Source organism: Rhincodon typus, chromosome 11 (assembly GCF_021869965.1).
Source record: "Rhincodon typus isolate 14 chromosome 11, sRhiTyp1.1, whole genome shotgun sequence".
NCBI classification, from domain to species: Eukaryota; Metazoa; Chordata; class Chondrichthyes; order Orectolobiformes; family Rhincodontidae; genus Rhincodon; species Rhincodon typus.
The window spans coordinates 38027349-38099437 of record NC_063342.1 but is presented as its reverse complement, the minus strand read 5'-3'; the positions used below and the strand labels follow the sequence as shown (position 1 = coordinate 38099437).

General features: G+C 40.1%; 1 protein-coding gene across 3 annotated transcripts; it reads left to right on the top strand.

Annotated features, from left to right (window-relative positions):
• The first annotated feature begins 26632 nt into the window (after nucleotides 1-26632).
• Nucleotides 26633-64840, top strand: casq2 (calsequestrin 2). Of its 3 annotated transcripts, XM_048602986.1 has the most exons (13): nucleotides 26633-26679; nucleotides 26764-26892; nucleotides 27150-27339; nucleotides 27550-27634; nucleotides 38163-38263; nucleotides 42829-42940; nucleotides 48339-48412; nucleotides 54693-54823; nucleotides 55674-55719; nucleotides 56472-56526; nucleotides 59972-60072; nucleotides 60158-60232; nucleotides 64516-64840. In XM_048602986.1, the coding sequence occupies exons 3-13, from the start codon at nucleotides 27217-27219 to the stop codon at nucleotides 64741-64743; spliced, it is 1131 nt and encodes a 376-aa protein (XP_048458943.1). In that variant the 5' UTR covers nucleotides 26633-26679; nucleotides 26764-26892; nucleotides 27150-27216; the 3' UTR covers nucleotides 64744-64840. The 3 variants fall into 3 exon arrangements, with proteins under 3 accessions (XP_048458943.1, XP_048458941.1, XP_048458942.1); XM_048602984.1 differs by having other exon boundaries at nucleotides 26764-27339; XM_048602985.1 differs by lacking the exon at nucleotides 26633-26679 and having other exon boundaries at nucleotides 26731-27339.
• Nucleotides 64841-72089: the final 7249 nt, after the last annotated feature.

The window sequence follows — 72089 nt, the reverse complement described above, 5'->3', positions numbered from 1 at the left end:
TTTCAGACCATATTGTCTGTAAGCTGACTCAGCTGAATTCATAGAAGACTTGGATCATACAACACACAAGGAGGCCATCTAGTCCATTGCATCAGCATCAACACCAACACTTATGAAAAGCTATCTAGTTATCCTATTCCTTTGCTGTTTTCCCGTAGCCATGTAAATTTCTCCTTTGACTACATAATTCACATCAAAACAACTGCCTTGTGCAAAAAACTTCACTTCCACCTGATTTTTTAATATCCTTTACCATGTTGCCTTCCTCCAACTGACTGGTTTCTTCAATGTTTCCTGTTTTGCTCATAGAATCCTGTAGATTTTATGCCCTGCTGCATTTTGTCAAAACTTCTTACACGCTAAATTTCCCATTATCCTTTGTGAAAATAAAATATAATTAGTGCTATTATATGAAGTATTAGCCTGTAGTGGGTAATATACCAAGCACAAGACTCCTATAAGATGATCAAGTTGATTGACTAGGGCAGAAACCTAAATTGTAACAACTTATTAATTTAACTTCAATAGTTTTCCCTCAACAATTCTTGTATATTACAAGGTCTTAAGTGTGATGTGCAATGAAAAACAGGTTTAAAGAACAACTAGAGGGTCTGTTTTACTATAGGTATTCGTCTCATGTCTATCTGTATGGACAATATACTGCTGCAGATCCATCTTCTTCAGTATTTCTCAATAATCCCATGGACATCAGAGTTCTGCAATCATCAGCCAGGTGGTTAAATCAAAGCAACATACCATGATATTGGAAATCAGCCTTAAAAGTTGAAAATACTGGAAACAATCAGCAAGTCAGGCAGGACAGACAGGTGGCAAGGTTGATAAGTGGTAATTAACCCATAGCCTGTCCACAATCTCCGCAAGGCACAATTTAAGAGTGCAATGCATTACATTCTACTACCTGGGTGAGTGCAACTCCAAAATACTCAAGAAGCTTGACAATATTCCCAAGCAAAGAAAGCCCGTGATCTGCAATAATCCATCACTTTAAACATTCCCTCTCTCCACCAGCGCAGTGACAGCAGTAAGTGCCATTTACAAATGCACTGCAGCAGCTCGCCAATCCTCTTTCAACAACACCTTCCAAATACATGGCCTTTACCACTTAGGAAGACAAGTGCAGCAGAGATCACCCGCAAGTTGCCCTCTCAGTCACTCACCATCCATAGTACCCTTGCTGTCATTTGGTCAAAATCCTAGAACTCACTCCTCACCAGCAGCGTAGATATATCTATAACACATGGACTCCAGTGGCGCAGGAAGGTGGTCACCTTCTCAAGAGCAATTTAGAGTGGCAAATAAAGCTGGCCATGCCAGTGCTGCATGCAACTCACAAAGCAAAGAAAAGTATTCATTGGTTTTGGAATGTATTTGACTCTGTTTCTCATTACACAGATGCTACCTGAGTTGCTGAGGGTTTCCAGTTCGATGATAAATAAAGATAAATGAAGACAATAGAGAACCAACAGAATACATTCAGTAGAGGTACAGAAAAGTAAAGAACGAAATAATACAGACAAAAAATGGTATAACAGGAAACAAAGTCTTATAAACCCACAAATAGTAAAAAGATATTCAAAGGAAGGGTTGAACTAGTTATGAACCAAAAAACAGATCCACTCTTGGATACAGCGATACTAAATGAACCTGTCTTCACGAAACAAGAGAATGCCACCAATGTCACTGTAAAAATATGGGACATAGAAATATTAGGTAAACTGAGGGTACAATAAAGGCTGGTAACTCTCAGATGTCATTTGGCCTGGTAGGGTACCACATTTTAAAAAGTCAAAATTGGGGCACATTGAAAAACATTGGGAAGATGGAGTTTTGTGATGGGGGAGGGGGAAGGGAGCTCAGAAATCCCACCTACCTTCCCCGGCCCCACCCCTCCTCTCTATTTCTTTCTGAGCTTCCTTCCCCCTCCCCCATTTCTGAAGAAGGGTCCCGACCTGAAATGTCAACAATCCTGCTCCTCTGATGCTGCCTGGCCTGCTGTGTTCTTCCAGCTCCACACTGTGTTATCTCTGCAGATATGGTAGCTTTTAAAAAAAGGCAAAAGGAAAAGCACCCCTATTGGCCAAGGATCTGAAAACAAAGGATAAGATTTGATGAAATTTTATGGACCATTGGTATTCATGCAAACAAAATTAAATTGCTGTCAACTGTAGATTGATGGTCTTCATTTTGGATTGAAATCAGGCTGTATCTAAGTATTAGGAAAGTAGCTAGAGCTCAGTTTTATTTACATAAATCATCATAAATGCTGACATTTGGAAACTTCATCAGATTCCCAAGAATTTCTAATGAGCGAAAGAGTGAGAGCGGTTTCCTTCCTTAAAAGCCATCTGTGTTTGTGAAAACAGAAGTCAAGTCCAGAAACAGCTGCTGGGCAACCATCAGGAAAGACATTTCCAAAATCAGTATTCCAACAGTACAGGCCATAAACCATATTTCTTTTCTCCCTGAAAGTTTTGCTTATCTTATTCTCCAACCATTTGGCTTTCTGTAAACAGCAGATAGACCACACATGCATTAAACTGTTCACACATTTTTTCTAGAGCTCACATGGTAAAAGCCCTTTTCAATCGAGAAAGTGGCCAAGCAGCTCCAAAACTTCCAGTTTTCACATTATACATCCACATAAACATGTATTTCCAACATGCCTCCACCGTTGGGAAATGAGACACCACTTACAAATGGTGTTCATTATGATGTAAGCGTGAAAACATAGACCGTATAAAACACAAAACATTAGACTGACATTTATCATCATCTGCTCATTATACAAATTTATGCAGTTTATTGACACCTTCTTTATCTCCAACATCATTACATTATTTATAGTTTGTCATCAAAGATATCATCCTTTCCAGCAAATGAACAATCTTTACGTCACATGATTGAATTAGCAAACTCCACTAAATAGCGTATATCATTTTTTTCTTTGTGGTCTTGATGGACATAAACATTAAAATATTAAAAGTCAGTAACAATCTCAGGGTTTCCTTTCCCACTGTACAATATTTCTTTTCATGTTGACTTAGTTTCTTAGAAAAATACTGGTTTCTCCATGTCTGATTCATCTTCTTGTCATAAAACTGTACCCAACCCAAATTACTAGCATTAATTGTCATTTTAACAGGTTTAGTGATTTCAGGATATCAAACAGTGATTCATTTGTTAGGATTGCCCTCAGCTTCTCCAAAGCTGTTGAGCACTCTTGACCACAATATCTTTACTTGCTTTAACAATAGGTCTATTAGGGGAACAGCTATTGTGATGAAGTTTAGGGTGGCACGGTGGCTCAGTGGTTAGCACTGTTGACTCACAGCGCCAGGGACTGAGCTCAATTCCACCCTTGGGCGACTGTCTGTGTGGAGTTTGCACATTGCCCCCATGTCTGCGTGGGTTTCCTCCCACAGTCCAAAGATGTGCAGGCTAGGTGGATTGGCCATGCTAAATTGCCCGTAGTGTTCAGGAATGTGTAGATTAGGTGGGTAGCAGGGGGATAGGTCTGGGTGGGATGCTCTGAGGGTCAGTGTGGACTTGTTGGGCTGAAGGGCCTGTTTCCACACTGTAGGGACCTATTAAAAAATGAATTGTTGAGGTTCAGTTACAACATTTAAAAGACATTTGGATAGGTACATGAATAGGAAAGGTGGGGCTAGATTAGTTTGGGAAACTTGGTTGGCATGGATGATTTGAACTCAAGGGTCTTTTTCCATGCTGTACAGTATGACTCTATGACAGCCATAGACTGATTTGAGATCTTCAGTTCAAATAGAAAGAGAGCTGAATCCGAGTCTTTGAAAACTGGCCATAGTTCAGTTTTTCAAGGTTTATAAGGTGTACTGGCAACACATATTTCAAAATATTATCAGGTTCCAAAAGACTTTTACTAAGAGTAGCAGAGAGATGGGGTGAGAGAGAGAAAAGACTTGAAATTCCTGAGGTTTCTTTTCATACTGACCACCTAGGTCCAAAAAAGGTTTGCTAGGCAATCATCAGCTCGGAGGTCACCCCGCTCTCCACCACCCCCCCCCCCCCCCCCCACCCTGCCCCCCAACCCCCATAGTGTTTTCCAAAGCCACTATTCTAGCAATCGAGGGTCATAAGCTCCAACTCTTACCTTCACAAAGTTTTGCTTTCCTTTTTCTCCAAAACTATTTGACTTGAACAGCAGGTAGGCTATAGGAAGTGACCAAGCAATTCCATATCTTACAGTTTTTACATAGTCCCTTAATATAAATAACATATTCTCAACATATTATTGAATGCAGTTAACATAGAAGTCTTCAATGCACATGATAGGTGAAACTGTGAATCTTTAAACTATAATGTCAAACTGATTTAAGAGCCAATAAACTTTATGAACCTAATTTCAACTCAATGAAAATCTGTGGCTCACAACTGGAAATTTTTTTTATTCATTTGTGGGATGTGGGCGTCACTGGCTGGCCAGCATTTATTGCCCGTCCCTGGATGCCCTTGAGAATGTGGTGGTGAGCTGTCTTCTTGAACCGCTGCAGTCTACCTGCTGTGGGTTGACCTACAATGCCATTACGGAGGGAATTCAGGATTTTGACACAGTGACAGTGAAGGAACGATGATATATTTCCAAGTCAGGATGGTGAGTTGCTTGGAGGGGAACTTGCAGGTGGTGGTGCTCCCATTGTGTCTACCACTCTTGTCCTTCTAGTTGGAAATGTTTGTGAGTTTGGAAGGTTTTGTCTGAAGATCTTTGGTGAATTTCTGCAGTGCATTTTATAAATAGTGCATATCCCTGCTGCTAATAAGCATCAGTGGTGGTGGAAGGAGTGGATGCTTGTGAATGTAGTGCCAATCAAGTGGACTGCTTCATCCCGGCTGGTGTCAAGCTTCTTGAGTGTTGTTGGGGCTGCACTCATTCAGGCAAGTGGGGAGTATTCCATCACACTCCTGACTTGTGGCTTGCAGGTGGTGGATAGGCTTTGAGGAGTCAAGAGGTGAGTTACTTGCCACAGTATTTCTGGCTTCTGACCTGCATTAGTAGCCACTGTGTTTATATGGTGAGTCCAGTTGAGCTTTTGGTCAATGATAACCCCCAGGATGTTGATAGTGGGGAGATTCAGTAATGGTAACACCATCAAATGCCATATGGTGGTTAGATTGTCTCCTATTTATGATGGTCATAGCCTGGCATTTGTGTGACACAAATGTTATTTGCCACTTGTCAGCCCAAGCCTGGATATTGTCCAGATCTTGTTGCATTTGAACATGGACTGCTTCAATATCTGAAGAGTCGTGAATGGGACTGAACATTGTGCAATCATTAGTGAATAACCCCACTTCTGACCTTATGATAGAGGGAAGGTCATTGATGAAGCAATTGAGGATTATTGGGCCAAGGACAGTACCCTGAGGAACTCCTGCAGAGATGTCCTGGAGCTAAGATGCCTAACAACAATGACCATCTTCCTATGTGCCAGGTATGACTCCAACCACCGGAGAGTTTGCCCCTTGATACCCATTAATTCCAGTTTTGCTATGGCTCCTTGATTCCACACTTGGTCACATGCAGCCTTGATGTCAAGGGCTGTTACTCTCACCTCACCTCTGGAATTCAGCTCTTGTCCATGTTTGGACAAAGGCTGAAATGAGGTCAGGAGCTGAGTGGCCCTGGCGGAACCCAAACTGGGCGTCACTGAGCAGGTTATTGCTGAGCAGGTGCTGCTTGATAGCACTGTTGATGACGCCTTCCATCACTTTACTGATGATTGAGAATAGACTTATGGGGCGGTAATTGGCTAGTTTGGATTTATCCTGCAATTTATGTACAGGACATATTCGGGTGATTTTCTACATTGTTGGGTAGATTCCAGTGTTGTAACTGGACTGGAACAGCTTGGCCAGGGGAGGGCAAGTTCTGGAGCACAACTCTTCAGTACTATTGCCAGAATGTTGTCAGGGCCTGTAGCCTTTGTAGTATCCAGTATCTCCAACCATTTCTTGATATCATGTGGAGTGAATTGAATTGGCTAAAGACTGGTATCTGTAATGCTGCGGCCCACTAGAGGAGGCTGGAATGGATCGTCCATTCAGCACTTCTGGCTGAAAATTGCTGCGAAAGCTTCAGCCTTAATCTTTTGCACTGATGTGCTGGGCTCTTCCATCATTGAGGATGGGGATATTTGTGGAGCCTCCTCCTCCAGTGAATTGTTTAATTGTCCACCACTGTACATGACTGCGGAGCTTAGATCTGATCAATTGGTAGTGGCATCACTTAGCTCTGTCTGTTGCTTCCTGCTTTCGCTGTTTGGCATGCAAGTAGTCCTGTTTGATGGTTTCATCAGGTTGACACCTCATCTTCAGGTATGCCTGGTGCTGCTCGTGAAGTGCTCCTGCACTCTCCATTAAACCAAGGTGGATCCCCTGGCTCGATGGTAATGGTTGAGTGGGTTAAATGTCGGGCCATGAGGTTAGAGATTGTGCTAGAGTACAATTCTGCTGTTGATGGCCCATAGCACCTCATGGATGCCCAGTTTTGAGTTGCTAGATCTGTTCAAAGTCTGTCCTATTTAACACAGTGATAGTGCCACACAACGTGACAGAGGTTGTTCTCAATGTGAAGGCAGAACTTCATCTCCACAAGGACTGTGCGATGGTCACTGTTACTGATATTATCATGTACAGATGCATATGCAACTGGCAGATCGGTAAGGATGAGCTCAAGTATATTTTTCCCCTCTCGTTGGTTCCCTCACTACCTGCCACAGGCCCAGTCTAGCAGCTATTTTCTTGAGGACCTTACCAGTTGACCCACTGTTGGTGGTGGACATTGAAATCCCCCACCCAGCGTACATTTTGTGCCCTTGCCATCCTCAGTGCTTCCTCTAAGTCTTATTCAACATGGAGGAGTACCAGTATCAAATGAGGGAGTAGGGTACGTGATAATCAGTAGGACGTTTCTTTGCCCATGTTTAACCTGAAGCCATGAGATTTCATGGGGTCCGGAGTCAATGTTTAGGGCTCCCACAGCAACTCCTTCCTGACTCTATATCACTGTGTTGCCACCTCTGCTGCGTCTGTCCTGCTGGCGGGACAGGACATATCCAGGGATGGTGAACGTGATCTGGGACATTGACTGTAAGGTATGATTCTGTGAATATAACTATATCAGGCTGTTGCTTGACTAGTCTGTGAGACAGCTGTCCCAATTTTGGCACTAGCCCCCAGATGTTAGTCAGGAGGACTTTGCAGGGTTGAAAGGGCTGTTTCTGCCGTTGTCTTTTCCGGTGCCGGTGATACATCCTGTTTCATTTCTTTGGGACTTTGCAATGATTGGTATGACTGAATGGCTTGTTAGGCCATTTCAGAGGGCAATTGAGAGTCAGCCGTGTTACTTGCAAAAAGCAAGCTATGGAAATCCCACCTCAAGTCAAGTCTTTATTTACCTCTTGGTAAAAGTCAATGGTCTCCCTCCAAATTGTCACTGCAGCTGTAACTAAAATCAGTAGGCATAGGCAGTGGCAGAAATCCCAGCCTCAAGCAGTGGAAATACACAACACATCATATGGAAAAATTCACCCAGCCAGTAGTGAATAAAATGCTATAAAACAAATGATGGCAAATGTAGGGCTACGTCAAAGCACTTGGAGCAGTATTTGGAGCTCTGCTTACCAGCTCTCACTCACATAGTTCCACATCATCTCAGTCATTACTCACCCAATCCCTAGCACTGTAGACTTCTGGGTGAGCCTAATGTCCCCAACAAAGATCAATTCGAACATGGCTACAGTCAAATGTGATTGAAAGCACAGGACAATTTCCACTTTCTTCTCTCTCATTTTATTAGTGTATTTCTTTGATTTTCCCCTCACATAGCCTGCCAGGCATGACTTTTGTTACAGGTCTGCCGACTGGTTGATTTACGGATGTCAACCTGCCCCTTGCATTGATTTACAATAGAAAAAAGAATGTGTTGTTAACAAAGGTTATGTTTGGCTCTCCTGGTCATAAGACCATAATAAATAAGAGTAGGAGCAGGCTATTGAGCCACTTGAACCTGCTCTTCCATTCAATAAGATCATAGCTGATGTGACACTCCTCTCATCCTGCCCTTCCCATTGGATTATCAGCACATTTGGTGAAAAACTGGGATTATCCCAATATAACTATTGATCCCCTGATGATCAAGAATCTATCTAAATCTTAAATACGTACAAGGCTAATGGAATATTGAGATAGCACAGTGTGGAGTTTGAGGAACACAGCAGGCGAGACAGCATCAGAGGAGCAGGAAGGTTGACATTTCGGATCGGGATCTTCCTTCAGAAAAAATGAATGTTGACCCTTATTTTAAGGTGCTATCTAAGGAGGCTTGGTGAATTTTTACAGTGCACCTTGTAGATGCTACACACTGCTGCTACTGAGTGCAGTGATGGAGTGACTGAATGTTTGTGGATGTGGTGCCAAATAAGTGAGCTCTTTTGTTTTGGATGGTGTCAATCTTCTTGAGTGTTGTTAGAGCTGCTGTCATCCAGGCAAGTGGGGAGTATTCCATCACATTCCTGACTTGTGCCTTGCAAATAGTCTTTGGGAGTCATGAGATTTTATAACTTTGGGAGTCAGGAAGCAACTTACTCTCTGCAAGATTTCTAGTCTCTGATCTGCTCTTGTAGCCACTGTGTTTATGTGGCTAGTCCAGTTTAGCTTCTGGTTAATGGTAATCATCCTGGATGTTGATAGTGTGAGATTCAGTGATGGCCATGCCATTGAATGTCAATGGTGATGGTTAGATTACCTCTTATTAGAGATGATCTTCGCCTGGCACTTGTGTGGTGGGAATATTACTTGCCATTAGTCAGCCCAACCTGGTTAACATCTTGCTGCATTTGGACATGGACATCTTCAGTATCTCAAGTCTCAAATGGTGCTGAACATGTACGTTCATCAGCAAACATCCCTATTTCATGATGGAGGGGAGGTCACTGATGGAGCAGCTGAAGATGTTTGTGCTTGGGATATAAGCCTGAGGAATTCCTGCAGAGATGCCCTGGAACTAAGATGCAGACATCCAATAACCACAATGACTTCTCTTTTTGCCAGGCATACATCCAATCATGGAATCTCTACAGTGTGAATGCAGGCCATTTGGCCTATTGAGTCCACACCAACCCTCCGAAGAACATTCCACCCAGACCTACCTCCCTATCCTATCCCTGTTACCCTGCATTACCCAGGGCCAATTGACCTAACCTGCACATTTTTGGACTGTGGGAGGAAATTGGAGCACCCAGAGGAAACCCACGCAGACACAGGGAGAATGTGTGAACTCCATACAGATGGTCGCCCAAGATTGGAATTGAACCTGGGTCCCCGGCATGTGAGGCAGCAGTGCTAATCACAGTGCTGCTCAGCAGACAGTTTTCTCTTGATTCCCATTGATTTCAGTTTTGAAACGGGACCGTTGATGTCACACTCAATGAAATGTCAACTTGATGCCTAGGACAGTCACTCCTATCTTACTATGTAATGTAAGATATATTATGTACTTACTTGATGCTGTGAAAGTTATTTGCCTTAACTACTCTCTGATCCTCATATGAATTACCACAATTACTATTGAATTTCATGTAATATTAACCATTCATCTGGGTTGAACAAAAAGCAATTTTCCATATCTCAGTAGCATTATTTTTGTTTTCAAACTTCAATTTTGTTGCTGGACAGATCCTAAAATTGATTTCAACTTCATTCACCCTTCCCTGGACAATTGTAATAGTGCTTTTTTCTTTCACTTCAAGTTTGATATGTTTTGGCAATAGTTTTGAGTTTTGTTAACAATGATGGAGAGAGTTTAAGTTTTTTGTTCCGGTGAAACTTTTCAACCCATACCAGACACATACAAGTCTTTTGTCAAAAATCGGGTGTGTGTGCACATTACAACACATTTTGTTTGCATCTTATGTTGTTGATTGTTAAGACTGTACAAGTGCCAAATCACTAACTCAATTATGTTGCTGCCCAGTTGTTTGATTTGTAATTTTCCTGAGAGAATATATTTAGTTTTTTTTCATGATAACATGATTCAAAAGGATGGGAGCCACAAAAGTGATGTTAAAGAACTGCAGATAGCACGGTGTAGAGCTGGATGAACACAGCAGGCCAAGCAGCATCAGAGGAGCAGGAAAGCTGCTCGAGACCCTTCCTCAGAAAAGAACTGCATGTGGTTCTGGAGTTACAGGCTACTAACCCGTATTTTGATAAAAGAATGGTTAGTAAGTTTGCTGATGACACCAAAACAGGTGGTGTAGTGGACTGTGAAGAAGGTCATCTCAGAGTACAATGGGACCTTGATCAGATGGGCAGGTGAGCCGAGCAGTGGCAGATGGAGTTTAATTTAGATGAATGTAAGATGTTGCATTTCGGTAAGGCAGGACTTATAACTTAATGGTAGGGTCCTGGGGAGTGTTGCCAAACAAAGAGACTTTGGGGTGCAGGTTCATAGTTCCTTGAAGGTGGAGTCACAGGTTGACGGGGTAATAAAGAAGGCATTTTGTACACTTGCCTTTATTGGACAGTGCATTGAGTAGAGGAGTTGGGACGTCATGTTGTGGCTGTACAGGACATTGGTTAGGCCACATTTGGAATACTTCATTCAATTCTAGTCTTCCTGCTATAGGAAAGATGTTGTTAAACTTGAAGGGGTTCAGGAAAGGTTTACAAGGATGTTGCTGGGGTTACAGGGTTTGAGCTATAGGGAGAGGCTGGATAGGCTGGGGCTATTTTTCCTGGAGTGTCAGAGGCTGAGGGGTGACCTTACGGAGGGTTTATATAATCGTGAAAGGCAATGGATAGGGTGAATAGACAAGGTCTTTTTTCCGGGGCTGGGGTGTCCAAAACTAGAGGGCATAGGTTTAAGGAGATGGGAAAAGACATAGAAGGGACTTAAGGAGCAATTTATTTTTCCAAAGGGTTGTGCATGTATGAAACGAGCTGCTAGAGGAAGTGATGGAGGCTGGTACAATTACAGTATTTAAAAGGCATCTAGATGGGTACATGAATAGGAAAGGTTTAGAGGGATTTGGGCAAAATGCTGGCAAGTGGAACTAGATTAATTAGGATATTTGGTTGGCATGGATGAGTTGGACTTAAGGGTCTGTTTTCGTGCTGTGCAACTCTACGTGATTCAATGACTCTATGAATGAGAAGAGGAATGAGGGAACCAATCCTCTGGGCCACATTGCCTTACAAGTCATTTGTTCTTGTCTCTGACATCAAGGCAGCAACTTGACCAGGTGTGGCAGGAGCCCAGGTCACAGGGAAAGGTTACGGGAATGGGTCTGGGTGGGATGCTCTTCGGAGGGGCGGTGTGGACTTGTTGGGCCAAATGACCTGTTTCCACACTGTAGGGATTCTATGATAATTTACTTTCTTCTTTACTTTCTCATGAAGCTTTGTAATGGAAGCAAGCTTAAATAAATTACTCTCAGTCTCTTCATTTTAATTTTTATTGTAGATGAGTAATAGTATTATAGATAAGTAGCTTTCACTGTAGCATTGATCCTCATGTTAACTAGTGGCACAGCAAACAGTAGTAAGCGATTGGTCTAATTGATGTGTGGAATGAGTTGCAGGAATGAGACATTAATAAACTCTATCCATAAAGTCTTGATTTCTATCTCACTGACTGGCTTGGATCTGAATTGATGCACTCCTCTAGTCACAGCTGCCAACTTGATAATTTCCTGTTTATGCATACATTCTGCTTCCCATCCACTAACCAGTTCTCCATACAACCAAATCCAAATATTCTTATCTTGATTGTTAATCTTTTGTGTGGTAGCACAGGCGTGGTGGTGTAAATGGCCTCCTTGAAGAGACCTAATATATGGTTGCTAAATTTGCTGATGGTACAACAATTGGTAGGAAATTAAGCTGTGAAGAGGACATAAGGATGCTACAAAGAGGTGTATAGAGAGGTTAAGCAAGTGGACAAAAATATATTATCTAAATCATGAAAGACTTCAGATCCTAATGCATGAATGCAGGCACAGCAAGTAATTAGGAAATCATTTACTGTAAGGGCAATTGAATACAAAATTAGGGAGGCTATGCTTCAGTTATATGGTGTGTTGGTGAGTTCACATCTGAAGTACAGGTTACACTCTTGGTCATCTTATTTAAGGAATTGAGTAAGAGCATTGTAAGTAATTCAGAGAAGCTTTACTAGACTTGTACATGTACAAAGGTGTGTTGTCTTATGAGGAAAGGTTCAACAGTCTGGGATTCTATCTGCTGGAGTTTAGAATAGGTCTTCACAGGATGTATGTGGAAAGGATGTTGTGGTAGAAACTAGAACTAGAGGCCACTGTTTCAAAACAAAGGGTTAACCTCTAGTCAGCAGTAAGGGGAAATAGATTCTCACAGGCTGTTTATGTTTTTGACTCCCTTCCCCAAAATGAGGTGGCAGCAACGTCCTCGAATATATTTAAGTCAGAGATAGATAGATTCTTAATAAGTAGGGGGTGAAAGACTATCAGGGGCAGGCAGGAATTCAGATAAGCCATGACCTTAATGAACAGTCAGCAGGCACAAGGAGTAGAGTGGCCTACTCTGCTCCTAATTCATGTTTTCGTTTGTATGCTGATATGTTCTGTGCTGTATGATTTCATGATTCTTTGATTTTAACTTTTAATTCTGAGGAAAGAGCTAACAAAATGGAAACTCTCTCCTATTTTCAAAAACATTTACTGTCAAGTTTAAAAGTGTTGCTGTTGTCCATTGGCCTGGTAGGAATATTTTAAATTTAGATTGCCATGGGCTGCGGTTATTTCAGTGGCAACAACCACAAGCAATATGTCACTGCTTCATTGTGTCTTTAGCTTTTAGGGAAATCATATTTTAAACGTGATTCCTACGTGACGGTGCCACATTTAAGTTGATGAGAAAGCAGTACTTTAACTAAACAGTTAAAGACTTCTGTCTTTTTTCATAAAAGTATGTTATAAATTGCTAGTCTGAAAGCATAGTAGTTATCAATTTATCCAGAGAAATAAGCAATTACACATAAGTCTCAGATCCCCCAGGATAAAAATTCATTGGAATGGTGAAACTGGAAGTAACATGAGTTTGAAGACTTTAAATCCTCATTTCTTCATGGTGGTGTGGTTTGTTTATTCAGTTTTTGTTATATTGACAATATTTGAAAACATGCTGTTCAAACACAAGCACGGAGAAATTGCTTTGTTTTTGTTTCCCATGCATAATCATCACAGAACACCATGGGAAAGGTTTAAGAGAAAGGAGCAGGCAGATTGGAGGGAAGCCAGTGAAAGTACATTTAAAGAGCATCTTTTGATTATTTACTATCCCCAGTTATAAAATTAAGTCACCAAAGAACTTTGTTTGCATTTATAATAGTGGCTACACAGCTAAACTTGCCGCATTGTAATTTTATTCTCCTCTCAGTATAGGGTCTATAAAAATCTGTAGAAATAAAGACAGTTTTAAAATAGGAATAAAATTGCACCATCTGAATGCTCAGGTGTAAGTAACCTTTGTTCTCTAATGCAGCTTCAGCTAAAAGTGCTAAAGGCTAAAAGTTCTCCTAATTACTGACCTCAGCAGAATCCATAGAAACCCAAGAGGAAAAGGGTAAGTAGTTCTTTATGAAACAACAACAGAAATAGCTGGAGAAACTCAGCAGGTCAGTCAGCATCTGTGAAGAGAAAGCAGTGTCAACATTTCGGACCCAATGAACCTTTTTCAGAAGTTATTCATGAATTTTTTCTGCAGTTTCTACAATCTTCTTATCATGTTAGTGTTCAGGTTTAGTAGTATTCTTTCAGAAATTATTACTATAGGTGTCAAATTCTAGCATCAGACCAGCTGCCATCTGAAAAAGTTAACATTTCAGGGTGGTGGCACTCAAGGTTTATGATCATATAATTGTATGCATAGTGCCAGTGAAGACCAATAGCAAATATAGGCCCAAACCCTGCCAGTTGCTTTCTTGCCTACACGTATGTGTGAAAGCCTTTTGTTTGTAATATATATGCTGAAAAGTTCCCATATAATTGTAACAGGGTCTCCAGATGGTGAGGTCGGATTGAGAAGGCAAATGGATCCTCTCCAGAGGCAAAGGTATCTTTGGCAGAAAGAAGCCTTATGGAGAGAGGGAGAGACAAAGGATTTCCACAACCAATGATAACTGCAGACTTAATTCCATGTTTTTGTAGATTAACCATGATTTCCCTTAATGTTTTCAAGAACTGATGTCAGTGGAAAAATGGATTCTTGCTTCATGATCTTTGGATTGTCTACATGTTTAAATCTTACTTTACATTTATAGCATAATTGGTAGGACTCAACTGCAAAAGCATCAAGTTATGGCGCACGAGATTGAAAGACACCGACTGAGATAGTGTTGACAGTGGAGGAGTTGAAACCTCAAAGTCCACAATGGAGGTCGAAATGACTCTAGCATCATTGGACGCTTTGGAATTGATGGAAGGAAGTTAGACCATTAGGTCAAACCAAGGCAGATGCTCACAGTGCGTTCCCTTAATGCTATGGAGGAAAGAAGTAATACTCAATTAGATATTCTACTTGCCCAATGATTAGGTAGCTGGATAGATAGGGGAGAAGAGAGGTAGAAAACACTTATTGATCCAGTATTGAGCATGCTCAGCTGGTTATGGCATCCAGGGCCCTGAATGCTAGCAAGCAGGTGCATTCAAGTTAGAACATATGTGTTACAAAGCCTCTTGGTAAATATTAGGAAGAGGGACAGATGTTAAAAGAAGCAGTAACGGGACCAAGCACATTCTTCTGCTCAAGTACGTCTTCACCAAATTCACATAGAACACTCCCATTCGTGACAAAAAGGCCTCAACTATATCCAGAATGTTAGTATATGATTGGGTTGTCCATTTTGGTGTTTCATGTCAGATTGACAACTTCAAGAACAAGGTCCTACAGGAACTTTGCAAAATCTATGACATTGCTAAGAGCTGAATTCCTCCTTAATATCCAGTGGCTAATGGACAGTGCAAATGATTCAGTCATACGTTGCATGACTATGCTTCTTGCTTCCTGAGAGTAAACAAATGTGATCTGAGTAACTCTCAGAATTAGTTTATTGTTATATAGCATCTCACACTCATCCACAGGCAATTGTCTACACGCTTCCTTGGACTAGACCCACTCCTTCCTTTGAACTATCTGTTTGGACTCAGCATATTATGTGATAGAGATGACTAGATCATTGAGTGGATAGCCAAGTATCACGTGAGGCTAAGTCAGGCATTCCAGGTGGAGTTCAGGAGAGCTGATACAGAAGAGCTGAGAAGAAAGATGTTGAATGATCACAAGGCTGACAGGATTGACCTTCAAATCAGAACAAGGGTATTCCTCTGAAATCAGAATAGAAGTCAGAATAACATATAGGATGTCTGTTTACCTGACCCCACAGTGTCTTCAGGTGGGCACACCTATATTGTTGAACCAATACTGTGGTTAGTGAGAATCCAAATTATTGATAAGTAATGTGGACAGCTGGGTCCAAATACTGATCCTTGCATTACCCAATTAGTCGCATCCTGTTAATGTGAGAATGACCCATTTTTTTGTATTCTTCTTAATACCTGTCAACCAATTCTTCATCCATGCCAATACATTAATTCTTATCCCATGTACTTTAATTTTGCCAGATGGAGGAGATTAAAAGCCTTCTAAAAATCTAAATGTGTTATGCATACCAACTCCCCTTTGACAAACTTGTTGGTAATATCCTCAAAAAATTCAAGTTTATCAAACATGATTTACCATTCACAAATCTATGCTGACAATGCCTAATCACTTCATTATTTTATCAAGTTGTCCAGTTAACACACCATTTATAATAGATTATAGCATTTTCCCACTACTGATGAAAAGTTAATGGGTCTGTTGTTTCCTGTTTTCTTTTTCCTTCCTTTCTTAAAAACTCGGGTAATATTTGCTATCTTCGCAGGAATTGTCACAGAATCCACAGAATTTGGAACGATGATCACTAATGCATCTGTTATCTCCATTGCCATCACTTTCAACATTCAGGGATAGAGAATATCAGGATCCAAGGACTTATCAAGCTTTAGTCCCATAATTTCTCTGACACAGCTTTCTGACCAATTTTCTTCAATTCTTCATTCTCCTTAGTTCATTGGATTTCTAATTCTGAGAGATTTCTTGTATCTTCCAGAGAGAAGACAGGCAGAAAACAATCATTTAACTTCTCTGCCATTTCTTTATTCTCAAGATATTTTTTTCTGACTCTACAAACAGTGCATATATGTTTTAGCCAAATGTTTCCTTTTTAAATATTCATAGAAACTATTTTTATGTTTTTTTTTGCTAATTTACAATCATATTCGATTCTCTTTTATCATCATCAGTTTCTTTGTCCTTCTGTTGCTATAACCTAAAATTCTCCCAATCCTCAGGTTTATTACTATATCTGTCAATTTTATAGGCCTTCCTTTCAATCTTATACAATACTCAACTTTGTTTGGTATGTTATGTCACACCACCTGTGGCAGGTAGACTCGAGCCCAAGCACTACCCCTGCACTTGAATAGCCCTAGAAAAGCATCTCTATGTCTTCCTTGGAAAATGATTGAATTTTAGCTTCGGAAAAACAGCTTTATCCAGTTGCTTGGTTCACTAGCTGTAGCTGTTCTCAAGGAGCTTGAATATTCTTGCTTTAAGGCTTAAATAAAACTTAATTTCTCTTAGCTTAAAGAGTAATGTTAGTCAATTACTAAATTTGAAAAAAAACTAGACTTTGCATAGATCTTAATCCTTAAATCTCTTTTAGTTGACTGTACACTTAACACCAAACAATAACCAAATTAAGGAATAACTCTTGAGGTATTCTAGACTTTTGATTTCCAGTAAGTAACTCGAAGCAATGATCTTAAGCCATGCAACTTCCAAAAATTTTCTTTTTAAAAGAAGTCCATTAAAAGAAGTTCTTTTCGTGATCCCTTTAGAAAATTATCCAGGTGTCTCTTGCATCTTTTCAAATCAACTTTCCACTATCCTTTAAATGCAGATCCTCAAAAAATATTACTGATGTAGTATCTTCAGAACACTATTAAAAGGTAAATATTTAAATATTGACAGTCTATTTCACTAGTAACAGAATGACAAGGAAATGTTCTAAGGTTTTGTGCAGAAAGATATGTCATTTACCACCATCTAGAGGCATTTCAACACAATTGCTGCTTCTTATAGAACTTTATTATCTACAAAGTTGAAAAAATTGCTTAAAGATTTTGGTCAGAATCTCGATTTATCTAGTTCCAACAAAACACACTATCTTTTGAGTTTAAGATCACAGTTACAACATCATCTTTAGAACTAATTTATTTTACTGTATTAATGTCTATGTAAGTTTCCACACGAGAGTATGATTTTGTTAGAGAAATAACTGTCAGGTACAGTGCATATGGGAGAATTTTAATACAAGTGCATAAAGTTGTGAGCAAATTGGGTGATCAAACTCAACCTACTAATTTCTATATTTAACTCCAATGCTCTGTTATATACATGCGATTCCCCAGGAGAGGTTAATTTGATCAGGCAAATATGTGGAAAGTGAAGCCAATTTAGTGGGCTGAATTTTGTCAGCCTCTAAATGATGTAGGCATTGATGAGACATTTAGAGATATACAGCAAGAATTAGAAAAAGAAGATGGTCATCTTCACACGAAAAAGTAAGATTCTCTGCAAAAGGTTTTAACAGTTAGATAAGAATTTTGCTAAAATGCGGTGAAGGGCCTATTTGCATATGTTAACGTCTCATATTGCCTAATCTTGCTTCATTTATATGCAGGTTGCTATTTTTCCAGAAAATGGAGAGAAACTAGTTAGTACCAATTCTAGACTTAGAAATCAGCATGGTTATCTGGTGACTGCAGTCCTTCTTTGGGCATCCATCTTCGTCAGAACTCCCCAGCATCTCAGGGTACCCTTATGGGCAGTGGTTGTCTGCACCCTAAGTACATGAATGGCACATCTCAGGTTAACTTATATTACCATTTAGTGCTTTAATACTGCACTTTGGAGCTCACTGACATCTTACATTGCAATACTGCTGCAAGGCCACTTAGTACATAGGGACAGATATCAACCTCGTATATCAGAACAAGGAGCATAGCATGGCCCTTAGCTTGCTTCTTTGGCCCTCACTCACTTTACGCTTACTTGGAGATTCAGAGCATCTCTGCTTTTCTTTGCATTTTTGAGCACTGCCACTTCATTCAGAAATTACAGGCTCACAGTAGTTTCATCTTGTCTTGCCTTTTAGCAGAAGGAAGTCAGGCAGCTTGTCATGTTTGCCAGTAATGATCAGTCAAGGAGGTAGACATGTTGTTTGGCACCACAGTATGCCAATGGCACACGTGCAGCATGTGCCAGCAGCTTATGTGACAAGTATACTGTATATACTTCAACTAAATGGCCATGCTTGTAAGTAGTCTTTTGTCCAGTCAAGGGGGCCAATGGTCACTTGGGGTATCCCATCAGAGACAGTAAAGGCCAGCATTGGATGTGGGTATTGCTGGCTGTCCCTTGTTGCCCTGGAGAAGGTGGTGGTGAGCTGCTTTCTTGAAGTCCACATGCTCTAGGTTGACCCACAATGCCCTTAGGGAATGAAATCCAGGATTTTGACCGAGTAATACTGAAGGAACGGCAGCGTGGATTCCCAGATTCAAGAGCTTCTCGGTGAAGCCATTCCGGCTCCCAGCAGACTCTGGCCTCGAGGTGAATCCCGAGTGGACTCCCACCACTCCCGGCTTCAAGGGCTTCAAGGTGAAGCCTGGTGCGGTCTTGAGGTGCTGGTGCAGGCTGGGTTGGAAGGACTGACATTCTGCACTTTTTATTGCTTTATATTTCTAATTTATTCCTAAGATTTTGTACTTTTTGTACCTAAAATGTCATAAAGGTCTGTAATGCTGGACTTTTTATTTCTTTATTTTTCTAATTTTTTTCCAAAGAATTCTTACTTAAGAATCTGCACCTAGGTACCTTCGTACCTAAGTTGGCATTGTAAGTGGCGACTTGTAAACCTTTCACTGTACTTTGTTTTGATTTATTGTAGTTATGTGTACCTATGTGTATAAGTACAGTGAAAAGCTTTGTTTGTGAGCAGTATAGGCAGATCATAGCAAGCGAGGACATACACATCATAGGGTGCTTAGACAGTGTGAGGCATACAGGTTACACTGCACAGGAGGTGCACAAAGCAAAGTCAACACTAACAAGATCAACATTACTCATAGTTAGAGAGGTCCATTCAGCAATCTACTTACAGCAAGGAAGAAGCTGTTTTTGAACCTGTTGGTGCATGCATTCAAGGTTCTGTACCTCTGCCTGATGGAAGAAGTTGGAAGAGAGCATTATCGAAGTGGGAGGGGTCTTTGATGATGTTGGCAGCCTTTCCGTGGCAACGAGAAGTCTAAATGGAGTCTAGGGATGGGAGATTGGCTTCTGTGATGGTCTGGGCTGTGCACAAAACCTTCTGTAGTTTCTAACGGTCCTGGGCAAAGCAGTTGCCATACTAGGCCATTATGCACCCAGATAGCGTGCTTTCTATGGTGCATCTGTAAAAGTTGGTGAGGGTCCTTACAGACATGCAGAATTTCCTAAGCCGCCTGAGGAAGAAGAGGCATTGTTGTGCCTTCTTGACCATCGCATCTACGTGGGAAGTCCAGGACAGGTTGTCAGTTATCATCAATCTAATCTCAGTCTGGGGCCTTTCCAGTGTTAGTTGGCTGCTTGTTATTGTCAGGGCCCAGAGTTCTGTGTGTTTATAGTCTGGGACATGGTTACATGGTTCCAGTTACATGGTCTGTCCTGCAGGTCAAGTCCAACCTGTCCAGGAATTAGCAGTAAGTCAGCCAGGGAGCTGCATAGAGATTAGTTAGGAGTCTGGTCCACCATCAGTCGACATGTCATTCCAAATTGGTCACAGGAGCAGGCCATGGTCAGTCCTGGGATTTTGTATGCTAAAAGTCAACTGGTTGGAACAAAGGTTCTGTTTCCATGCTGTATGACTCTATTACATTATGACTATAAGGGACAAATACTGTACTGAGGACTTTGGGAAATTCAATGCTGGGAATTGGAGACTGCATGCTAGGATGCAGAGGGAACACTTACTGTGAAGGTGGAGCAGTTTAACAGATAGGGGTGACAGAAAATAGAGCGTGGGAGGGCATGGTGCACTATGGGGTGTCTCATCAATGGTAACCACCACCCTAATGAAGGGAGTGCATCACAATGTTGAGCATCACTGAGCAATAGGCCTGGTGCTCAGGAGGTAAAGTGGGATGAGGTACAATTAAAAAGAGTGGAGTGGGGACATGAAGATTCTCAAACTTGATTCTCTGACTTGGCACTTAGTGCAATGCAGAAAGAAACATGAAGATAAGGAGACTTCTGAGGAAGGTTCACCGGACCCAAAATGTTAACTCTGATTTTTTCTTCAGAGATGCTGCCAGACTTGCTGAGCTTTTCCAGCAACTTCTGTTTTTGTTGTTGATGAAGATAAGGAGTGGATCCCTTATAGTAACAGGTGGATTTTAGAACTCACTCTCCGGAGCACTAACTGTGAAGCTTTCCGTTTGCATCTGATTCTCAACCGTGCAATGAAAATTAAAAATGGCTGACAGAACAGCCGTTTGGGTAGAGTAAATTTGTCTTTCTATGTCTGTGGGAGTGGACTCCACTTGTAGGGCCCTTCAAAGGACAATTGCATTAATCAAACTCTCATAGATTCCATATCAAGGACATCTGCAACCACAAAATTTGTATGTGAACCACATGCATTGACCAACTATGTAGATTACAAATCCTGGCCAGAAGCAAGCATGAACTTGTCATTGTTCATTACAAATTACTCCAAGTTATCTCTCTGATGCACAAAAACTTTAAAATCTCACCTACCGGCCACAATTGCACAACCAATTTCAAAGTCTCATAGGCTGCACGAAAACACAGAATTGCTTTCTTTTCCCATTGAACTGTGATTATGTCAAAATCTGCTCTTATATACAATGCATTTTTTCCATGGTGATGTGTGGGCTGGGGGGACAATGTTTCTGTGATCCTACCTCCATTATAAACTCCGAGTGTATTTAGGAAACATGATATGTACAGATCGCAACTGAACAAGATTTGTTATGTAAAAGCATTGTAAGGCCCACCTTGTCAGAGACCTCCATGTCCAACTGTATTAAGGGCTACCATTTATGTGTGCTACAACTCCTGAGTTTTCTCATTACTAAGGAGCTGCTTTCTTTGTGATATTCCCCCACAGATTAATTGGAAACATCACCAATGAATCCAGCCACAGTGGGTGTTAATGTCACTAACGTCACGGTGGGAAATGTTCATCCTGGAGTTCAGTTACTAGTGGTGTACCTCAAGGATCTGTTTTGGGGCCACTGCTGTTTTCATTTTTATAAATGACCTGGATGAGGGCATAGAAGGATGGGTTAGTAAATTTGCGGATGACACCAAAGTTGATGGAGTTGTGGATAGTGCGGAAGGATGTTGCAAGTTACAGAGGGACATAGATAAGCTGCAGAGCTGGGCTGAGAGGTGGCAAATGGAGTTTAATGCGGAAAAGTGTGAGGTGATTCACTTTGGAAGGAGTAACAGGAATACAGAGTACTGGGCTAATGGTAAGATTCTTGGTAGTGTGGATGAGCAGAAAGATCTTGGTGTCCATGTGCATAGATCACTGAAAGTTGCCACCCAGGTTGATAGCGTTGTTAAGAAGGCGTACGGTATGTTAGGTTTTATTGGTAGAGGGATTGAGTTTCGGAGCCATGAGGTCATGTTGCAGCTGTACAAAACTCTGGTGCGGCTGCACTTGGAGTATTGCGTACAGTTCTGGTCACCGCATTATAGGAAGGATGTGGAAGCATTGGAAAGGGTGCAGAGGAGATTTACCAGGATGTTGCCTGGTATGGAGGGAAGGTCTTATGAGGAAAGGCTGAGGGTCTTGAGGCTGTTTTCGTTAGAGAGAAGAAGGTTAAGAGGTGACTTGATAGAGACATACAAGTTGATCAGAGGATTAGATAGGGTGGACTGTGGGAGCCTTTTTCCTCAGATGGTGATGGCTAGTACGAGGGGACATAGCTTTAAATTGAGGGGTGATAGATATAGGACAGATGTCAGAGGTAGGTTCTTTACTCAGAGAGTAGTAAGGGCGTGGAAGGGCGTGCCTGCAAAAATAGTAGACTCGCCAACTTTAAGGGCATTTAAATGGTCATTGGATAAACATATGGATGATAATGGAATAGTTTAAGTTAGATGGGCTTCAGATTGGTTTCACAGGTCGGCGCAACATCGAGGGCCGAAGGGCCTGTACTGCGCTGTAATGTTCTATGTTCTAAACCAATGCGCAATGAAAGTCCACAAATATTGAGGACGACAATATGTACCAGCATGTGCAGGACCAGCAGCAATCTTTAACGGCTATCAGATAGCCTCTACATGAAGAAATTGCAACTGTTCCAACAGGATGCTCAGTTGATACAAGAGGCTGTAATATTTCGTCCTCAATATCATTTCTTCCAGATTAATGAGGGACAGAGCCATCTTCGAATGAAGTTGTCCTGGGACACTGCAAAACAGTGTGACCTGCTCTAATAAAGTTCTAAAGTGGAGTCACTGGACTCGAAACATTAAATTTGGTTTTGTTTCAATCTCTCTTACCCTCCTGTATGGAAAAATATTGGTACATGTTCTCACGCATCATTTCCTGATAAAGTACTCTCTCCACAAATTCCCTTGTTGACAGGAAATGGAGAAAATCATCTTAAAAGACACTGGATGGGAGAGGCTTCAGTGAATGAAAAGTTGAGAATTGGTATATCCGCAAGCTTGTATCATTTGCAAAGAATTGGAAGGAGTTTGAAGGCAGCTGAAAGAAAGCAATTAATTGACATCTTTAATCCAAATTGGTACAAGAATCTGAAACTTTGACATTTTTGTTTCCTTCATCAGCCATAATATTGTGTCTTGTCTTGTCTCTTTGTGTGTCTGTTTATATGTGCATGCAAATTTTAAAAGGGGTTAGTGATTAAGGTATAGAATTATAAGTTAACAGTTCATTTTTTTTCTCGTCTTGGTTAAAAACAATTTGATTACAACAAACAGTGATTGTCTTGTTGATGATAAAAATCTGGTTTGCATATTTATTTAACCTGAATTAGACAGTTTGATAAATTGGGCAATTTGGTAATTTAATCATTACTAAATTACTAAATGGGTATTTCAGGAAGAGTTGGGCTTGAATTCCACCACAACACCCCAGTGAGATATTGTAACATTTAGGGACTTGTCCAAGATATTGGAACAAAACCAATGTAAAATCAAGTATGGAATTAGAGTAAGTGATAAATGACATCAGGTTTTGCCTCTCTCAGAGGGTTGTGAGTCTTTCGAAGAGAATGTGGGGGTGAATCCTTTTGGATATTTAAGGCTGAGATGGATAAATTCTTGATCAGTGGGGGATCAAATGTCATGGGGAAAGGGCAGGAAAGTGAACATGAGGCATATTGTATCAGCCATGATCCTATTGAAAGGCGTGGCAGGCTTGAGGGGCCGAATGGTCTAGTCCTGTTCCTTGTTCTTGCAGTCTTTGTGCCTTATGTCTCTTGATAATGCTAAAGCCTTCCTTCAGGTGTAAGAGCTGTCCCTTACAAACTTAAAAAGAGATTACAAAGGCCAGGTGATTTAATTTGCAAGTATATTAGAAGTGGAATTGCATGCTGGACTAAGAAGGCAGAAATAATTGAAGGACTGGCACAGCGTTTGAGCTTAACAGAGAGCAGGTTCTCCAAATAGTGAGACATCAGAATCAGTTCATATTGAGTTACAGCTGGGACTGCCCAAGATCTTCTCCTCTGACCAGGAAGGAAGGTGCTGAAGTTGGAGTCGGAAAATGAAGGTCAAAGTGTTTCCATTGTCATAAAGTTCAGAATGCTGGAAGTTGTGAAGGAAACAATAAATTCTATGGGACTAATAAGACTGAGTCTGAAAGAGGAACTCCGAAAGAACATATCAGGGTTAAAATTATAGCTTTAACTATGAGAGTGGAGGTAAACACTGCTGTGAGTGCAGGAGAGATGAATAAGGTATTTGATAGATCTAAAGGGTTTTGTGGAGAGGGAAGACAACTCCTTTTCCTTCAAATGATGCAGTTAAATCCATAACTGTATTAAGGAACACAGTCACTATTCAAACTGTTTTGCTGAAGGAAGACCTAGTTTTCGCTTGAGAGTGAAATGAAAGCAAAAGCTTTAGGAAACAGAATAAGTGGAGACTATATCTCAGCTTGATTGTCCAAAGTGCAATTAGACTATGACGTGTTGTAGGAGGTAGGAGTTGTTAGGAAATTACTTATAAATGGAGTTGACTTGCTCCTGGGTAATGATTTGACTGCAGTAAAGATTTAACAAGGTAGCATTGTGGTGGCCAGTGATGCTGCATGTTAGGCTATTAAATAAGATAATAAGTCTTGGTAAAACTATACAAGGCACTACTTTGACTACATCTGGAATACTGTGAACAGTTTTTAACCCCTTATCTAAGGAAAGGTATACTGGCATTGGAAACAGTCTAGTGAAGTTTCACCAAGTTCATCCTGGCCATGGAGAGACTGTCTTATGAGGAGAGATTGAGTAGATTGATGTTGTCCATTCTCATTGGTGTTAAGAAGAATGAGAGGTGAACTTATTAAAACATGTAAAATTCTTAATAGATTTGACAGGCCAGATGTGGAGAGGTTGTTTCCCCCTGTGAAAGACCATAATCTCAGAATAATGAGTCACCCATTTAAAATAAAACACGAGGAAGAATTTCTTCTCTCAAAGAGTATTCAATCTGTGAAATTCTTTACTGCAAAAGTTTGGAGAAACTAGGTTGTTAAGTATGTTCAAGGCTGAAATAAACAGATTATCAGGAAGGGAAATAAAACCTGAAAGAACTGCAGATGTTGTAAATCAGTAAGGTAATCAGGATTATGAGGGAAAAGCAGGAGTGCAGAGTTGAGGATTATCAGACAATCTATGATCTCATTGAATAGCTGAGCAGAATTGATGGGATGAATGGGCTATTTCTGCTCCTGTGTGTACAGTCTTCTCATCAATGCAATAAACCTTCTTGTTATCTAAAAACAGTGCCTCTTCTGTAGATACCCTACAGTACTGTATCCTCTGCCACTAATCACTAGATAGGCCCAGGACAAAGCAAAAACAAAGGAGGACTCATGGCAGTGAACTGTCTCAAGCATCCCTTATCCAGTACCACATATTGGTAGGGGTGACAAATACCACAAGGTGCTAGCAATGGTCATCTTGGAAAGTACCACACATAGTACAAAGAATTGCAAACATGATGAATCAGGCCATGTCTTGATGGCAGAAATGTATGCAGCTACTTTCTTCTAGGCTGTAGTTGTGGCATTCCAAAAAGTTAAGCAAGGAGATCAAGTTAGTGCATTCAGTCAATCAAATCTTGCACACCCCCAGCCTTTAGACTGGAAAAGAAGCCATGAACAGACTTTTCTAAGGAACAGCAACAAATTAGGATATAATCAGCTTCAGCAGCGTTCAAAATTATTTTTTCACTCCCCCAGATTTCCACTGTGAGGAAAAATCATCATTATTCTGGTGAGAAAAATTTAACATACACCCAGGGGTTTGAAATGTAGATTATAATACTTTAGAGAACACAAATATTTTGGTCAGGGTCTTTAACAGAGCCATAGGAAACGTTTACAAACTATTGGCATAACATATTCATAGATATGAAATGTATGTACAGTGTGAATCTGAATAAAAATGTGCACACATTTCATCCAGATGACATTTTGACTCTTACTGCCTTATAGTTCAGTGGAGGGCGCTGTTCTTCAGTTGTGTTGGAGGTTTCAAACTGATCGTTGAGGTTCCTCAGAGGGAGATATGGGGTGGATTCTTTTGTCGACCTGTCAATCATCAGCCACAACATTTCACATATTGCACCTTTTTTATAATACTGAATCCCTGAATGTGATGCGCACTGTGAACTATTGTACCCTGAGTATGTGACAAGGTACAGCCAATGAACTATTAATAATCATTAAATTAACTGAAAGCCGACTTTTTGTAAATGATAAACTAGGATTTGGCTTTGCATTTGTTTCGTCGCCACAGAATTTTTCGAGCAGCGCGTTTTGAAATACATCCATGAAATATATTTTCTTGAGAACATAATGCGTTGAATAACACTGTACAGCTGGAATGACGGATTTAAATTAGATTATTTTACATTGTATCACTTTGATTTTCTATAGAGAAAGAAGTTCAATTATTCTTTAATGTATTTTTGAATGCATTGAAAAGTGCACCATGATACAGTCAGATCGGTTTGCCAGTGTTACAGATCCTACAATAAACTATCTGGCTGGCCTCCTGGGTATGGCTCTAATGGTCTATATAAAGCAGAACTGTACAATCATTCACTCCGCCTGCGTTTGAAACATTCTCTCAATCCCGTAACCTTTCCAAACAGCGTCAACGTGCCAAGATGGAAACATTATCTGCATTCAGCGTTAGTTGCTTTGAGAGATAGAAGGTAACGTTAATGTCAGGCTGATAGGTTTTTTTTTACAGTTTGCAGTGTCTATCTGAAAGGTCAATCTCTCCCTCCCCTCCACAGAAAAGCCCTTCAAAATGAGGATGGCGAATCCCCCTTCGACTCGTGCCTTTGCTGTTTCAGTGCAGTATATTTTTAGCTGGAAACAACTGGCTTCTTAAAATGGAGTTTGAAGTGGAAAGGGTGCAGGAGGTTGGTATGTGAGGTATCTGGGCTCTGCCTCCATCTATTCTTTCTCCAGGGACTGTTCTATTTGTTCCCTCTCCCTCTCTCTCTCTCTGTTTCTCTGATCAGAAGTTGTAACAAGTACTAAAGGGGGAAGGCATAATCTTTCCAGTGAAGCAATTTTATTTCCTCTTTTTTTTTATTGTGTGGTGTGTAAATAATATAACTTTTACAATGAATGCAATCTGGCTCTGTTTGGCGACTTTCTTTGTCGCCTGCATCAGCTGCAGAGCAGAAGATGGACTTGAATTCCCCCGGTATGATGGAAAAGACAGAGTTGCCGACGTCGATATGAAAAACTACCAAAAGATTTTGGAAAAGTACGATATTCTGTGCCTCTTGTATCACGCGTCGGTTCCTGCAGGAGACAAAGTTGCTCAGAAACGGTTTGACCGCGTGGAATTGGTTCTCGAGGTAAGACTTGATTCAGGGTTGACTGGTGGGGACTCTTTAAACTGGGACAAAGTACGTAAAACACTCCCAGCAACATGTTTATGCTGAGGACTGACTTTGATAAACACCGCGCTTTTGCATGGTAGTAAAGACACATGTAAAGTTTATTATATTTGAAAATTGCAAGAGATCAAAACTAATAGTTTCTATTTGTTTCTGTTTTGGAGGCAGCTGGCAGCTCAGGTCTTACAAGACAAGAACATTGGATTTGGGCTTGTGGATGAGAAGAAAGATGCAAAGCTGGCTAAGAAACTGGGTGAGAATTAAAGTGTTGAAACTAATTGACACGATGTTAACTACTGAAAACAATTCCTGAGCTGGGCACCCCTCAGATTTCTAATTGCTATTGCTGACATTGCTGAATATATTAACAACCACAGAAGATGGGGACATTATTTAAAGAAACGTTTATGAAAAGAGGCAAGTTCTTTCATGCAAATCTATGAAATAGACCATTCGGCCCATTTTGAGCCTATTCCACCATTCAATAAGATCATGACTGATCTGCTTGTGTTTGGAATCACACTCCCATTGGCCCCCAACAACCCTTGATTCCCTTGCCTAGCAGGAATTTATCTACCTCTGTCTTCGAAGTATTTTGTGACTGCTGCCTTCTGAGGCAGTGTTCCAAAGTTGCACAAGCCTCTGAGAGAAAAGAAAATTCTCCTCATCTGTATCCTGAAAGGGTGATCCCCAATTTCCAAACAGTGTCCACTGCTTCTGCACGCATCCACATGTGTGAACATCCTTTCTGTGTCCACCTTGTCGAGATCATTCAGGATCTTATCAAGTCACTATAGTGTTACGAGATCATAGAGCTGCTCCCTTATTAGAGAGAGATGACTGGTGATGATTTGACCTGAGGGCCACCATACCTTGGGCAAGTGGAAAGGTTGAGATGTAGAGTCCTTTGTGGTGATCTCCACCAGTGTAAGGATTGAACCCATTCTCTTACAAAAACCAACCAGCCAGCCAACTGAGCTAAACCAACCCCCACAGAATCTTATACACTTAATCAAATCCAACAAGCTTATTTAGAATAAGCTTCCTGAGCTAGGTGGTGTACTGCAATCTCAATTTGTAACCTTGCCAAAACCCCCTTCACCTTGTTCCTGGCAGAGAACTTTTCCATCACCACTCCCACAGTTTTTTTTTCATGTTTTTAAATATAGAGATCATTTACTTGCTTTTATCTCTGCCCGACGAAAACAAAAGTGGCTGCTTTAAATACTCTTACAGCAAATAAATTGAAAATTTAATGCCAGTCTTATGCTTAGAATTAATCTAATTTGTTTTGTGCATTGCTGGCGAGACTTCCTTGGACTTGCCCTGTATATTTTTGTTCATACAATGTAACATTATGTTTATCTTGGAAGGTAAAGTTGAAAAGTAAAGTTACCATAGTCCCACTTTCTCATCTGAGAGATGACTGTTAGGGAGTTTAACCTGAGGGTTTCCATGCCTGTGGTGAGGGGTGAAGTTAAGAAGATCAGACCTTCATGGTGACCTCAGGTACAGGAATTGAACTTGCACTGTTGGTGTTACTCCATATTGTAAACCAGCCATTCAGCCAATTGAACTAACCAACTCCCTAGTGCAGGGTATTACAATGATTCTGGACCTAATTTAAGTGAAATGCTTGATGTTGCATAAAGAAGTTTTATTATTTTTAATGCACTGTTGCATTATACAAAATTGATATAAAAACATAGAAGCATAGAAACTGGGGACACGAATAGGCCAATTGGCCCATTGTGTCTCCTTGAACATGGCTAATCCTTTACCTCAATGGCCTAATCCCACCCTCTCCCCATACCCTTTAATGTCTTTAGCCTCGTGAAATCTATTTCTTTCGTAAACATATTCAGTGACTTGGCCTCCACTGCCTTCTGTGGTAGAGAATTACGCAGGTTCACTGAAATCTGAGTGAAGAAATTTCTCTTCATCTCAGTTTGAAATGGCCTATGCTTATCTGAATGCTGGCTGCCAAGAAGAATGAGATTCAGAGCATAGATTACATTCAGGATTTGATTGCGTCACATTTGCAAGTCTGCTGAAACCCATCCCATGCTGTCACAATAAGCGTGTAGTTCTGAACCTCACTGGACAAAGGAAACAGCATCCTGTCTGTCCAGCCTTGTCAGAATTTTGTATGTTTCAGAAAGATCCCCTCTCATTCTTTTAAATTCCAGTGAATACAGACCCAGTCAATCCAAACTCCCCTCAAAGGACAAACATGCTAGTCCAGGAGTCAGTTGAGAACCTTCACAGCAGTCCCTCAGTGGCAAATATATCTTTTCTTGGGTAAGGAGATCAGAACCATACACTATATTACATATGTGATCTCACCAAGGCCCTGCACATTAGCAGTATGAATTCCTTGCTCCTATACTCAAACTATCTTGCTGTGAAGTCGGCATACCATTTACCTTCCTAACTGTTTGCTGCAACTACATGCTTGCTTTCAGTGACCAGTGTATGAGGGCACCCAGATCCCATTGCACATCAACGTTTCCCAACCTATCACTACTGGATGGCATGGTGGCTCAGTGGTTAGCACTGCTGCCTCACAGTGCCAGGGACCTGGGTTCAATTCTACCCTCAGGCAACTGTCTGTGTGGAGTTTGCACATTCTCTGTGTGGGTTTTCTCCCACAGTCCAGAGGTGTGCAGGTTAGGTGGATTGGCCATGCTGAGTTGCCCATAGTGTTCAGGGATGTGTAGATTAGGTAGGTTATAAGGGGAATGGGTCTGGGTGGGATGCTCTGAGAGTCGGTGTGGACATGTTGGACCGAAGAACCTGTTTCCATACTGTAGGGATTCTATGAATACTCTGCTCTGTTCTTTTTCTGTTACTAAATTACCCATGCTGTATTGCATCTGCCATGCATTTGCTGACTCATTCAACTTGTCTTAATTATCTTGAAGCCTCTTTACATATGCCTGACCACCCTCAATCCTATCTAATTCGATTTTAACCTCAATCCTATCTAGTTGACTTTATATGGATCAGTGTATATTTTTCATGTGATCAGTTGGTTTGGAGGCTTACGATATCATCAGTTTTTCAGAAATTCAAGGAATTAAAATGTGTCTAAGTTTCCAATGTGGCAGTCAGGATGCATGTTCTCATTTCATGTTAGAATGTGCTGACTTCCATATTGGATGAGGTCTCTCCATAGGTGGCCAAAATTAGGAGTATTTTAACTATTGAAGAATGTAAATAGTGATCTATGTTCGTTGGTGACGTAAAGAGTTTAGGACTGGAGAGACAGCAAAATGTGTTTGAAAATGAAAAAGAAACCGTGTAATTGTGGTGGAATTGATGGAAAATGGAGCCTATGGCATTATCATGCCATTAGTGCCTTTTAGAAAATTCAAACATTTGGAAAAATGTCTAATTGTGAACCAATGGTTTACTTTCCCTTATAAGGTTATAGATCAGGGCTGCAAAAGTTTATTGTGACAGGCTGGGATGCGTTTGAGCAGACTTGGAAATGTGATGCAATCAAATCCAAAATGTAATCTATGCTCTGAATCTAATTCTTCTTGGCAGCCAGCATTCAGATAAGCAGCACAACAATGCCTGGCACTGTTCAGACTTTACTGATAGCCAATTCTACCATGTCTTTAATACCGGAATAGTGACCATTCTTAACACTATTTTTTCGTAATCATTTCTAATTTGGGGACCTCCATTAGCACTGACAACAAGTTCTATATTTACCATTTAAGAAATTTATAATGGATAATGCCAGCATTTACCATTTTTTAGACTCATCAATTAACATGATAATTTTATTCCACATCTTCAGAGGCTTTTTGAATTCATAAATAGGATGTGGGCTAGCATTTGTTGCCCATCCCTAATTGTCCTCGAGAAAGTGTTGGTGAGCTAGCTTTTTGAAATGCTTCAGTCCTTGGGGTGTAGGGATACCATTATGCTTATAAAAATGAAGTTCCAAGACTTTGACCCAGCAACACTAAAAGAACCATGATAGACTTCCACAACAGGTTAATTTGTGGCTTAGAGGGAAACTTGCAGGTGATAGTATTCCCATGCAGCTTGTGCTCTTACCCTTTTAGGTGGAGAGTTCATATGTTTGGGAAGTGCTATCACTGAAGCCTTGGTGAATTATTGTAGTGTATCTTGTAGATGGTACATAGTGCTACTCTTGTGTGTCATTGGTGTAGGGAGAGAATGTTGAAAGTTCATGGGATGCCAATTCTGTAGGCTGCTTTTTTCTGGATCATTTTAGCTTTTTGAGTGTTGTTGGAGCTACTGTCAGCCAGGCAAGTGGAAAGTATTCCATCACACTGTTGACTTGTGCCTTGTATATGATGTATAGGTGTTGGAAAGTCAGGATGTGAATTACTTGTTGTAGAGTTCCTAGACTCTGACTTTCTACTCTAGCCACAGTAATACTTTTCCAGTTCAGTTTCTGGTCAGTGCTAACCCCCAAGATGTTGATGATGGGAAATTCTGCGATTGTGATGCCTTTAATATCTTAGGAGGTGGTCAGATTTTTGGAAATGTTCACTGTGTGGCACAAAATTTACTTGCCACTTATCAGTCCAAGCCTGAATATTATCTGCATCTAGACATGGCTGCTTCAGTATCTGAAGTGTTGCAAGTGTTACTGAATCATTGAGTCATCAGTGAATATCTCCATTTCTGACCTTATGATTAAAAGAACGTCATTGATGAAGCTGCTGAAGACGGCTGAGCCTAGGAAATTACCCTGAGGAACTCCTGCAGAGATGTCCTGGGATTGATCTCAAGGAACCACAATAATCTTCCTTTGTGTTGGGTATGATTCCAACTAATGAGGAGTGTTTCACCTGTTTCCCAGTGACTTCAGTTTTGCTGGGTCTTCCTGATGCCATACTCACTCCAATGCTGCCTTGATGTCAAGGGTAGTCATTCTCAAATCACATCGGGAGTTCAGTTCTTTTGTCCAAAATTAACCAAGTGTGGAAGGACGAAGGAGCTAAGTAGCTCTTTTGGAACCCTAAGTGAGCATCAGTCAGCAGGTTATCACTCACTATGATAGCCATTTGATAACACTGTGTTCTTCCGCTGATCAATTTTGAAAAAAACCTGTATCACTGACAACATCTACCCATTTTAACCACAAGCACCTTTTCTGAAGTATGTAAAATAAAACTAGCATGTTTTATAAAACTGACCCTCCCAAACTTTCAAGCCTGCTCATGAGTGATTTATAGTGCAACCAAGCAACAATGTTGACTTTGACCTTAAACGCAAGAAAATGTTTATGACCAAAGTTGAGGAAAAGTAAGTTGTCAGTGTGGTATTATCAGTATAACTGCATCTGCTTCAGGGTTGACATTCAGTTTCTTGGAAAAAAGATGTTGACAAAGTAGGTGATCACTGATGCAGAATGCTCTAAATTAATTGTTCTGGGCAGACAACTTTGAGATAAGAGTGCAGTAGTTTCTGGGCTGCTCCATCTTTAACATTGATAGGCAACTCCAATATTAGAGTAGAATCTATTGTTCCAGGCAATATTTGTTCAAGATGTCAGAGCATACACAACAAAATTATTGAGATACCCACATTTGTTGACCAAATGAAAGAAACCTCATCAGTTATAAAACAATACATTGTACTAATCCTGTCCATGCTTAGAAATATTCCTTTGCGCATGAATGTTATCAGTTTGAAGGAGAAATTGCAAGAAATTATGCTATTTATTTCGGACCATAATCATCTATAAAATAACAGTGAACCTCAGAATGCTCACTGTCGGTATTATGCAAATACAATAGCAATATTAAGCAAAGATAGATGAGCAGCTGAATGTTGAAATTCAAAGGTTGTTATTCAAGCTCACCCCACTGTTAGCTTTTCAAAAACACTATCTTGCTATCTGCCTCACTGTTCAAATACATTGAATGACATGAATTTGAATAAAAACTGAAAGAACTGAGGATACTGTAAATCAGGAACAAAAACAGAAGTTGCTGGAAAAGCTCAGCAGGTCTGGCAGCATCTGTGTAGGAAACATCAGAGTTAAGGTTTCGGGTCCGATGACCCTTCCTCAGAACCTCACTTCAGATTGTGTGCAAAGGATTTCCTAATATCACCTTTGCTTCTTTTACAAAATTAGTTGAATTTTTGACCTCTGATTCTTGACAGTTTTGACAATAGAAATAGTTTTTCTCACTCTGCTCACTCCAGCCCCTTCATCATTTTGTAAAATACATCAAGTCTTCTTTCAAATTGGTTTAAGGAGAACAACTGCTCCAATCTATCAACTGAGCTGAAGTCCCTCATCACATCTTATGTGTACCCTCTTTAGAGCCTTTCTGAGGTGTGATGTCCAGAATTAGAACAATACTGCACAGCACTGCAATGGCGCCAAATCAGTGTTTCCAAAACATTTGTCATAAATTCCTTGTTTTTCTATTCCATGCTTTATAAAACAAGGAGTCCTGTATGCTCCTTTAACCATTTTCTCATCCCACCCTCCCTCTTTCAGCATTTTATGTACATAAAACTCCAGGTCTATTTTTCCTGAATGCTTTTTGAAATTGTAATCTTCATTTTAAGTCACCTTTCCTCAATCTTCGTACAAAAATGTATCACTGTACATTTAATTTCATCTGCCATATGTCTGTTCATTCTTCCATCAGCTTGCCTGTGTCCTCTTGAAGTTTACCAGTTAATTTACAATGTTGCTAAATTGGTCAGATACTGTTTAGTTTTGCTGTAGTTATGTTGTATGTTAAATGTAACACAGATACAGTGCCCATTGTATTGTGCTGACGAATCAGGTAATTTTCAGTTAGCAGCATTTTCACTGTACAGTACACAAAATACACTCCTAAACTGATCCCTTTCCTGTCAATATGAAGAGCCTTGAGACTCTTTATTACATTAACTCTGTATAGTATCTCCTAGAGGAGATGTCACATTGAAGGGTGAATAAACTGAGGGCACAAATTTGGGGTTATTGGCTGAGGAACAAACATGACCTTGGGAGGATCATTTTAGTGTTGCAAATCATTGGGATTTGAAGTGTACAGATTCAGTGACTGACTTCAAGAAGGGAATTTGACAAATATTTGGAGGAGAAAGAAGAAAAGCAGGGATATTGGATAAAATCCAGGGAATGGGACAAACTGAATTGATCTTTAAAAGAATTGGCGCAGATTCAATGAATCAAATAACTCCCTTCTGTGCCATGCTGTTCTATAACTGAAAGTTCTCTACTTGTGCAGCAGACATGAACTAATCTCACCACAGAAAATTAAATCCTGTCCATTTCAGTCTAAGTACCCATTAATGACATTGTAAATGCTGACTAAAGCTGACTAATCTCTCTGCCACTGAAAAAGAACTACTGCACGTGTGGAGTCTCATTCCTTAAAATTTAAGTCACTCTAAAAGATTTTTTTTAAAAGTAACATTTATTTTTCAATCTGTTCCTTTTAAATTTTTAATTTTTTAAAATTTTAAACATTTTATTTAAAATTCAATGTTTCTTTCCCTCTCAATATTTCTCAGAAATCTAATATAAAAACAAGAACACAAAAAAATTGGTTAGACAACAGTTGTAGGAAGAGAAGCAGATTTAATATTCCAGATCAATGACGTTCATCAGAACCCTTTAATCCAATCTTTCTTTTCCTTTCTTATTATTTTCACTTTCTCTTCCTTTTAATCTTACTTTCTGCCACTTATTTTTCTTCTCACATGAACCCTAATATATGTCTGATTTGGCAGTGTTACCATAATTTAACAGTAATTTACACTTTCCTCTCCTGCACTGTTAATTCTTTCAATCAGTTTGGTTGAGGCTATATATTGTTGCTGGCCCTGTTCACTCAGATCCCAGGTTTTCCTCGCTACAACTATAGCAGCTTGTGCTTTCAAGAATTTCCATCCTGAAATATCAATGCAATTACACTGGAAAGGGCTAGTATCTCCGCTAGAGGATATTATGTTCACTGTTTCAACGTGACTCCTCTGAAGGAATATTAGTTTAACTTCAAAAGCTATGATATGGTAATATTTGTGTTTGTGGTGCTTATACTCCTTACAATCATCAATAAATTCCATACATGAAGAATCCTGAAGGAGTCCAAAATTGCTAGTTATTGCAACCAGTCCTGCAGTACTCTGATGTAATTAAACTTTAAAAGAAAATAGTTCTGTCGAAGAATAGAAATAGAGACAGTGGTTAAATAAACACAAATCTCCACAGTTGCTACCAGAGCTGCTGAGTTTCTCCAGCATTCTCTGTGTTTAATTTAGAAACTTGATAAACTATGGATTTATATGACATTATCCTTTATGATAATTCATTTGAAGTGTTGTACCTATTTACCTCTGCTTTTACAATTCACATATTTTTGAAATAGGGTTGTGCTTTGCTTCAGAAGTCTACTTCATCGTTATTACCTCTTTAAAAATAATGCATAAGAGCAGATTTGCTGATGGCTTAAACACAATGGAAAACTAAGATTTTAGGAAGTAAAATAAACCCTCTTAAGAAGTAAAAAGAACCCTTTTAAGTTGCTTTGTGATAGGAATGGATCTCACAGGGATCCAAGCTAAAAATTCATAGCTCTTATTAAATAAAATTCCAACTGGAAGTGTGATCAGATTGCTGTCAGAACGTACTGCCATGTAGCACAACTTGAATAGAAGTGTGAAAAAGTGATAACAATAACAGTAGTTTTCACGTGATATGAAAAATACCCTTCAATTTGGATTAAGTGGTAGTAGTACATTGTTATCTTGCTTTAAAAGAACAACGTGTGTTGCTCCCATTAAGTGTAGTACTTGTATCATAAGTTGACTTCACTGTTGCTAACCCATCGCTCTGCTCTTTCTGGATTTAGGTAAGCAATTCATACTGGGGAAACAGGAGGTCTACTTATGAATGTACGCTCCCTGTATGACTTTATCCGTAGCTTGTTTTTTTTTTCAATTCATTTGAGACATTAACCATAGCAGCAAATGCAACTTAGCTATTGTGCATGAACCAAGTTCAGTGGTGGAAGCCAAATTTCTTACCATCAGTTACATACTAAATAAAATTGAAGGTATGAAGAAAAATACTTATATCAGACATTATAAAGCTTCAAAATTAATTTCAGCTATCTGAGAACTACAACCAAACTGAAGAAGGGGGTAAGGCAATGGGAATAAAATATTGCTGTACAAAATGGAGTTTGCAGGAAGTGTACAGTTTGCCTTTTAGATGAGAGCTGGATTAGTTTCTGAAAGTCAGGTACTTTTCAAGTCAAGGACTCTCCACATGTAAATAAAGCATGACTTGGTGATGGGATACTGGCCTCTATGGAGTTATTTCAATGTGGGTCCCAGTCTTGACCCAGACAGGTCTCATATTCTACGTAGTCAGACCCATGATGAGATTGTGTGGCAAAGGCACACTGACCAGCTGTTGACAGAACATCCCAAGTGTTGGAAACTCCCATCACCACAGGCCCTCAAGAAGGGATCTCTGCCTTACTTCCTGAAGGCAGTACACTGTCTCTGAAGCAACCCACCATCGCCAGCGTGGATACTGCTCCTGTGGAAGATACTGTGTCTATGCCCCCTAGAGTCAAGACCCCCTTTATATGAGGGCTCCACGAATCCCTAAGGTGAATCTGGCTCCAAAAGTAAAAAGACAGCCAGTGAAAAATAGGCACCCGCTGAACAGAATCTCTGATTAAATGACCTTCCTGTTTGTTGTATCTAGTGTATCATGTCCTTGGTGAATGTTTTGCAGCTTATATATGTTGAGTTTAGAACTGTATAAATATTTGGGTTTTGTTTAAGGAGAAGTTAGAAAGTAAAGGGGGAAGGGTGTTCTGTGTTAGAGTTGATTTATGTAATGTTGGGACAGTGTCTCTTGAAGAGGTGAGTCAAGTGACACCGGTGAGTGTTCAGCCTGTGCTCATGTGCTTGCTTAGAGTTGTTTGAGCTTTTCCAAGGTGCACACTTCAGAATAAAAAACTTGCAGCAAACAATGAGTTTGTATGTTCTTAGTTCTGACTGGAGCCAGTAACTGCCCAGCACAGAATACCAACAGAGTCACATGTGTATAGAAAACGGTTCCCTGCACCAGTGCAAGCTCTATTTGCGTGGCAAATCCATATGCCCTATCATCCTGCTACTGTCTACACATAGGAAATATAATGACAATGCTTCTACAGCATCTGAATTTCCAGGCCTGGATTGGAGGAGAACGAAAATTGCAGAGTTGTCTGGTTTGAGGCCTGTGAAGGTACCTGTGCCTTGCCAATAGGGAATAAGGAGGCCAACTGGTCAGTGGCAGGTTGAGGGATCAGCACACCAAGCAAGTCTGCAGGCCATCTCTGCCTGTTTGGGTTGGGGAGCAACTAAAGACCACCTTGGAGAGGTGTCTTCACATTCCAAACACTTTGTTCTTCCAGCACATGCATGTCATGCTCAACCCAGCATCTTTCCCAGTACGTGGCACTATACTGACTCCATAGAAGTGGCTGCAAAGCATGGTACTCACTTTTTACAGATTTCATGCTGCAGAGCCCAGTTTCATGATCAAATTTTGTTGCATGAGCTGCAAGATTATCGTAACTAGTACTGAATTCAAACAGCAACCCACATCGATAATAGAGCTACTTGTTGAAGCATCAGAGCTACTCAAGGCTGAGCAGTGAATATTCATGGCAATGTAGTTGTGTAAGATTTTAAAGCTCTTTAGAATAACATCCAGCTTCCAGGATATGTTCTCTTTCACTTACTGTCTCCATTTTTCACAGGTTTGATCGAAATTGGGAGTGTATATATTTTTAAAGATGATCATCTGATTGAATATGATGGCGAGCTCTCTCCTGAAGTCCTTGTCGCATTCCTTCTGGACGTGAGTAAAACCAACTGTGTCACCAGTATCTTTCAGGGTCTTCTTCTCAAAGTGAGGGTATCATTGTTGGTCAGCCGTGAGTCAGAGGTTCACTTTGACAACTACTCAGGACTTGGGGTAGGCTTTAAACCCCTAATGCTTCCTGGATATTATCAAACTTATTCAGGCTGGAATTTTCTGAAATCCCCAACATTGAAGGGCTTTTTTAGAAGGTTCCAAACCCAAGCGATTTATCCATTAGAATTTACAATTTCCCAGGCACTCCCCTTGGGAGTCATTTGCAGGAATTTTTGCTTGATCCTAACACATAACTTCAGACAATGATCCTGTAAAGGGTATCTGGCCATCAGAATATCTGAGCCAATCCTCACTGCACTCCACCACCAGTTTGTTTTGCCAATTTTCCAGTGGCATAAGTGGTGCCATATGTTGTGGCATGGTCACAAATAATTTGCCCAAGTAGTCATGTTTCATGTGTTAGCAGCTACTCAACAGTGCAGCTGAGTCCAAGTTTTCTTCCCCTGAAGGAATCCGAAGACATAGGCTAGTGATTAGGACCAGAATCTCAGATTGCAGTGTTATCTATGGATTGTGCATATTGTACATATTCCAACCCCTCTATACTGGTGGTGGAGTGCAGTGAGGATTGGCTCAGATATTCTGATGGCCAGATACCCTTTACAGGATCATTGTCTGAAGTTGTGTGTTAGGATCAAGCAAAAATTCCTGCAAATGACTCCCAAGGGGAGTGCCTGGGAAATTGTAAATTCTAATGGATAAATTGCTTGGGTTTGGAACCTTCTAAAAAAGCCCTTCGATGTTGGGGATTTCAGAGAGTTCCAGCCTGAATAAGTTTGATAATATCCAGGAAGCATTAGGGGTTTAAAGCCTACCCCAAGTCCTGAGTAGTTGTCAAAGTGAACCTCTGACTCATGGCTGACCAACAATGATACCCTCACTTTTGACCCTGATATCTCCCTCCTTTTAGGAACCCCTTCTCCTCCTGAGCCTCTCCCTGCCAGCCTGACACCTCCTCCTCCCGAGGCTACCCCACTCAATTCCCCTGGGAATTAACGCCATCTCTACTGGTAGACCCACATCCTCCCCCCTGACCTGATAGCCCTTCCCCCTGATCTGACACCACCTCAGCCCAGTCCATCTCAACCCAGCTCAGCATTAGGCCTCTGCTGGACTAACCACACTCCCATCTTATCCCACCTCCATCCCTACCATTGAGTCCCTGTATCCTGTACTCCAGCCATTGCAATGGACACTCTTCCTACAGACCTGTTCCCCTTCACCCGCCCTGCCACCCTCTCCAGCCTGATACGAACCTCCCCATTCCTGGGATGGCACTTTGCCAACTGCCCTCCCAACCTGACCCTTGTCCAATTCTAAATATTTCACCGCTTATTGCTACCATACTCCCTAAGCCATCAGGCATGCTATCGCCTCCCACTATCCCCTCATCCTGCAGGCACCTTACCGTTCTATTCCCTCACTGAGCTGCCACCTTAACCCCTCATGCATTCATTACCCTACTCTGCTCACCCATCTGGCAAACTCAGCCTACGCTCCCCAACTGTCACACTACCCCACACTGAGTTCACATCACAGTAGTTATCAGAGCAGCTGACTTTACCGTTGGCCATTAAAATCACAGAACATTCATAAGAACTACTACAAGAGAGGATGTTCTTTCAATGACAATCCTCTCCCTTGCTGGTTACATGGATTCTTTGACAGATATCCCCTGTTTTGTGACAGGAAGCTCCTGTTCAGGAATTACCAGTGTAGAAGTAATCTAAGGTATCTACATTTGTTTTGTCTGATCAGGGTTGGAAATTGGGTTTCTGACCGCTGATTGGAATTTCTGGGTCATTGAGTTCAGTGACACGGGGCAATGATCCAGCAAGCTGCTCTATTCTAGTTAGCGTTGAGCTTAGTGAACATTGTTATATCTGCACCCATCCAAGGGAGTGGTGAGTATTCTATCAATCCCTTGATTTGAGTCTTTTATATGGAAGAGAGGAGTTGAGGGTTAAGGAAATGAGTAACAGCATAGAATATTGAACTTTGCTTTACTTTTATAGACTTAGTGCTGTGGTTGATTCAGTTCACCATCTGGTTAGTGGTCACAAATGCGTTGATGATGAGGTACTTGGTGTGTAAATGAAGAACTAAAGGTTAGTTGGAGAAAACTGGCTCTTCTCTTGTTCAATGTAGCTAATATTAGCACTTAACTGTCATGAACATTCACTGATACTTGATAGCTCAAATGTAGATGTTATCTAAGTCCTGTTGTGGGCTGACCTGGGCCTCTTCATCATCAGAGGAATTGTATGTATATTATCAACAAATAACCTTAACTTATAATGAAGAGGCCATCTCTGAAGATGGGAGCTTGCTTTCAAATGCTAAATAAATGAACTTATATGCTAAAGTTCTAAATTTTAAGTTGGGGTTAGGAAAATCTTGAATTTGGAACTGTGACACTTTGGGGGGATTTTTACTGCCACTGCTAGGCCAGCATTACTGAAAGAACTCTGATGTCTGGTGTAGAGTACATAAATATATTTATTATTGTCTACAATCAATGTATTTATTCTGTATTCTCTAGGACATGTATTCTGTGAAGTTTAGAGGAATGACAGATGATCTCATTGACATTTATAACACTCTTGCAGGGTTTGAGATGGTGGATGCAAAAAGGATGTTGCACTGGATTGAGGGAGGGTTCTATAAGTAGGGGACACAGTCTCAGAATAATGAACAAACAATTTAGGACTGAGGTGAGAAGGAATTTCTTCACTCAGTGGGTAGTGAATCTTAGGATTTCCATACCTCAGAGACCTGTGCAAGTTCAGTGAGTATATTCAACACAGAGATCATTAAATTTCTGGATACAATTGACATCAAGAGATATAGCATTGAGATAGAAGATCAGTTATATCTTGGAAAAGCGGAGCAGTGTTAAGGGGCTGAATGACCTACTCTTGCTCCTATGCTCCAAATCCTTCAACGAGATCAATGGAGTTAAAGACTGTTGTCCTTTCTGCTCTGCTTTGTCTTGTTTCAAAGAGAGAGAAAGCACTTGTGAGATCATTCATAAACATTTTAAATGAATTTATCATTTTTTTAAATCTCAGGAATGTCAACCAGGGTACTGAACCTTTCATACCTGTTTAGAACTTCCAGGAAAGTCTCTGCATGTTGTTATATGAAGTAGACTCTGGAAAAAAGTAGCTAATTCTGTGAACACTTTCAGTATAAGTTTGAAGTGTGTAGGGTTTCAAAATACATTGAAAATTAAAAATGACTGAAAGATGTGGAACATGATATTATTGCACATGGAAATGGTCAAGACTATGCTCTTTACAATAACAGTTACATATATACAGGTAAACTTAATTATGTTATCCCAGAAATAGAGGTCTCAAGGCACCTTTGAAGCCTTTACAGCAACTTGGTGTGCTATGAAGCAGCCAGGACTATTCAGTTGTATGTGTAGCCTGATAGATGATACCCTTCCTTGAATTGCTTCTCACAATTCCTCTCCCCTAAATTTACCCCAGTCTCCCCCAATTCCCAACTGCTGCTCTCCCCATAATTTTTGGTAGTTCCCCTTAATTGCTTCTGCTCTTCCCCCAGTTGGTGCCCCTTGCTTGCAGAGCAAAAAATAGTTTTCCATTTTATCCGAGAAGTACCTCCAATTTGTGTTTCCTCAAACTTGAGGGCATAGGTTTACGGCGAGAGGGGAAAGATTTAAAAGGGATGTAAGGAGCAACTTTCTCACACAGAGAATGCTGCATATATAGAACGAGCTGCCAGGGCAAGTGATATAGGCAAGTACAATTACAGCATTTAAAAAACATTTGGACAAGTACATGGATAGGAAAGGTTGAGAGGATATGGGCCAAATGCAGGCAAATGGGACTAGTTCAGTTTAGGCAACTTGGTCTGCCTGGACAAAGTGGGCCAAAGGGCCTGTTTCCATGCTGTATATCTCTATGACTCGATGACTTTATCAGTGTGACTGATAAAAAAAATTGCACTGCCATTTTTGGCAAAGTAAGAGACTTTGTATTGCAAAAAACAATTATACTTAGTCATAGAGAGTGGAGCTGTTTCTGTGAATTCTGGATCACCATGAGCAGGAGACTTGTGACTGGCGGACATTGTCTATTCTGCCAATTGTATGGGTTGTATGATTGACTAAAACCCTCCTGGAAGATAGTGCTAATTACCCTATCGACCGATGGTTACTGCCATGGAGGTAGCATTCAAGTTGTAGACTGTCCGACTGATAGTCAGACTGAAAATCCTTACATTACTTCACAACATCCACCAAGCGGAAGGCTATGAAGATATAAACCAACAATAATTCCTCCTCAGAAGAGAACCTGTTGCTGCATTAAAGTAGTAGATGCCCATATTATGAATATGCAATATCCAACACTGCTGTCCTTAGTTCAGAGAAAAGTATTGAAGGTCATCTTTTTATGCTGAAAATACAGTAATGTTTAAGAATGAAATCAATGTTGGAACTTTTCTTTCATCAACAGGTGATGGAAGATCCAGTGGAAATAATTGAATCTCGGGCAGAGGTTCGGTCTTTTGAAAGAACTGATGAAGTGATAAAACTGATTGGATACTTTAAAAGTGAAGCTTCTGAACGTGAGTCACCACCAGTGTTCTCTCTAAACTGTGCAGGTGTATATTGAACATGAAGGTCCTGCACAAGGTTTACAAGCTGCCACTTTTAAGATGCCATGCATGCCCGACCATAGAAATAAATGTAAAGATACTGCACTTCGAGACAAATAGACAACAAAAGAAATGTAGGCACAATATTGATCAGTGCCAGAGATAACCTTCATTCTGTCGTATAACGGTTTAGATGGAAAGGCATTGGTTTAAAAGCTTAACTGTAAGTGTGAACAATTTTATATAAACACAGGAAACCTTCACTTGAGAATATAAAACCACAGAAAGAATCAGAGAGGCTTACAGCACAGAAGAAGGAAAGTTGACGTATTCTGAACAACAAAAAACATGCCATGCAACCTAATCCCATGTTCCAGCTCTTGGCCCGTAGACGTGTGGGTTAAGACATTTCAACTACATGTCAAGGTATTTTAAAAGTCCAGTCCAAGTCACCCACCCTCTGGGTGAAAATTTCCTGCTCAATTCTTCGACTAGTTATTTTAAATCTATGGCTGTCTCTTAACAGAAACATGAATTCCCTTCAAATGAACCCCTCAATATTTTAAACATCTCAATTAAGTTTTCCATTACCATCCCCTGTTGCAAAGAAGACAACCATAGTCTATCCAATCTTTTCTCTTAGTTAACATTTTTGGGTCCCTGCCATATTCACACAAATCTCTTTTTATTCTCTCTAATGCAAACACATTCCTTCTGGAATCCTTCTGTGATGAGGATTGAGTATAGTACCCTAGCTTTAGAATAACTATTGTTTTAGACCTTCCCACGACAACCTTTCCTTGTCTAATAAAGGAAAGTATACCCTATACTTCTTTACCACATTGTCTACCTGTCCTTCTGCCTTTATAGGCTTGCACTCAAAGTCTCACTGCTTGTCTGCACTTCTCAGTATCTTCCAGTTTATTGTGTATTTTCCTGTCTTGTTTGTCCTCCCCTAATGCAGTACTTTGCACTTCTCTGGATTGAATTCATTTTGACATTTATTAACCCACCTGACCAGTCTATTGATACTTCCTACAGTCTATCATTTTCTTCTTCATAATAAACCACATGTCCAATTTTTTAATCCTTTGAAAACTTCATGATTTCACATCTGAATGATAGATAACAAACAAAAAGCAAGGACTCAGTACTGAGCCCTGTGAAGAACCACAGGAAATAGCCTTTTAATCTCAAAAAGACCCATTGACTGTTACCCTTTTCTTCCTGCCCTGGAGGCATTTTGGATCCAATTTGCCACTTTTTCTTAGATCACATGGGGTTTTATTCTTCCGATCAGTCTGTATATGATACCTTGATAAAAAGCTGTTTGATGATCCATGAAGCTCACATGAAGTACACTATTACTTCCTCGTTATCTTTTCAAAAAATGTAATCACTATAGTGTGATATGACTTTACCTCGATGTATCCATTTGGACTGTCCTTGAATCATCCATGACTTTCTAAATAACAATTAATACTCTGAATTTTTTTCAAATAATTTGCCCACCATGAGGTTAGACTGACTGGCCTGTACTTACTCAGTAACCAATTTCTCCATTTGTAAACAACAAAAGTATTGATATGTAAAAAAAAAATTTCTTATTTAGTTGTGCCTACATCATAGCAATTGATAAGGTATTCTTAATATATCTAAACACAAGTTTGTACATAAACTTACTCTGCCTGTTAAGTTGTAGCATATAAAACATCTTTAAACTTGGAGTGGTTTACAATGACAATTTAATAAGAGAATTTGTGGCTGGAAATAATTATCAGGTATAAACATTAGAATAATTAACTTGGTCATAATGATCTGTTCTGCGGAATGATTGGATGTCTTAAACGTTGCATTCAGTGCACTCAGTCAATAATTAATCAATTTGCTGCAACAATAGTTTATATGCCTGCATATTTCTTTAGTTGAGGCATTAAGTCAAGGGCATTCATCTCCAGATCTCATGGCAGACCTGGTCCAAATATGAACAAAAGAGTCAAATTCCAGACATGAGATGAGAGTGACCAACCAAGTGGCTTTTGATGAAGGTTGATGTTAAGGAGATTAAAAAAAAATTAAAGTCATGAATTTGAGTAAAAAAAAGACTTTCCACTGGTTGAAATTATACCTACCATGAAGGAAGTTGGTGTGGTTGTTGACAGCCCTGTAGGATATTACTGCAGGGGCTTCTCAGGGTGGTTCGAGACCCAAACATCTTCAGTTGCTTCATTGTGACCTTCCCTCCATCATGAAACCAGGCATGGGGATGTTTGCTGATGATCTAAAGACTTCAGTATCATTTATGATTCCTTAGAACTGATCAGTACTCACATGTAGCAAGATCTGGACCACATTCAGATTTGGGCTGATAAGTAGCAAATAAGATTCGAGCCGCACAACTACCAGGCAATGACTGCCTATAGCCAGGGGGAGTCTAATTATTTTCCTTTGAAGTTCGCTGGCATTACTGTTGCTGAATCCCTACTATCAACATCCTTCAGATTATCATTGACCAGCCTTATAATCAAATCGCCTCAAGAACAGGTCAGAAGCTACAACCTGCAGCTTGTAAATTACCCCCTGACTCTTGAAGCCATTCACCATCTACAAGGCACAGTGCGGAATGTGGTGCATACTCTCCACTTGTCTGGATGAGAGCAACTGCAACAATACTTCAAAAGTTCAATACCGTCAGGGACAAGGCAGCCTAAAATCCACCACCTTGAGCATTTATAACTCCATTACTGGCACACAGTGGTCATTGTATGTACCCTTTAGAAGGTGCGCAACTGTTACTTCCAAGTCTCCTTCCATAGGACTTTCCAATCCTGCAAGTTTAACTTCCTGAAATGACAAGGACAGCTGAGGAATAGAAATATCCCAACCTGCACGTTCTCTTCCAAGCCATACACCATCCTGACTTGGAACTGTATTGCCAGTCCTTCAATGCTGCTGGGTCAAAAATTCTAAAACTCCCTTCCTAACAGCACTGTGAGTGTATTGATATCTCATGGACTGCAAAATTTCAAGGAAGCAGATAACCATTACTGTCTCAAGGGGAATTAGAGATGGATGACAAATGTTGGATTCTGGTGTGACAGGCTGTCTGAGTTTGAAATAGTGAGAAACAAAATCCAATTGTGTGGATACTTGAAATGGAAGAAATGTTCACTGGTAACATGTCAAGCAGCTGCAGGTTATACGATAGCATGCTTCTTTACTGCACACATTTCATCTATTAAGTCTGGACTACACAGGCAGGCCCACATTGACTGAGGGAGCAATTTTACCATTAATGGCTTAGATGATTCTCTAATGATGCCAGTAGAAAAATAACATTTCATAACCATCTAGGGATACCAAAGTTAACTTTTCATTGGCTAATTGAAGATTGCTATTATTTCTTCTAAAAGTGGTTTATAAAACGTGACTCTTGATATCTTAAATTCAATTAAAGAATAGATTTCCTCAAATAAATCTAGAATAATGATCCATTTTATGCACCAAGTTACATACAAACATATGAATTAGGCTATTTGTCCCTGCAAGCCAGCTCCACCATTCCCTGATATAGATCCGTAGAGTCATAGAGTTGTACAGCATGGAAACAGACCCTCCAGTCCAATTCATCCATGCCAACCAGATATCCTAAATTAATCTAGTCCCACTTCCCAGCATTTGGCCCATATCTCTCTATATCTCTTCCTATTCATATACCCATCCAGATGCCTTTTAAATATTGTAATTGTACCAGCCTCTAGTATCTCGTTCTATACACGCACCAACCTCTGCATGAAAAAGTTGACCTTTAGGTCCCTTTTCAATCTTTCTCCTCTCACTTCAAACCTGTGTCCTCTAGTTTTGGATACCCCACCCTGGGGAAAAGACCTTGTCTATTCACCCTATCCATGCCTGTCATGATTTTATGAGCCTCTATATGGCCGCCCCTCAGCCTCTGACACTCCAGGGAAAATAACCTCAGACTATTCAGCCTCTCCCTATAGCACAAACCCTCCAACCCTGGCAACATCCTTGTAAAGCTTTTCTGAACCTTTTCAAGTTTCACAAAGCCTTCCTATACCAGAATTGCACATAGTATTCCAAAAGTGACCTAACCAATGTCCTGTACAGCCGCAACATGACCTCCCAACTCCTATACTCAATGCACTGACCAATAAATGCAAGCATACCAAATGCCTTCTTCACTATCCTGTCTACCTGCAGCTCCACTTTCAAGGAACTATGAACCTGCACTCCAACATTTCTTTATTCAGCAACACTCCCCAGGACCTCATCATTAAGTGTAAAAGCCCTGCCCTGATTTGCCTTTCCAAAATGCAGCACCTCACATTTATCTAAATTAAACTCCAACTGCCACTCCTCAACCCATTGGCCCATCTGATCAAGATCCAGCTGTACTCTGACGTAACCTTCTTTGCTGTCCACTACATCTCTAATTTTGGTGTCACCTGCAAACTTACTGACCATACCTCCTATGTTCATCTCCAAATCATTTATCTAAATGACAAAAAGCAGTGAATCCAGCCTTGATCCTTGTGGCACATCACGGGTCACAGGCCTCCAGTCTGAAAAGCAACCGTCCACCACCATCTGTCTCCTACCTTTGAGCCAGTTCTGTATCCAAATGGCTAGTTCTCCCTGTATTCCGTGTGATCTAACCCGCTAACCAGTCTACCATGAGGAATGTTGTCGAATGCCTCACTGAAGTCCACGTAGATCATGTCCATAGCTCTGCCCTCATCAATCCTCTTCGTTATGTCTTCAAAAAACTCAATCAAGTTAGTGAGACACGATTTCCCATGCACAAAGCCATTTTGACTGTCCCTAATCAGTCCTTGCCTTTCCAAATAAATCTTCAATAATATCATGGCTGATATGTTCTGAAATCAGAACATATGATTTCATACTGTTGTTTCCTCTGATAACCTCTGATTCTCTCACCTAACAATTATATCTACCTCTGTCTTAAAAATTATTCTATCTTTTCCACCACCTTCTCAGGCAGAGGGTATAAAAGTCACACAAGCCTCTGAGAGAAAACATTTCCATTCCTCTCTGTCCCAAAGGGTAATACTTAATTTTAAAAGCTTGCCCCCAAGTTCTGGACTGACCCTCGAGGGGAAACATCCTTTCCACATCCATCTTAGTCAACACCATTCAGAATCTTACCACTTTTGTCAAAATGTACCCTTTGCTGTTGCGGGATTCAGAATACAAACATGCAACTTTGAAGCTGATCTATAATATTCTTACAAAATCACATCTTTTCAAAACACACTAAGTATCGCATTTACATTTCTCCCCTTGTTTCTTCTTTTCGCTATTTTGTCTTCTTCTTCTAATGCAGATTACAAAGCTTTTGAAGATGCAGCAGAGCACTTCCACCCTTACATCAAGTTCTTTGCAACTTTTAATAAAGGGGTGAGTAAATAAAGCTAGAATTAAGACTCATGAAATTGAAGCAAATTATCAACCTAGTTGGGAGATTGGTTTGTCAGTAAAAGGAAGAGAATGGGGTAAACTAAATTTATTAAGGAAGATGCTAGTGGTGTGGCAATATCACTGGACTTATAATCATGAGGTCCACTTAATTACCAATGAATGTGGATTCAAATGGCACTATGGTAGTTTGTGAATTTTAAAAATTCAATCATCTTTTGGCAAGATGGCAATTTCCCTATCTGTGCCCAGAGGTTCAAGCTAAAGTCTCATCTGCTGTAGAGGCATGCCATAAGATATCTGAACAGGTTGAATAAAATAAGTAGATTCTTTTATTTCTGCCACAACACTTCATGTACATATGCAGATTCTGTGTATGTACTGGAATGTCAAGGAAATGACTCATAGAGCTGAATCTTCTGTTATTTCTGGCTGTGTGTCAGTTTCAGTGAATTTCATGGGGATTTCTCTCCATGAGGTCTAGTGTGATTTCTCACTGTCTTGCCAAACTCACCTCATTAACTACCCACCCCAGCCATGTAGTAGCCATCTCTCCCAGTTGTAACCCCACTCTACCACCCTGCTGTTCCCAGAAGAATTTGTCACTTAGTGGATATCCACCAAAAGACCGGTATCTCTGGCACCTTTGCCACCTTTAAAAAACTGGTGCACACCCAGGTAGCACTGGCATTCCAAAGATATTCATCCTAAAGATGGCAGAGAAAAGGGTAATGGTGCTGCAATTCCCTGATGGTCCCCTGAAGTTCCTGGTGGACAGGGTGGCTCAGAAGAGCGAAATACTAGTCCCAGGGGACTGTCAGAAGAAGCCACACCACCAGAACTTGGCAGCTTGGTCTGAGGTCACCACCTGGGTCAGTGCTATATCTACAATCCAGAAGAACAGCCAGCAGTGCTGTAAGAAACTATTGAAGAAGCTCAAAAGATCTTGCAGCATCTGTGGGGAGAGAAACAGAGTTAAACGTTTCAAATCCACTATAATTCTTCAGAAGTTCCAAGAAATGACCCACAGATGTTATCAGACCTGCTGAGTCATCCAGTTTTTTTTAGCCATAATACCAAATTTGCCACTTTTTGGACCAAAAAAAGATATATCCATTGCATTCTAAATGGTGAAAAACTAAGATCAGTAGAGTTCCAATGAGGTTTAAGATTATGAATTCAATTATTAAAATGTAGCAGTCAGGTCAAAAAGGTTAAATAATCAAAAAGACTGCTGAAATGTTAACCTTTATAACTGGAGGATTAGAAGATAATTGGAAAAAGGTTTTTCTGGTCATTCAAGATTGTGGCAACACTTCATCTGGAGTAGTGTGGAGTGTCCTGTGCACCTTTATAAGGATATATTAGCCGTGGAAGGGCACAGATTCACCAGAATGTTACAAAGGCACTAAAGATGAAATACTGACGAGAGATTTCACAGTTCAGAAATGAGACTTGTATTTTCTTGAATAGAGATAATTGAGCATGATTTGATTGAGATTTTTCAGATTTTGAAAGCAGTTGATATGAGAGATAGAGACAAACGTTTCCTGCTGGCTTGGGAGTCATAGACAAGGAGGTAAAATCAGAATCGAACCATTTGGGAGAGATATTTCAAAACATTGTTTAAAGAAAAGCTTGTAGAAGCCTGACACTCTCCCACAAAGAAAACTTGGATGATAACACAATTAGAGATTTTTGCTAGCCAATGGTGTAAAGGGATATGGAGTTAAGGTGGGTGGATGAAATTAAGAAATTGATCCAGAAATTGATTGAATGACAGACCAGGCTCAAGAGGCTGAATGACCTATTTCTGTATTTAAATTCCTAATTCTTCTGCCTCTAATTATTTCACTGCTCCACGGGCTGCTAGGATGACTTGGTTTAGTGTGTGCTTTTAGGAAATAATTAACAAAACATTGTCATGCCATTGCAATTTGTTGTGCCAACCATTGTTTCAGCACAAAGCAAAGCCAAATGACAAAACAGTTTGTAGCTAAATATTGAACTACATGCAATTTTTAACTCATTACTCTGATTAGATCCAATTAAAAATATAAATTTCAGTCTAACATGTAGCCCATTGCCACTAATTAAAGTATCATAGAATAGAATCCTGACAGTGTGGAAACAGGCCCTTCGGCCCAACAAGTCCACACCAACCCTCACAGCATCCCACCCTAATTAGTAACAGTTAAATTGTTTTGAATATTAAAACAATGAATCTTTCTAAACTTCAATGCCCTATTTGCAGGAGTTCAATGTTGTGTCATATTGTTTGTCTTTATATTACTGTTCCATTCATTCAATCATTTTGTTTGACTAAATCTCTATTTCTAACTATCTGTTTCTGTAGTTTTTCTTAATCTCTCCCTTAATATCTACCTCAATTTCTATTATTTAATGTCAATGTCAACCCGCATATTTCTCTGTCAGTAAATAAGGACTACCTGGAAAATCTATTTATGATAAAAGCTACTTGAAAAAGACTCCAAAGTTCATGTGGTGCCTTGTCCTAAAGGTTTTTTAAAAAGCATGCACTGAACTTTATGGGTTGAGGGTTCACATTTCTGCCTATTTCCCATATCCCTTGGTTCCCTGAGAGATCTAAAACCTATCCATTCCAGCCCTAATTGTATTCAACAATGGGGCATTCATAAGCTCTGGTACAGAGCACTTCAAAGATTCACAACCCCTTGAGTGAATTAATTTCTCCTCATCTCAGCCACAAATGATCAACACTTTGACTTATCACCCTGATTAGATCTAGTTATAAAATACAAACTTAAGTCTGATGAAATAGTAATGCCACTAATTGTATTAGGAACAGAGTAATGAAACTGTGCCCATGCATTTTAGATTCCCTGATCAATCTTCCAGCATCTATCCCATATTGTATATTTCAGTAGGATCACGGTTGATCCAGCATTCCTCATGTCCATTTTCTTGCCCTTTCTCTGTAACCCTTGATTCCCCTGCTGATCAAGAATCTATTATCTTAGCCTTAAATATGAACAAAGACACTCCCCTCACAGTTCTCTGTGGCAAGGAGTTCCAAAGACTCTCAGCGCTCTGAGAGAAGAAATTTGTCATTATCTCAGTCTTTAGTTGGCACCTCTTTGTTCTAAGATTATGCCATTGATGGGAATTATCCTGTCAACATTTATCCAGTCAAGCTCCATCAGAATCTGAGATAACAAGGTGTAGAGCTGGATGAACACAGCAGGCCAAGCAGCATCAGAGGAGCAGGAAAGCTGACGTTTCGGGCCTAGACCCTTCTTCAGAAACTTCTTCCTACTATCTCTCTCCATCAGAATCTTATATGTTTCAATGAGATAACTTCTCACTGTTCCAAATTTCAATGAGTATAGTCCCAACCTGTCTAACCTTTGCTCATAAGACAATTCCTGTATTCCAGGGATCATCGTAGTGTATCTTCTCTGAAGTGCCTCCAATGAAATCAAAACTTTCCTTAAGTAAAGGGACCAAAACTGATCACAGTATTCCAGTTGTGATCTCACCAGCATCTTGTACAGTTAATTAATCCATTGGAACTGAAATTACCATTTTATTGAAACTCAATGCAGGCAATTGAGTCAATGCCAAGAAATTTGCATTTCATGTTTTAATTCACATTTTAATGATAATTTTCATGTGTTGAGAAATGAAAGTCTCACCTACCAGTTAGCCCGCTTGGAAAGTAAATTGAGCCAGACTCAGGAATACACATTGAAATATCATTTGAACAGCTGTTTTTGTGTGGAATAGAAAGAAACATGGATTTGAAGCAAGAGCTGGAAAACTCTATCTCTCTCCCTCTCTCTCACTGCCAGTTCTCTCATCATCTCAGGAAACAGTACCTGGTATAAAAGCTATCCGGGGAAACAGCCTTCATTAAGACCTTAAAGATACCTACAAACTTCAAACTTCATGAGAATAACAGACAACAAATAATGTGGTCTCAGGTTATAACACCTCAAGGACTCTAGGACTTCTGAATTGCATTTTTCTCCATGCCTGTACCAGTTACTCACTGTTTTATATTTATTACCCTTATTGTGTTTGATGTCATGGTTTATTATATTTTTTTAGGGAATTCCTCTTTCTTTTACTGAAGAAAACCTTGATAATTTGCTGTTTCCTAGCGTACTATGCTCTAGTACACTTAGAATGTGATAGCAATGGAGAGGGTGTTAAAAAGAGGAAAATCAATTGGCCTTCCTTACAGGGTGCTAAAAAAATGTTTTTTTTATTAAATCTGGAGATGGAAACTACGCACAGTCCTCCAGATGTGGTCTCACCAAACCCCCTCAAATTTAACAAACCTTCTTTATTTCTGTTGTTTGTTTCCCTTGTAACAAAGACTAAGGTACCATTTAGCTTCCTATTCGCTTGCTGTACCTGAATGCCGACTTTCTGCAATCTTTTACAAGCACGCCAATCTTTGAACAACACCTAAAAGTTTCAAATAAAAACAGAAAACGCTGGAGAAACTCAGCAGGCCTGGCAGCATCTGTGAAAAGAAAAACAGAGTTAACATTTCAAGTTCATTATGACTCTTCAGAACTAGATAAATGCTGCCAGACCTACTGAGTTTCTCTAGCACTTGCTGTCTTTATTTCATATTTCCGACATCTGCAGTATTTTGAGTTTACTTACAAGTTTCACACTTACAAATATTCTGCCTTTCCAGCTGAATGACCAAAAGAAATAACTTCATCGGTCCCTTTATTACAATCCGTCCACCATCTTGTTTATACTCAGTTCACCTCTTTATGTCTCTTTGCAGCTTTTCTGTGTCCTCCCCATAGTTTCCCTTTGCACTAGTTCTATATCATCAGCAAATTTAAACATAGTAGTCTCTGTCTCTTCATTTAAGTCACGAACATAGATTGGAAATAGCAAAGGCCCCAGCACTAATCCATGTGGTATGTCACCATTCTTACTTGCCATTTTAAAAATGCCCCATTTATGTCTACTATCTGCTTCCTGTCTGTTATCCAATCCTCTAACTGTGCTAACATATTAAACCAAATCCATGATCTCTTATCTTGCCTATTCTTTGGCATTTCATCAAATGCTTTTATTAAAAACACAGATATATTGCATTTATTACAAGTTTTCCCTTTGACTTCCCTATATCCTCAGAACATTCCAATAGATTTGTCAAACACAAATTCCCTTTAGTAAGACCATGTTGATTTGTGAAAATTGTGAAAATATTCAACTGACAATATTGGTGGAGAGAAAAACAAAATGAATATTTCAGGTCATGACCTTTAAGTTGAACTGGGAAAAATTAGAAATGCAATCATTTTTAAGGAGAAGAAGTGGGAAGATTGAAACAATGCAAAAATAATCAGGTCTTTGATAGAGCAGAGGATGGGAAACCTTGTATGACAATTACAAATTGATGGGAATAGCCAAAGGAAATGATAAAGGGACAAGAGACAAAAGGTGGGGCCAGAGAAGGTGTGAATAGCAGAATAATGACCTGTTGTGGTCCAAAAGCAAAAATGAGAAACACAAGGTTCAGACTTAAACCTCAGTAGGTTTGATAATGTCAGATTTCTGGCATCTACAGTATTTAACTTCTTTATTAGACTTCTGTTGGATCTGCTATGTGATGTTTTCTCAGATTTTTAGAACTAACTTCCATGAAGAGAATGCGTCCTCCATTGCAGTGATGCAAGCAACTGCAGTGGGCCCCAATTTAGGAATGACCTTTTCCTGTACTTACGAATGCCTGCTTTGCATTGTCCTGCATTGTACTTTGACTTGTGTGAAAATTGACTTGGGAAAGGACTCCAGAACAGAACCCTTTTGCAATCTGGGTACTGCCTGTAGTAATAATGTTGTGAAATAAAGTCTATCCATTCAGCATTTCATAATGAATGTTAATTAATTTAATAAAGTTATCTGCTTCCAAAGGGAAACATTTAAAACAGAAATGCAGCTGTGGTTATAAGTGAAAACAAAATAATTATAATTGCTTTCTCAATGTGCTTAATTTGTATCATATAGCTATGTCAGGAATTCCAGTCTCTACTTAAACGTGTAAACTTGTTTTGTTTGGTGTTGTTTTTAAATTACAAGCGGGGGGCCTATGTTAGTTTGTTGTGAAATACATATTTTGCCCTTTTTTATCGTTTGGATTGACGTGCTGTTTCTGGCAGAATTCTCTTTACAGTATTATGTGGGGTCTGTTTAAGTTTATCATTCTATATTCATCATTTTCTTCATTGATACACTCTCTGGGTAGGTCGCAAAGAAACTCTCACTGAAGATGAATGAGGTGGATTTTTATGAGCCTTTCATGGATGATTCGGTCACTATTCCTGATAAACCCCACTCAGAGGAAGAAATCGTAGAATTTATTCAAGAACATAAAAGGTACATAACAATAGCTGTTATGATTTGATTTCATTACCTAGGATACCTGGAATAAGTGGCTTGTCTTATGAGGATAGGTTAGACAGATTGGCCTTGCTCCCACTAGAGTTTAAAAGGATTGAGAGGTGATTTGATTGAAGTGGATAAGATTCTAAAGTGAATGTGGAAAGGATGTATCCTCTTGTGAACTCGGGGGCATTGTTTTAAAAGTGAAGGTCACCTTTTAGTGCTGACAGTGCTGTCTCAGAGGATTACGTGACTTTTGAAATTTCTGCCTCTGGAGAGGGAGGAAGCGGGGTCATAAAATATTTTAAAGGAAGAGGTAGATAGATTTTTGTTAGGCAGTGAATCAAAGATTATCAGGCGTAGATGGGAATGTGGTATTTGTAAAACAAACAGCTCAGCCAGGATCTTATGGAATGGCAGAACAAACTTGAGGGGTTGAATAGCCTACTTCTGCTGATATTTCATATGTTTGTAAGTAATCTGGATTAAATGAGAATGCACATTTGCTGTTATCATTATCTGTGTGAGCTTCAAATCTGTTTAAGTGACAGGAGCACTGGCACTCCAAGGAAATATCACTGCTATATAGTGCAGTGGTCATGCAGATGGTCATCTATTCCATCTCTTCCTGGCTAGGCCATTATTGCAAGGTTCTGGGTGGGCATCAGTGTCAATTTTTGATTTTCCTAAAAAAAAGTCATCAAGTCAGTATCAAAACAATATACAAAATATGATCCAAAGTAAGGTCAGTCCTTTATGAATACAAGCAAGGAGGGGCAGGTTGAAAAATCTTTAACAGTGGAACATAGTAACTAATTTAAAGCTGTGTTTGTTCTGTTTTTAGATCAACCCTCAGGAAACTGCGTCCAGAGGATGTGTTTGAGACCTGGGTAAGACAAACCTGAAATCACATTTCGTGTAATTAGCAAGGATGAGAAACTGTTAAATTTAAATAAATTTGGCTTATTTTCTCAATGAGAAAGGTGGTGAGTAAAGAGGCGTCAATAATACATAAGACAGCAAAGGAGGAGGGTGACTAGGCTGAACACATTAGAAGCCACAGATTAGAAGAACTAGATACTCAAGAGTGTGGTCCCTTTCTTGGAAAAATTCAGGCTCAACATGTACTCAAAGGTATCATAGAATATGAGATTATAATTTTAACATGGATCAGTGGTGGCAGAGTTGTCGCTAAATCATGTTAGGAGTGTTCATGCCATTCTGTAGAACTTGGGTGTTTAATCCATGCTGACACCATTTCAGTATTGAGGGAGTACTGCATTTTTGCAATTACCATCTTATATCTGAAATTTAACATAAAGTCCTGACTCCCTATGCTGATACAAAAGATCCCATCATACTACACAATGCAAAGAGCAAAGTGAAAACTTATTCCTCCACAAAAGCAGATTAACTAGTCATTTATCTCTGTGTTGTTTATGGGATCTTGTATGCAAATTGGTGTTGCAGTTATCAATCTAGCAACAATGACTCCACTTTAGAAAAATATGTTGCATGTAAGTCATTTTGACATGTACTAAAGATATAAAAGCAACTATGTATATACAAGTTCTTCCTTTTAACATTCAGGAACATCCACAAATCCCTCATAAAGTAACAAATTTGTAATTCTTTTACATAGGAGGATGATATGGATGGGATCCAGATTGTTGCTTTTGCTGAAGAAGAAGACCCTGGTAAATTCTATTAAAGCTGATCCTGTTATAACACAGAAAAAAGCCATGTGGCACATCACTTATTTTTCTCACATATCTAAACCATTAGTTTAACTTCACACCCCTGGGTGGGTGTGTAGGCAGTGCAGAGGGGTTGCAGGATTAAGAGACAGTGGGGATTGGGGGATGAGAGTGGGTTGGAGAAGAATGGTAAAGTATGTTGGAGGTGGGTACAGTAGCAAAGACAGAGCAATTATGAGGTAGAAGATAGATGATGATGGCATTTATCATCAAGGAGCAGAGAAAGTCATTGACCTTCTTTGGATTTAGATTTATTTAATATTAATCTTCCTGCACTACTGGGTGTTTCTCTAAACTGTCAACACTTCACTGACTTGAGTGGTAGCTTGGACCAGGCAAGCCAAGGCCCGGTGGTGTGGTCTCCTTTGCTGGGCCTGGGGTAAGAGGATGGCCCTCCTGTGCACCACCTCATCCACCAGGGCCTTCTGGTCCCTGTCCTCAAAGCAGGGCACTGATTCTCTTTTGTCTAACATGTCCAGGGCAAACGACTCAAACTATACAGAGCAGCTCCAGACTGTCAGCAATTCACCCAGTTTACAACTACCTTGTAAATCTGACATTGGTGCCAGGAATCCAGGGATACTCTAGCAGTGGCAAGTGATAGAATATGAAAGGCAAGGTGCCCTAAGGGCATGGTGGATAACTACTAAGGAGGTGGAGTTGGGAAGATAATGTGAGAAATTTGTTAGATTTTTGTGGTAAGACATTCCATGAAACTGCCCAAGATTGACCCTTAACCAATTTCTGGTAAAATTCAGCCTAGTGAATCACTTTGAAGTCCAATGACTTGTCATATTGCCTGTGGTTATTTGACATTACCATGCTGACTGAGACTCATAATTGTTTACAGCTCAGAAGGAGGCCCACTGTGTGTCCACACCAGTCAACAAAGATGTGACGACACTAATCTGTTTCCCATTTTGGCCCGTAGCACTGGAAGCTGTGGCAATGCAAGTCATAGAGTCATATAGCATGGGAACAGACTCCTTCAGTTCAAGTGAATATCTCAATACAGTTGAAGCTTTTAAATGTTGTATATTTGAAAGAACTGATGATTTTTTGACGTAAGGTCTGCTGGTTAACTTTCCTGTACTCTTTCACAGATGCTGTCTGATTCAATGAATGGTCCAGCACTTTTTCTTACAGCTTCAGACTTTCAGAATCAACATTTTTATTTTATGTGTATATTAGTGCAGCTAAACAAAAAAAAGTTTTAATAATAACTGAGTGTCTATTCAATAACATGAGGACTTCCTTTGAGCAGTGAGGTTGGAAAATTGTAAGCTGATCCTTTTTCAAAACGGTTTATATTTTCAAGGTTCAAATGTAAGATATCTGTTTAAATGGACAATAGTTGATACATTTTTTAAATAATTCCATTCCAGTATCTATTTAAATCAATCATCACATTTGCCTGATTTTGAGAAGATGTAGGATAGGCAGGAAGCAGGATTTCTGGCTTGGAGCTCTTCAGCTGTCTTCCTGCAGCATCATCCTACTTGTGGGATTTTCTGCCAGATGTGAAAGCCAAGGAGGGAATGTACATTCAGATGATGCAGTAATGATGACATTATGTAATCCCATCTATTTTCTGCCGTCAATGCCATAGCAACACCAGACACAAGGAACACAAATGTGTTAATGACATACAGCTTTGTGGGAAGTTTGGAAATTTTATTACCTCAGCTCTTGAACGAAGGGTAATCAATTAATTTCCCTTTACGCAGTAAATTTAAAAATAAAATGTATTCTTCAGCTGCTGTGCCCTGCCCTGCCTGCGGATATTTGAAACCCATGGCTGAAAAGTGATGAGCGCCAGGGCCTGGCAGAGGTCGCACCCTGCAAATGTTGTGGCAAGAATTCTCACAAGAAAATAAACTCCATCTATGAGATTCCTGAAAACTAATGGTGAAATGTGATACTTGAGTGTTTGTTTTTCTTGTATTCTGCCAATTGAGTATCATTTTCCAATTTTTCGTATGCATCGCTGTGTATTCTTTTTGGCAATGTTGCCTTGCTCTGAATGATTCTTGTAGAAAGGTTTCTTTTTCTATTCATATCACTGAGTTATGTTTCATTATTGAGGAATGTGAGTGAAACCTTATATGGCAATATCTGGGAGATATCTTACATTTGAAACTTGAAAATATAAACCTTTTTGCAAAGGATCAGCTTACAATTTTCCAACCTCACTGCTCAAAGGAAGTCTTCATGTTATTGAATAAACACTCAGTTATTATTAAAACTTTTTTCTGGATCAGCTGACACTAATGTAGACATAAAATAAAAATGTTGATTCTGAAAGACTGAAAGTGTAAGAAAAAGTGCTGGACCATTCATTGAGTCAGACAGCATCTGTGAAAGAGTACAGGAAAGTTAACCAGCAGACCTTACGTCAAAAAATCATCAGTTCTTTCAACTATACAACATTTAAAAACGAATTAGGAAAAACACATTCACAGATGTGAACTGACAAGTAAGTGCTTTAACAAAAAAAAGGGAAGCTTAAATTGCACAAATAATACTAACATGAGATGAGAAAAGGTATAACAGAGAGATATGTTGCCAAGTATCCCCTGCCCTGCAGCAGATCCCTATCATTTAAGCATTGCGAGATTTTCACCTAGATATACCTGTGTTTCTCTAGGAAATCTGGGGCTTTTATTCAAATTAGACTGGAAATTGCTGTCTGTAATAATAGAATGTAGATAGCAGGCTTAACATAATTATCCTATAAAAATTTTGCTGTGTTAAAAACACTAAATGAATTGAAGTTGTAGTTGTCGCAGTAATTGTTGTAGCCTTGAATATGTTCAGCAATGGAATAATATTGATAGCGTACTTAATAATGGCATTGAAAAACATCTACTTCAAGTGGATTTTGCGGAATTTGAAACTTTTAAGACAAAAAATATCAGATATTTGTTGGAGAAGAGTATCAAGGAGTATAGATGAAATGCGGCTAAATAGATCAGCCTTGATTAAATTGAATGACTGAACAGGCTGGAGAGATTGGATAGAGTTCCACTCTTCCTGTGTTAGAGTTATGCAGCATAGAAGAAGCCCTTCAGCCCATCAAGTCTGACTAATCCTACATTTTACACTTGGCCATTAGCCTTGAATGGTATGACATTTCGAGTGCTCATTCGTGTACTTTGGCATTCAAATTGCAGAAGACCATGCAAATGTATTAAATGTCTATTCACTAATTTTAACGATGTTATTTCAAGGTATAGTATCTATCCCATAAAGTTGATGCTGAATCCACCAAAAATGTATTTCATAGGCAGCTAGAAGTGAATTGATATCTCTGGAATATTTGTTCATCTGAGTACTTCTTGGTCACATGCATGGAGATAACTAAGGAATTTCTATTCCTTTACAGATGGTTATGAATTTTTGTCAATTTTAAAAGAGGTAGCAAGAGAAAACACTAATAATCCAGATCTAAGCATTGTGTGGATTGACCCAGATGACTTCCCACTGGTGAGTACACATGTTACAAAGTAACAAGTAGGTAGGAATTATATTTCAGTAATTTAATCTTACATTCCTTTTGTGTCTATTTCAGCTGTTTACTTACTGGGAGAAAACTTTCAAGATTGACCTTCACAAGCCTCAGATTGGAATAGTTAATGTCACTGATGTAAGTAGTATCAGCAAAATCCAGTCATTGGTCTGGTGTTCTTGTATTCTTTTCCATATAAATATATTTTACCATGATCTACAGAACTGTCAGAGTGCATGTTCTTATTTTATGTGTGCATGCTTTGTTTTAATTGTGATTTTGTATACCATTTGTGACAGTAGATGGATATCACGACATATTTACTCAACATCTATTTCTTTACAACTTTATGTAAGAATGTGATGGTGTTTTTCAATTTCACTATTCACATAAACTTATACGTATGTGTATTGCTGGGATTAGATACTGTGCAACATATAGATTTGCAAGGAAATGTGTGTACATACTTAAACCTTTAGACGAATGCAAGTCATGTGTTTTAAATGAAAGTACAGCTGCAGGTATTTCTTCTATAATGCAATAATTGTGTTCTTGAGTGACCTTGTGCTATAGAAAATCACATTATAGGGAAATCGCTATACCTGTACAGCAGAAAGTTTGCGTTATCCAAACAGCGTCCACTATTCATCAATCATGTTATAGCCAATTAGCATTAATGAAACACGTATTTTAAAATCACAGTTATAATAGTGGGAGATATTTTGGAGGAAAGGCGTGGGTGACTTTTGACTGTGAGTGCAAAAAAAAAGACCAGGATTCATTTTTATTTATTGATCACTTCCTAAAGCTACTACTGGAAGAATACAGCACAAAAGGAGATCGACCATTCACCCTGTTATGAATACTGAATTGGGACTAATCAGATTGGCTGGGTCTTGAAGGGCATAGCTCCTGGACTGGGCCTGTGGTAGGTGCTGAGAAGCACAACAAAGGAGATGCCTTCTTGACCCGATCCTTATCAGTTTGCCTTTCACAGCTGCACCTCACCATGACAGTACTTGTGGAATTGGCCACTACACGGCATTGTGAAGGTGAAATCATCTTTACATTGAACACATTTTGTGTGGCACTACCATCATGATAAAAGGGTTCAATTTAGAAGAAATCTCAAAACTGGGCACCTGTGATGTGCCGAGGGTCAACCACTACAGCAAAATTGTATCCCGCCACAATCTGTAATCTCTTGACCCAGAATCTCCTTCACTCACTCGTTATCTGATGAGTGAGGAACATTGTAAAACATGTCAAGAACTGTACCAGATGTACCTGGTGGCAACCACATTAAGGTACAGCACATGCCCAATAACCTGCAGAGTAGCTTTCTATAGACTACACTTACAACCAACAGATCAAATCTAAAGTCTGCAATCCTGAGCTATCTGGTCATGAATAATGATGTATGATTAAACAATGAAAAGAGGAGGTTCCATGCAGATAGATGGTTGAGACTAGCATTTGTGGGCAAAGATAAGGCTGAAGCATTTTCAACCAGCCAGGATGAAGAAGGGTCTAGGCCCGAAACGTCAGCTTTCCTGCTCCTCTGATGCTGCTTGGCCTGCTGTGTTCATCCAGCTCTACACCTTGTTATCTCAGTGAACCAAATGTGTTCTTTTGACAATTAACGGCAATTACATGCTCACTTTTAGGCTAGACTCTGTTCTTAATTCTATCTTTTAAAAATATTTTATCGCATTTAACTTTCATCATCTGCCATGGTGGTATGTGAACCCTTGTGCCCAGGGATCCTAAATTACTAGACCATGGACATTACTATTATATCACCCTTCTCCTATTCACTAAAAACCTGATGCTGAAGTTGGGTTCCACTAAGACCTTTCAGTACCAGGTCTTATGACAGCCTTGGTCCAAACATGAATGGAAGAGGTGATCTCCGTAGGTAAGGTAAGAATGACTGCCTTTGATGTTCCAGCAGTATTTGACCAAGTGTGGCATCAAGGAACCCTGGTAGAGTTGAAGTCAGTAGGAGTTAAAGACAAGACCTCTACACTAGCTTGAGACATACCTAACAGAAAGGAAGATGGTTTTGGCAGTTGGAGCCTAATCACATCTGCTCTATGTCATTACTGCAGGAGTTCCTTAGGGCAGTGTCATTGGATCAACCATGTTAAACTGCTTCATTAATGACTTTCAGTCCGTCATAAAGTCAAAAGTGGGGATATTTGCTGATGCTTACACATTGTTCAGTTCTGTTCACAATTCCTCATGTGAAGAAGCAGTCTGTGTCCGTAGATGGCAAGGCCTGGACAGGATTAAATTGTGAACTGATAAATGACAAGTAAAAAATCATGTCACGTAAGTGTCAGGCAATGACTGCTTCTAAGAGAATCTAACCACTTTCCCATGATATTCTTTGGCAATACCATTGCCAAATCCCCACCATCAACACACGTTAGCACCTAGGGTTCAACATTGACCATAACCTTAACTGGATCAGCCACATCAATTCTACAATGACAGTTTGGTATTCTGTGGGGATTGACTCACCTCCTGACTCCCCAAAGCTGTTTCATGTGTAAAGCACAAGCCAGGAGTGTGATGCAGTAGACTTCACTTAGCTGGATGAGTGCAGCTGCTATAGCACTCAAAAATCTCAATCTCAGTTAGGACAAAGAAGGCCACTTGATTGGCACCTCTCCATTATCTTAGAAACATTCCTTGTCTCCAACATTGCTGCAATGTAGCTGTAATGTATACATCTTTACTCACTGCAGCTCACAAAAACATTTCCCAAATGCATATCCCTACTGGCCAGAGGAACAAGAGCAAAAGCAAATGGGAATATCACCACTTCCAAGTCCCCTTCTAGTCACATGGAGTTTTGATGTGGAAATATATTGCAATTCCTTCATCATTGCTACATCAAATTACTGGGCCACCTTATCTAACTGTCCTGTGGGAGTACTTTCACCCCATGGACTAAATGCCTTAAAAAAGTGCTACATGACCACCTTCACTAGAGGACTTAGGGATGGCAATAAATGTTGGTCTTGCCAGCAAGATCCATGTTCCATGAATAACTGAAAAAAACCTAATTTCTCTTCAGGTGAAGGTGCTCTAGAACAATCCCCACTTCTCTAATCCCTGCATAAAAGTCCAATGCAATGAAAGGAAGCAAAACAATTGGGTGCCAGTAGTGAAATCCATTGAATTGTTGTCAGATGGTCAACCACACCACATAGTGAAGTCATCAAAAGCTCCAGCTAGTGCCCTGCAGGTCAGAAAAGGACTTGCACCTAATACATCAATAGAACATTGGGGCACATTTACTGTTGGCCAATCAATTGTTATATGGACATAGGTGGAGTTGAGGATGGGAACTCTGTGGAATGCCATTGGAGTACTCTGTGAAGGAATCGTCCAGGAAATTGAACCTTCCACTGGGCAATTCCACTACATTTGGAACCCTACAAAAGTTTCCATTAAAATTGGAGAATTTGGATGGTTCAAATGAAATTAAGTGAAATAGTTACTCAGGAAAGTATATATTATTAAATACATAGGCTAACACCTAAGTAAATATTAAACTGATTCCATACTTACACCATCTACAACCCTCAGACCACTCACACCCAGACACAACACCTATCCTCTCCATGCCCCACAGGACCAGCCCAACCTGACCTATCCTAAATATTTATTAGCCCCTTTGTCACCAGGCACCCTGACACCTTCCCTGCACTCCATCTGGCATCCTATCACCCAGTACCCTACCCGTGCCTAGCAGACACCTTACTTTCTTGGCACCTACCCCCTTAGTGCACTTGCCAGGCACCATATTCACCACCGATCTGGCATCCAGCCCTCTTAGCACCATAACATCTGTCAAAGTGTCTGTCAAGGCTTTTAAATTTCAAATTACAGTGTCTGACTGCTGTGAAAAGGTGACATGGTTTGCCTTCCTCTGATAGTTCTGCATTACGAAAGAACTGCCAGAATGGAATTAAGAAACCTGTGCTGAATCTCCTCTCTGAAATACAGAGCTCTCTTCTTTTGTAAAAAAGAGATTAACTGCAGGGGTAATCTGTGTGAAATTGCCACTCACTGGAAAATCTGGCCCATAGCCTCAATATTTCCTGTACATTTTAGAATTCTCTTTTCCTAATTGGAACCGGTCTCTTTCTGATGAATAACTTTTGCTGATTTATTTGAAGATTATTCTATTTTCTGCTAATGAGATTTCCTGATGGATTTATTCATAGCCATTTCTATTCCTAATCAATGTAGGTATGATTGTAGGATTTCATGTAGCATTTTCAGATACATATATGACAATATTTGTATTTATGCGCATGTTCCTGAAGTTAATAATTTATAATTTTCTTGATTGATGTATAATTGATTGTGCTTTAGCACTGATTTTCACATCTAATATCTTATAGGCTGACAGTGTCTGGATGGATATTAAAGATGATGATGATCTACCATCAACTGATGAACTAGAAGAATGGCTCCATGATGTTCTCTCAGGAAAAGTCAATACAGAAGATGATGATGATGATGATGATGATGATGACAATAACAATGATGACGATGACAATGATAATGATGATGACAATGATGATGATGATGATGACGATGATAATGACGATGACGATGATGATGATTAACTCTTCAGTTTAAGATTAATTATCTATACTGTGAACAACAAATCTTCTAATTCTACATGTTTAAAGGTATTCTGAAATTGATATATTTGTAATTTAAGATGAGTATTTGAAAATGAATACTAATTCCCATGGTGTGAAAATAAAGCCCTGGGATAAAATCCCAGATATTTGAAATGAAAAGTATCTGATTTATATAACTTGCTCTCTGTCTATTTCGTTAATCTATATTTTCCTCATTCACCTTTCCTCATCTCTGTATTTATGAGAAAAGAGCTTGCATTTATACAGAGCCCTTCACTACCTCTGAACAACTGAAAGCATCTTACAGTGAATGAAATACCTTTTAAGTGTAGTCCCTGTTTTAATGTAAGAAAATGTAGCAATGATTTTGACGCAGAAAAGTTCCCAAAACAGCAATGAGAAATTGACCAGATAATCTATTTCTTGACAATCATTTCTATCCACTTGAAACAGCAAATGGGTTTTGGATTTAACATCTCTTCCACCAATGTAGCACTCCCTCAATACTGCATTGAAATTAGATGCTCATCTGTCTGAAGTAGAATTTGAACCTTCAGTCCCAGAGTCAAGGGTGCTACTACCTTAAATTATACTTCAAATAATCCTCTTCAGCTGAAAAAAGAAAAACTCACAAGCATTGTTTTGGCCGATACTGTCTATACTCTGCTGAATACTGTTGACATTATTATAAAATCAAGGTCACATTAAGTCATTTTAATATTCATTAAAAATCATTTGCAACAAATTTTAGTTAACACAAACTTATCATTTTTCTATTATGAAATGTAGAGATCCTCTGTTAGGAGTTACAGGAAGGGATTGTTATGATCACCTGAGGTATTTGATATTTAAAGCCTAGGCAATCAATTACAATGACAATATTTTTAAATAAAGTAAGAAGTTTGGGATCAGTCCTTGAAACCAGTGTCCATAAAATGTGAGGGCAATCTCCCTTCTGGATACAGAAGTCACAGCAGGAACCCATTGGCAATATATTAAATAATCTGACCACAAATGTCAGCTAGGATCAGAAGCAGACATGTTGGACAGCACTGCTATTCCCTCCTGATTAATTATGGATTAAAGTTCAAGCAGAAATATCAGCTGTGAAACACAATATGAGACACAATTTGAATCATTAGAGTCAAAAATGAAAGCATACTTGCAAATTGAGCAGAACTACAGCTGGGTCCAGATTGGAAATTAAGTATATTAATTGGAGAAAGTGGGCTGAATTTCACATTTTTTGGTCAAGTGCCAGTTGTGTTGAGGTTTTTTGGAAGGTTTCTTGCCGCAAGGACTAGAGAGAATACACGCTGTATCTTACCAAACTCCCCTTGCTAATTATCTACCCATCCCAATGGCATCTCACTCGCCTGATTCTTTCCCTATCTTACCACATGCCATTCCAGGAACAATCTCCACTCATCAAAGTTCCAGCAAAAGACTGGCATCCCTTGTGGCTGCGTCATATTTAAAAGGCCACACTGCTCAAGTCACATGACTGACAGTCCCTCACACATACAGTCCTCTTCTCTCAATTTAGTTACTGTTTAACCACCATACCAGATAGTTTGCCTGCCCTTAGTTACATCCATCTAAATGCCCTCTCTCCATGGCCACTAACTACCCTGTCTCCAATGCCCATCTTGTCATTGTCCAGTGGGGGAGCATCACATGTAGGCAAGCAATCAGGCAATTCTTAACATGTGTTTTATTTCCAAAAACTAAAAGCAAACACAGACAAAACCAATAAAAGCTGCTATTCACCTCATAATGTAAAACGTATGCTGGCATCATGACCAATGACTGTTCCACAGTTTATGATGTTCTGCTGTATCCTGTTGTCATCTTCTGCTAAGCTGTGTCATGCTTAAGTGCAAAAGGAGTGCCCCTTTTTTCCCTCATCCTCCTCCCTGAAAGACTGCTCTTATTCCCCCAGTTCCTCAGCATCTATCATGTCGCCTCCAATTATGCAATGTACAGCATGTGAGGATGTGACTCCCCTCTAGATTGGTCTAAGTGGCAGAACTGCATCTTCAAGAACCTTACATTCAGCTTCAACACTGCCCTGGTCACAGCATGCACTCAATTTTGGCTGAGTAACCAACACTTTACACCAAAAGCGAGTGCCTGCTCCACTTTGGCCCCTTTCCCATCTTGGATCAATATCAGTATTCAACTTTTCAATGCAACCCTTATTGCAATACATAGAAGATGAACAATGTTTCTCTTGTGTCACAGCACCCTGGGAAGGTTCATAAGCAATGGGATGCTTTAGCCAGCACACACTTCTTCTTAAGTCATTTTAACTAATTTCTGCATCACAATGCTAGATTTGCAAACACCAATGGGATTATGCAATTTATCTTTGGCCAGCATTTGAACTCTAAGCATGCTCATTCCATGTCCATTGTAAATAGACAAAGAAATGAATGGAAATTAAATGCAGCTGGAGTTTGCAAATGCATGCTTCATGTTTTCATGGCCCTACATTGTTCTAGTATCCAGCAGATATGAATTACTTGCTTTCAACCATCAAACTGACAGAGTCCAACCACCCTAGATATTGATCCACTGATTTTCCAGTTGTGGTTAGCCAAGTGATGGTAGGGAATGCAGCTCACAGTGGACACAACCAGCATCGGGCTTCACTCCATCAACTGCTATACCTTCAGAACCTCCATGTCCCTTTTACTTTGCTTGAACCCAACAGCCCATGCTTCCCATGTGGAGACTCACTGCATTGAACTTTGCCTCTAACTGTCCTTCCTGCTTCCTGAACATTAACATAACATCCTAATGATGCCTGCTATTTTCCTCTCTATGCTCTCCATATGAATGCATTCTTCATGTACTCATGCCTCTACAATGTCCTAGTGTTCAGCAGACATGGATCACATGCTTCCACCCATCAAACTGACCCTACTATAACCACCATATTATTGACACTGTCACAATAGTGCTCACTGCCAATAAATCCACTGCTGTAGTTTACCATGCCCTCCAATGCTGTTCCACCACTCCCCACACACTTTGAGTTTCTCTTTCACTATCCCTGTTCTCACCTTTAAACGTATCTCAACTTACCCCTCAGCCTTGACTTCTTCACCACTTTTGGTGGCCCTGAGCTACTTTCCGACATGTCTATTTGGTTGAATAAATGTTCGGTGTGTTTGACACACTGGCAGCTGGCACGTGCTGTGTACTTGATATCTCAGTGTGCTGTACATCAAAAAGCCCCTCTGCAAGACAGATCACTATTGACAAGCATGGAAAGCAGCCTGACTGTGTGTCTGTGTTAAAGAGCACCTCAGTGCAGCAGTACTGATTTCCTCTGGCTCTGGCTGAAGCACCAGCATGTATGGTAAGGCATGGATGCTGTGAGCATGCAGATGGGCACTAAATGAATGAGTGCTAAGAGAAAAAGCAATCAAGGACTGCAACTTCCCCTCCACAGTGGTCGAAAACGCCCTCAACCGCATCTCTCGTGTTTCCCGCAACTCATCCCTCACACCCCCTCCCCGCAATGACAACAAAAACAGAATCCCTCTCATCCTCACGTACCACCCCACCAACCTCCGGATCCAACGCATCATCCTCAGCCACTTCCGCCACCTGCAATCTGACACCACTACCTAGGACATTTTTCCCTCCCCACCCTTACCTGCCTTCCGGAGGGACCACTCTCTCCGTGACTCCCTTGTCCACTCCACACTTCCCACCACCCCCGGCACTTTTCCCTGCAACCGCAGGAAGTACTACATCTGTCCCTACACCTCCCCCCTCCCCCCTCACCCCCATCCCAGGCCCCAAGAAAACCTTCCACATCAAACAGATGTTCACCTGCACATCTGCTAATGTGGTATACTGTATCTGCTGTTCCCGATGTGGCCTCCTCTACATCGGGGAAACCAAGCTGAGGCTTGGGGACCACTTTGCGGAACATCTACGCTCGGTTCATGACAAATGACTGCACCTCCCAGTCGCGAACCATTTCAACTCCCCCTCCCACTCCTTGGACGACATGTCCATCCTGGGCCTCCTGCAGTGCCACAATGATGCCACCTGAAGGCTGGAGGAACAGCACCTCATATTTCGCTTGGGAACCCTGCAGCCCAGTGGTATCAATGTGGACTTCACGAGCTTCAAAATCTCCCCGCCCCCAACTGCATCCCAAAACCAGCCCAGCTCATCCCCACCCTCCCTAACCTGTCCGTCCTTTCTCCCACCTATCCACTCCTCCCACCTCAACCCCCACCCCCACCTCCTACCTACCGGCCTCATCCCTGTCCATCTTCCCTTGACTGACCAACCCCCACCCAACTCCCCACCTACACTCACCTTTACTGGCTCCATCCCCGCATCCCTGACCTGTCTGTTTCCTCTCCACCTATCTGCTCCTTTATCCATCTTCCATCCGCCTCCCCCTCTCTCCCTATTTATTTCAGAATCCCCTTCCCCTTCACCATTTCTGAAGAAGGGTCCAGACCTGAAACGTCAGCTTTCCTGCTACTCTGATGCTGCTTGGCCTGCTGTGTTCATCCAGCTCTACACCTTGTTATCTCAGATTCTCCAGCATCGGCAGTTCCTACTATCTCTCAGCCCTAAGATGTAGCCTGGTTCAGTCTGTGAGTTGGGTCCCTATCCCTACACAAAATGTTCCTGCTGCAGCCTTTCAGATTGTGTTGCTGGTGTACTTTGCAATGCAGGTGGGTGCTTCCTAAGCATTGCGCAAGTGGATTAAAAAGGTGCCATGAGGATCATGAGCAGTTGCTGCATTGAAGTTGCCAGGTACCCACTCTGACTTTCACATTGAAAATTCTTGATGTCTAGCTTGTTAAACTAGGAAGGCGCATATGAATGAGGTGAGTTGCAATTCATTGCTGCTCGGTGAGAAACATGCTTCACTGCTCTGCAGATGCATAAAAATGAAGGAAGTTTTGCCTAACATCTGATAATTCTGCCACAAACCTTGCCACAGTCAACATTGTTCATGCTCTTTAAGAGTTTGCCGTGAATACAGCATGGATTCAAACATTTTTGGTGTTTGCATGATCAGTATATTTAACAAGAAAGGGAAATATACATAAGGTAGACGTGTGTCAACTCTAAGTGTGAGATGAATCTGCATCACTGCCATGGTATTTGGGAGGCATCGATACTCTCTTCTTCATCTTCTAAAGCAGGATTGTGCTTTCTTTCTTCCTCTTCTCTCAGGCTATTCTTTCACACCATCTATGGAAGAGTTTGCTTATGGTTATAAACAATATCCCTCTGTCCACTCCTTGCCTGTTACACTAATATGTGCTGAAAATCCATCTGGTATTAAGACTCTTTTATCTAAAATCTCTAAAGCTTTGAGCTTTGGAGAATTCCCAGCATAGAGAACAGTAGTCTTTACATTATATAAACTTGAACCAAAGATCCCTTATAACAAATGATAGATTTTGAGATTCAGTGTGAAGGAAAAAAGTTATATGACAAAATGTCTTGAAAAGACTTTTCTTGGAATGCCTCTATTTTACATAAATATTTATTTTTAACTCTTTGGTCTGAACCCAATGCAGAGGAACATTAAAAGCTAACAGTAACCATCTAATTCTTCTGTCAATGTGTTGTAACTTTCCAGATGTCTGCCAAAAACTCCATGTATCACATTATCTGAATCCCAATTACAACAGTCAAAAGGCATCTGAATGCGTCCATAAATAGGAAGGCGTTAGAGGGATTTGGGCCAAATGCTGGCAAATGGGACTAGATTAATTTTGGATATCTGGTCGGCATTGACGAGTTGGACCGAAGGGTTTGTTTCCATACTGTACAACTTTATGACTTTATGACTCTCTAATTAGGTTTTTGCCCCTACAACAACACCAAAACCACCCAATAAATGGCACAAAAGTTACAGAAATCTAAAGTAAACTGGAAACCCTCTGCAAATCTAGCAGCATCTGTGAAACTGTGAAAGCACAGTTAACATTTCAAGTCAAATATGCCTCTTCTTCACTATGTGTCATAAAAAATATTCTCTGTAATTATCATCATGGAGGATCAGTCTCATCTTTTCCTTTGATCTCCTAACCCCAGAACAGACAGAACTTTGACACTCATCAAATGATCCATCCTTGGCTCCATCCTCCAACCTCTTAATTAAATACAATCTGTTGACAGTCAATTCTAACTCCATCCCACAAAATTTGATATCTCCACTGCCTTTGCCTGCCACATTCTGGAGTCATGGATAAGCTGTTAATTTCCACTGCTAAACTTTGGAAAGGTTAGAGTTATTGCCTTTGGATTCTGCCACAAACTTAATATCCTTTTCACCCATTCTGTCCTGCAACCTGGTCACTGTCACCAGATGTTTATAACATATGAGCATATGAATTAGGAACAGAAATAGGCCATTCTACCCCTCAAATTGCCACCACTCAATAAGATTAAGGTGGATCTGTCAGTATTTTGAATTCGCAAATTCTCAGCTTCTCCCATAACCTTTAATTTCCTTGCCAAACAAGAATCTATCTACCTCTGCCTTAAAAATGTTCAGCTCCAGCCTTTTGTTCGGTTCTAAACTGCATTTCTAACCAGTGCTTTTGCTGTTGTTAAGATTAACTTCTGCTTCTGTAATTTAGCTCCCCTCCTTCCTTCACTTAGCTCATCTGCATCTGGAACCTACATTTCATCATTTGTCATTTCCAGGTTGTGAGTGGAATTTGATGCCCTCTTCATGACGTGTTTTTTTGGTATGGGAACCATTTAATCAGGAGAAAGGATGATGGGAGTGGATTCCGAAATCTTCCCACCACTGCCCTGATTGCCTATAGCTCGAAGCCTTGTGGTTGGCTTTCCTCCCCCACTACCAATTGAGACTCTCAGTGGGCAAATACCACTACTACTGGTATTTGTGCCAAGGTGGTTGGATTGTGATATTGTCACTGGGCTAATGATCTGGGGCCATGGTTTCAAATCCCACCATGACAGCTGGTGGAATTTAAATTCAATTAACAAATAAGTCTGAAATAAAAAGCTACCCTCAGTAACAGTAACCATGAAATTATCGCCAGTTATCATTAAAAACGAACATCTGGTTCACTGAGATCTGCCAACTTTATCCCATGTGACCCCAGACCTAAATCAATGTAATTGATACGTAACTGCCCTCTGAAGTAGCTGGTGGGCAATTAGTGATGGGAAATAAATGATGACTTTGTCAGTGATGCCTAAGACCCATGAAAAAAAAATTAAAATCAGTCTAGTGGCACGTGGGACTCACCTTGCAGAAAACCTGAAAGCAAACTGTGTCATGTTCACTTGTGGGC

Coding starts and splice junctions, on each gene's coding strand:
- casq2 (XM_048602984.1), top strand. CDS start 27,100: ATGAATGCAATCTGGCTCTGTTTGGCGACTTTCTTTGTCGCCTGCATC. Junction 55,720..56,471: donor AGGATGTGTTTGAGACCTGG/GTAAGACAAACC, acceptor TCTTTTACATAG/GAGGATGATATGGATGGGAT. Junction 56,527..59,971: donor TGCTGAAGAAGAAGACCCTG/GTAAATTCTATT, acceptor ATTCCTTTACAG/ATGGTTATGAATTTTTGTCA.